We start from the raw sequence: 71,334 nt of genomic DNA, 5'->3' as shown, positions 1-71,334 counted from the left end.
AAGATTACCTCTGTGCACTATATATTACTGACTTTAAGGCAGATAACTAAAAGGTTAAACATGTATGTAATTCTTTGTGGAACCAGGCTGTGATAATCCTGTAAGCATGTGCTAATAGGGTTCCACCAAATTTATTCTTTTCCTTACCTCCTTCAGAAAATAAATAAGAAGTTACTTAATTTGCTAAATATATGATCCCCCCCCAAAAAAAATCTCTCTGGTTTATACATAGACTGAAAATGTTAAAAACAATGAGTTCCAACCTCGTGTTAGGTCAGACCTGATTTCCTCTATAGCTTATGTCACCATATCCTGATGAAGATAAAAATAGATGCATTAAATGCCTGATTTTCATGTCACTAGTGCAGTAACTAGGCACAGTTTCTAAAATAAGTATTGAAAAATAAACCAGAGTCTAAATTCCCTCTCTCATGTTTAAGTTTATATTCCAAGAATTAAATCCACCTCCTCAGAAAACACAAAAAAATACTATAGATCCTTCTAAACTGGGTGCTGGAAATGCAGAAGGTTATTAGGGTCTGACGCTTTCTTTTTACAGGGTTGAAACACCTTTAATCCTTATATCTGCTGAATGTTGCTTTATAATTTTATTTTACCATACAGTAAGTTACTTTTCTGTATTTACAACAAAAAGGTTTATTGTTTTAATTTTCAGCTTTACATTAAGCAAAATAGGTAAAACATTCACAGTACAGGTTGTCCAGCAGTATTGAAAACTTTGTTTTGGTCCGTTTTCAACATTTTTCTATATATTTAAAAACACGCTTCTCAAGACCAGTAACTGTGAAACAGAGGCTAAAAGAAGACCATTTATTTAGACAACAGTGGCAATGAAAAACAAGCACAAGCCTTCTAAGGGGTGAGCAACCAAGGTAATATTTGCATAAACTCCACTCATATTTACTTAACGCCTTTCCTGCAATTGTTCTCTGAAGAATCAAGAATTGTAGCTAAATGTTATAGACACAAATCTTCCTGAAAAGCGAGTGTCAGGTATTTGCCAAAGTGGAACTCTAAAATATATGCATGCAAATGTTAACACCAAAAGTGCTTCACACCCAGCTAGGCCCAGCATAGTAAAAGCTTTTATGCATTTATGTCAGTCTGCCATTCTTCAGCAAAGCACAGACTCTCATTTAAGCACACGCAAAACTGCTTTAAGGAATCAGAACTCTAATCAGAGAAGAGCAAAAAAATTGTGGTAACAGGAACACATGATTCAATTTGCCTACCACAGTGCTACAAGGCAGCTTAAAGTTCAGAAGTGTGGAACCTTTCTGCATCCCTAAAAGCCTACAAAGAACTATTCAGAGCAATACCAGGATATCATCCACCTCTACAAAGAACTATTCAGAGCAATACCAGGATATCATCCACCTCTAAGCAAAATGCTAGTAACTTGCTCACTGGGAGTGATATTTTTTCTAACATCCTTATCATGATCTCTTCAGAACATTCACATGAACTTGAAAACTGATGACTTACTATCCCATCTTACAATGTTTTTCACTATCTGCTTGACAGCTACAACAGCCATTGCTAAATCACTCTCACTGTGTTACATCATCCATAGCTGAGTAGATAAATTCCTCCTGATTAACAAAAGACAGGTTAATAAATTCAGAATTAGTTTTTGTTACATGTACTGATATTTCCATACTCTCCCTTTAGTCTCTTTGCTTCTTCACCTTTAAGTTGCTTCTTCCTTTTCTCAGACTTTGCAGCTTGCTCTTTTCTTTCTTGATTCTCCTGTATTCAGACAGAATGACAAAGAGAAAGTTAAATAAGAACAGTTACTGGAGGAAAAGCTGGTTAAGGCACTCTCAATTTGCAATGAGTAACTATTCTAAATGTGCCGTATACACCCTTGCAATGACTTTTTTCAGGTGCAGGGGTTTGAGGGGAAAAGCTAGAACAGAGCTTCCTGATCAATGCCTTTGGCCTTCTCCATGTGATATTACCAGCAAATTAGTTCATTAGCTTTACCTATGAGGATTCAACTGTGAACTGAAATGCATTCTTAATTAATCCCCGTGACCACAAAACACAACATTAGTTTAACTTAATTAGCATTCTAGATATTTATTCCATAGCAACTTTGATTTTATATGATTTGTATTCAGGGATTTCTACCAGAAACTTCAGGAACTCGTCACTGTGTTGAACAACAACCCACAATTCCTCTTCAGGCACCCATTAAATTTGCTAGCTGTATTTCTGCACTGGCGTTCAGCAGCAGAGTCCAAGCTGCATGTCTGTTGGTGCCAATCATATAGCTATCAGGATGGTGTAAGTCCTATCGGGACTTACGCAGTCAGATAGGACTCTGGTTTCACTAGACCTGCTGACACTGGGATGCTGTGATTAATGGAGGAAGAGAAAGAAATTGAATGATTACTCTCAGTAAAGGAAGACCTATACTCAGTGGAGGAGTATTTCTGGGTTTAGACAAGTAGCACAGTTGTAGGAGGGGGTAATTCTGAATGACTAGGCTAACAGTAGCAGAATGTCAAGGTGACAAATGCCATTTTCTTAAAAGCTTGTGCAATCCTTGTTCCAGAGCTGCAATCATCAACAGAACATTGCCATCGCCACCTGGAAGTCTGCCTGCTTTCGACTGCAACCAGTCAGCCACTGAACTGTGTATTGTAGGAAGATCAGTTACTGGGCCTCTTGCCACAGAGTTTTGTGATGTTATGAGGAGGGTGCTGCTGTGTCATATAAAATTTAATAATATCCAGGAGAATGTTGATGATTTGGTGCAGAGAGGTTTCTTCATGAGATGTGTCTGTTCTACTTTGCAGATTTTAGCAGCAGCAAAGTACTAATAGATTTGATTGATTGCCATGGATCATCTTCCACTATTTCCATGAGATGGGCTGACAAAGTCCCAGGAAACATGCATGAATTTCTTAGAGCTTTTACAGAATATAAAAGCTTAGGATCTTCTGGTCCTCAGAAAGACTTCCAGACAAATAAAGCAAACTTGTGAACATAAATAGAATTAGTCTCTCAGAATTATAGGAGTATTATGAGCTCCAGGTTATGGGGACTTTCACTGGATGCCTGGAGAAGGAGAGAAAAGTGGTGCATCATCCCTGACAAAGAAAGAAAAGAATTCATCTGCACTGAACAAAGAGTGCTTCTGAAAGAATGAGATACAGGTGGTGAAGCCATATGAAGAGGCTAAAAGCCTTTCATCATTGCCTGCCTCCTATATGCTTGCTGATAAAATCCTGCTGTGTTTAGCATAATATCTTTGAGATATTATGGATGTTGAGAAACTTTCAAAACTGCGTGTCCTGGGAGAATATCTCTATGTTACGTTGCACAAGAAATAAAGGAGGTGAATTCAGGGATACACTGATCTGCTGCTTGAGCAGAACACACTGCAATGAAAACAAACCAAAACCCATTAGGAGTAAATCTATGGATTGAGCAAGCTTAAACTGAATTGTTCAGAGAGAGAGAGAGAGAGAAATGTAGTTAGTGATTTGACACAAGATTTGACACAAGCACAATGCTAACAGAGTTTCTTCAACACAAGAAAGCCCACTAAGGCAGAGCGGTAGCAAGGCAGGGGAATGAATGTTCACAATCCCTTCTCCATCTCTAGGGTTACTAAGGTAGCTGTAAGAATTAGACTAAATGAAATAGGGGTGTCGCTTTGGAGTTGCACTTTGCATTCTGTGGGACATTAGATATTGCCTGATCTTTGAATTAAAAGGTGCTCTGTGACAACTTTTTGCCCCCACACTATCTAAAGAATGTCCCATTCCAACACCCTACTGAGGAGCTGGTGCTCCAGCTCAGTTATCCAAGAGAACACAGCAAGGAACTACCCCTTCACCAAGCTGGCTGTGTGACCTTTGTGAAGAACTGAGGACTTCCCAGAACAAATTTTGTTTAGCATTTTTTTCCTAAGATTAGACTGCCTCTTTGTAGGGAGCTCCCCTCTTTGAATAGCTGCAACTGCTAAGGGAAAAATCAAATGTTCCCCCCATGCTCTATAATTACACAGTGTTTCTTTTCTGCACAATTTTAGAACTCAGTGTATCTCCAATTCTGTACTGTATCTTTGATCTGGGAAGCTATTTTCTCCCCACTTCCTTCCTCCTGCCATCTGCTCCTTTAATTCTTTTGATAGGTGGAAAAACATACAGCCCTGGGTAAAGACCAGCTCCTTTTCACTGTGTCAATTGTGGGGGTCACTTGGGTGTTTGAAGGACATTTTTGCTCATCAAATAAATGGGAAGGAATGCAGGGTGCACATTAGCAGTTTCATTTGTGTAGGTCAGACTTCATTACCTGAAGGATAAGAAACCAGAAAGAATCCTCAGGGAAAGGAGGAAAAAAAAAGAAAGGAAAAAGGAAATAAAAATTTCTTTGGGTAAACCTGGAAACATGAAGCACCACAATTTATCAAAATAATTTCCTTGCTTACTTGATGTGAGAGTGGAAAGACAACATTAACTATTTTGGCAGTGCCAACAGACCTGCTTTACACAGAACACTCATCTTAAAATGAAAGCAGCATCTTAGCCAAATGACACAGCCTCTAAAGCCAAATGACACCAAGAAGAGATGATGCAAGCGTCTGATTCTAGTGTAAAATCTAAACAACAGAGTAATAAAAATATCTAAAAAATGGAAAGCTTAAACTTGTCAGCATGTTACTGTTTTGAGCACATACCATATCTTTACTACAGTGATAGAGAGAAAGTAGAGAAAGATAGGAAAGGAATATATAGGCCTGTAATGGAGTTAACAGATATGCAGACAAAATGGTTAACAGCTGTGGTATTTTTGAGGTGAGGTGCTGTTGAGATATTGAACCAAAAATAGGATGAAAGGGAGTCTACGTTTTGGGTGGAGGAAAGGCAGCTTCTTTCCAGTTGCTCCAACTTGGCTATGAACAAGCAACACCGAAAAAGTAGTTCAGATCTCCTTCTGCAGCTGTACTGGGACAAACTAAATAACCTTTATCGGGACTGCTTCTTTCAAAGAACTTTGGTTGCTAGAGTTACCCTTCACATCAATTTTCCAGTGTGGATCTGCACAGATGTTGAGCCATGATGTTCCTGACTCTCTAAATCCTTCCCTTCCTGCCTGGATTTTGAGGAACTGTAAGGGTCAAGTGTATTTCCAAAGGATCTGTGGTTTGCCAGATTTTTTTTTTTCTCATCTGCAGCACTATCCCGTCATTTCTGTGCTTGGGTATCCGTATTGCTTGCAAAATTGCAACCCACATATCTCATAGGAGGACCAGGTAGTGGGATTATTACAGGATGTCTTTTTCATCTTTGGTCTTCAGATGCTTCCACAGAAGCTTCTTTGTTTTGATCTGAAACTATGATCTGCCCTAAAGCACCCATCAGCCTCCCTTGCCCTGACACTGCCCAGCATAGATGTCTGCATTCTGGCAATACTTATCATAATGTGCCTGGAAATGATTCCCTCTGTAGAAGGCAAATCCAGTCTTGGGCTCTGCAGGAGTCAGCATAGGAGTAGGTTGTTGTGCATTAAAAGAAATGTGTGAAGCCACTACTACCTGGCATTAAGAAAATGCTAGAGAAAGTACATTACTTCAGGCATGAAGTATGCAGTAGGGGATATTAACTGGAGGATTCCTGGAGGTTTAGCAATTAAGTAAATGAAAGTAAATAAAAAAAAGTACATTTTGAATTTGCCCACATGCTCATTTCTTGCTGTTGACGGCAAGCAAATAAGCAGCTAATTCCATTTACTCCTGGAGCCAGAGTTTAGGTAGCCCAGCTTGGAATAAGAGAAAAAAAGAAAGACATTCTTGCTTGTTAAGAAAAAGGCAATCTCATTGTATTTCTAAAAAGTCACAAATGCAAACCACCTGTAAGGCCTTGAGGAAGAGCTCCCTGAAGGTTTTCATTGTGATAAATAGATCTCCCAAGGACAAATTTTTTCGGTCTTCACACAGATAATCAGCAAGTTCTTCCTTCTTCTTTTCAATGCTGGCAAACTCCTTCTGCAGGTCCTTTGAAGCGCTAATACTGCCCTGAGACACAGTTTACAACACAATTTATGCACATTAAGAAGTAACATATTCTGAGCTGCCCAGAAGACTCAAGCTTGTTAACGCAGAGCAATCTTTTTTTAAAAAACTGACAGTTAAGATTGGTTCACGATGTGCAATACTTTCTTCTTAACTGAACTGTTTGCATTTCCCACCCCTTTCGTTTGGCCCCAAAGCAACTCATTTTATGTTGCCACTTTCATCATACCCCCACATGGAAATTTCACTCAGCCTGGGATGACTGATCAAGAGATTCATGGCACCAGGATTAGCTCCATTTATCTTTAGTTATATGACCCTGTTTTGAGAACATGAAAAGCTAGAATCTAAAGGATATTCGGAAATATATGCAGAAAAATCAGGCTGTGAATCTGTTCACTTTTTTTTTTTTTACCCCCAAAGAACAGCTAGTCAAAACATGTTACTGTACTGCACTATACCCATTTATAGTTGCATCCTACCTTTCCTTTTTAAGGCCTTCCTTTCTTTTGCCCACACAGAGAGCTGACTGGCTCTCATCTGTTTCCTTTTCACAATACCACATTACAGGCATGGAAAAAAACCTGGGACACTTCTTCCACAGAGGTGCAGAGGGAGCGTGGTTATGACCTGCTTCCTCCAGAGCTCTGTTTTCATTTGCAACCTGCAATCTCAGTGCCTTTGAGGAGAAGAGATTTAAAGTGTTTGAGAAAAATAATGGGAACTGTGTCACACCCACTTTACCTACTTGAACAGATTTTCCGTGTTGTATTTTTAAATCATCTGTTGACAAAAGTAAACGCTTCTCTATTTCCAACAATTTCTTCACATTGGCACCTGCTTCAGCCTGCATAACTTCAAAGTGGATTCTGAAAGGTCCACAAAAGGGAAAGTAAATTAAAGCAGCAAGTCTGTTGTTTTCTTTAAATTAAAAGATTATAAGCAATATTATCTCTGCAAATGAATATAGGATTAGTTGTCCAATCCAGACCCTGCTTTTGCAAATAACTTTCCTCCCTGTTAACCCTTTTTTAAGCTGCTCAAACTCCATATGAGGAAGATACCCGCATTGCTTTGCATTTTTTTTGTGCATCAGCCTCCCGCTACCTCCATGGGTAGACTGTGAAAGAATCTCACTGTTCTAGTATCTAAACCTTCTCCAAGATTTCCAGCGTATTTTTATTCATAGGTAACTAACACTCATCTCTCTTGTGCCAATACTGCCTTTACTTAAATAGTTCTTTTCCCTCCTTGCTGTTTTTCTCCCTGATCTATTTATAGTCAGAAATTGTATCTCTTCTCCGACTTCATTTAGCTCACGTGGAGGCCCAAACATGTATGCTGCATAACTAACACATTTTACTGTTCTGACAATCTCTTTGCAGAGACATGAATCCAGACAAAAAGTACTGGGTCAGCAATACATGATTTGGTGTTTTATGGTGCATCCAGATGTGAGCAGCATTAAAAGGGTCCCTTGCAGGCTTTGCATTGTAAACAGCTCTCCCAAGGCTGATTAGGAAACAATTTTGTAAGTTTGAGGGTTTGACTAAACTAGAGGGCAATTACTTTATAAAAAAGATCACATCTATATTAACAACCAGGAAGATTTAGATTCAGTCAAAAGTATTTCCATTATTACACAAACCCAGAGAGAAATCCAGATTTCAACACACCATCCAACTTAAATTCTGCACAGATAACTTGTAATGCTTTCTGTTACATTACTGAATCAACATACTTTTACATTTAATTCATTTTAAGCAGCTGCTTAAAGATATCAGTACATCTCCAGATTTGCAGTTTACCCCAGCTTCTAGTTACAAGGAAAATTAAAACATTGCAAGGTTCCAAAGAATTCATAAAAGATTAAAAAATGCTAATCCTGAGCTATAAGTTTGGGTTCCTGGTTAGTGTAAATTAGCATATCCTCATGTAATTTGTCAGAGCTAACTAGAATGAGTTGGTGTTAAATTCATGAGGCTTTCAGGCACATGGAAGGGAGTCTGCAGGAACAGACTTTTTCTTTCCACCCACATATATACTGCACTGATACTTAACTCAGGGCCTCATGAGGTCCCTTGATTGCTAGTAAATTGTCCCAGTTGTTCCCTCCTCACAACAGCTCTGCACATGTACCTCCTGATGGGCTTGCTCACAGATATGACTGAGAAATTTAAGGGAAGATACTGTTTCTATTGCAACCTGTGGGAGAAGAATCTGGTCTTTGAAAATGAAGTTGACTCCTTGTAAAAAGGGGAAAATCCCACTGAGCTACATGTAAGAGGCTTTAACCAAACTGCTTTGCAAGTCTCAGAACCATGTGGTCTTTGAAGGGAACCTCTCCCACACAGCAGAGAAGTCCTGTGACCTTATTATGCCACCATAAAATGACTTGGCTCCTGCTTGGTTCTAAGGAGATTGGCAATTGATACATGGCAAAAACAAACAGTAATGTCCTACCCTGCTGCCTTGGAAACAAAGTCAAGTTCACTGGGAAGCTGCAGCAAATCTGTGTGGTTCCTTTCAACCTCCTAAAATTGAAGTGAAAAAGCAGTTACCTTGTACAATCAATGAAAAAGTATGGACGTTTCTCAGAACAATATCAGGGCAGAAATATCAACACTTCAGTTTTGCTTCTTATAAACACTGGGGTAAGTTTAGCCTTTAGCAGGGAGCAAACACATTAAGCAAATCTGAGAAAAGAAACCTAGTATTAACTATCTAAACATTTTACTTCATATGCGTTTGATCCTTTCTGCCCAGGAAGCAGTGGCAAAATTCTCACTGTATTTGTAGGCATGGAGGTTCGCTCTCCGGATATCTATGATGGCATGCTACTGGAGTTAAAGGACCTTCATTTCAGGGGAATGTATGTTTGACACCAACGCACACAAGACTAACTTAACAGCTGTGTCATACCTCCAGAATATGGTGAAGCAGAGTAACATGGCTTTGGTTTGCCTTTGTCTCTGTTAGCCTGAGCAAGGCACTAATTTTAAAGCCTCCAGCATCTCCAGTGTGATGCCCCTGGAAGATACAGAAAAAAAGTTCTTTGCTTCAGTTTCCAAATCTTGCATTTGTATTTTCTGCTATCTTCAGAAATACAGCAATTAAAAAAAATTTTTTACTTACATAGTTCAGAAAGTTTCCAACTTTAAGAATCAACTGACAGAAAATTGGCAGTCGGTGACTAGTAAGAAGGGCTGAAGAATAAAAAGGGACATTTTCAATAAATTAAATTAAGTGTTCTGAAATAGGGTGTTCCTTAGGTCTGACAGCAGTGTTAAAACAATCCTCATCCAAGATTATGTAAAGCCAGTATTATTATGAATTTGGAAATATACCAGCACAAAAATGGTTCATGCAGAGGATGAACAGAAATGAGTCAGATGAATAAAAGTGCAATGAGTAAGTTTCTGTTGGGGTGTCTTCCCTTAACTATACAGAAAACTAGTTTTCCCATCAAGTTTAGAGTATACACGTCATCACTGCAACCACTCCTGAGGGAGAACTGCACATGAGAAAGTACTTGAACTTGAGAAGGTCAATAGCCACTGTTTTCAGCACATATTATTACAAGTTAAAAAAAGTGAAGGTCCTTTTGCCTTGTAATCAACATTAATGAGAATAATGAGAAGCTGTGCATTTTGACAGCAGAAACTGGAATATGAACAAAATTTTTGGCAGAGCTAGAAAAGAATTTGCACCGACATGCTGGCCAACACTGCTGAGGGCCGAATGAGACTGCAGAAAGCTGTTGATTGGGACACAGAGCCAAGAGTAACTATAACATTGACATCAAATGACCAGGTATAGCCAAATTTTACATACAAACATACACAAAAGTGTTGCAGTTGAATTGGTTGATAGGAGGTCGATGACTGCTTAAAATTATTGATCTGAAGCTATAACTCAAGAGCTAGTTTACAAAAGAATTGAGTTAAAACTAAAACTGTAGCTAATTTAGTGTGGATGGAGTTTATGAAACTCTGATGCATATCGTCAGGGATTATCTGTTTTGTAAGGCAAAACAGATTCTGTTATGTCACTCTGGCCAGCTCCATCACAGAGCTAGCCTGCGCTACAACCAGCATGGACTAGAGGAAGAACTGGAACAGATTCATTGTTATGGACAAAAATCTCTGCTGTGCACAAGAATTCAACTTATATTCAAGCAAAATCTGGGACTGGCATATAGAAATTTTCCCTCTTCTGCATAGGGGACTGCTGGTAGGAGTGAGCCAACATGTCTGTTTTATTTAGCTTGATAAAAGCTCCACTTCAGAGCAGAACAGCACAAATTGCAACTCTGCAGAATGAACTCCAGAAACAGAATCTGTAGCCAGGATTTTAATGTTCGCTATATATTCAGCAATTAAAAGGTTAATTTTGATTAGATTATAGAATATGCTATGACTGATTCTATTTAAATAGCAGTTTCCCGTGACTGAGCACTGGGCATAGACACATCACTGATGTACTTACTTTCACAGGCTCTCCTGATTGCTTGTGCTTTTGGCCACAGACAATCCAGCAGAATTTTTGTTTCCTCACAAATCAGCATACATTCAATCCGCAACTGGTAGCTAAAAGAAGTCAGTAAGAAAAAAAATAAACACAAGCCTGATTGGCTCATGTCCAGTGAGAGAATTACCCATTTTAGGCAAAAAGCAGCACCAGCATTGTTATGCTCTCTTTAATGCTCTGACATGAGAGAGTTCTCACTGAACTGGATTATAAATAAATCAAATCCTTAGATGTTTCCAAAGATGTCCTAGAAACGATTATAACCTCCTCTTTCAGGAAGCAATGTTGCAATCAAATCTGGCAGTGCCTTCCTTGCATAATGAGGCAATAATTTTTAACAATTCCTGGGCAGCGCAAGGCAGGGTTTTTGTTCTTCCTTTTAACTTCTGAGACAGAAATTCTGACTACTTTGCAGTGATGTCTTTTAATAGCATCATTATGGATCCTCATCATGGATCAATGTTGTGGGAGAACCATAAAAACATTTTATAAAGTGTTTTTTAAAGCAAGTTATAACTTTGAGAAAATTAAAAAGCCACATTTTCTCCACCACATTTTACCACAAAAGTGTCTCTGGCTGCAGGATAGGCAAATGATCAGATTTCTTGGGGACTGTTCCTATGATTTACAACATATCACCGTGTTCTTTTGAAGAACACAAAGATTTCTTTCTGTGTGCTTCATCTGGCTTGGTAAAAATTTGGGTGGTGGCCAAAGCACAGGCACTGATGTAATTCACTCATGGGTTTGTGGGCTCTTTTTTGCAGCCTAAAATCTCTAAAACAGCGATGGAGAGTATTGGCAGCCTGGAGGCAGGATTCAGTCTGCAACTTCATGCTGTACAGATAGTAACTGCACAACAGTCAACATTTTTCTCACTACAACTTACTAATACCTAGATGAAGTTAACAAAAGCTTGCCAAAGGTATCTGAAAGTCTGTCTGGCCTTTGGGAAGGAAAGGTTTCTCAACCATCAGTAGTAGAGGATTGAGAGCTCTGCAAATAGCAATCACATGACTTATCCTGAGGACTGAAAGGTAGGGACATCTTTCTAGTACAGGAAACAGAGGACTTCATTCTTATGGATAACCCCTGTAAGAAACACACACTCACAGGTAGAAGTCGAAGAAAATTTCACTTACCTCGGAACTTCCAGGAGATGGAGATAAAATTGATCTGTATTTGCTAGTTCTGATTTTTCTTCTTTGCAAGATTTAAGGCTATCTATCTAAAAAGGAATAAAACAGTAAAATCCCTGCACAAATATTTCTGGTGCCCTTGTTGCTTCTCACAGAGATGAAACCAGCTTTTCTGAACTTGCTGTGTGCACAGGCAATGGGATTGAGGCAGATGAGCCATAAATTATGCGAATGAACTGGTTTGCAAAGGCAAACTTGTAAGTTTTGCTTCAACTGGAAGGTCATCTGTGTTTGTACAGCGCCTTACATGATAAATCCCTGATCTATAGGCAGGACTTCAGCATGCTAAGGTGCATCCAAGCCAGGCAACCCCTTTAGAAAGATGGATCCCAACACCTCTAACTGAAACCTGCACGGAAAGGCTGCTTATTCACCCAGGTTCACAAATGCTAATATACTGTACCTGTTTAATTAAAATAACAGGAATGAAAAGCAGGACTCAGCCCCTTGGTGAGTCTCACAGTGTGCTGTTGCCTAATCTTTGTGACACGAGGCTAGATTTTTGCTGGGGAAGACTTCCCACAACTCTATCCTAGGAGGCTGTTGACTAAGGTGGTGCACGGGCATGTGGGATCCGGTCACGTTGTCTTGCCCTACCAGTGCAAGTATTTGAAGCTGAGCACCAGGCACACTCTAGGTCCAGCAGATTCAGCATGCATAATAGATACCTCATGGTCTTCGGGCAGCAGTTTAAGTAGCTGCTTTAGTATCTCAGCATCAAACTTGGACCCATCCCCTTTCTGAATCATGTCAGCGATCTCTTCATTGGAGCTGTAGGAAAGAGAGAGATGCCAAGGAGCAGCAGTATAAGGAGAGGTAACATGACAAACATAGTAGAGCACAGTCCCACAGCTAACACCATAGGAATAAAGGACATTATTCACACTACGCTTGCCACCCATTGCTTTTAGGATCTCACTTCTCAGACGCACAGTGGAACGAAAAAGCAGGATTTTTTTTGGAAGCCTAAAGCAACTTTTGTAATAATTTAGATGTGCTTTCTGAGTTTTGTTCATCATTATACAACAAACCCAGAGGCCTCCCCTTTTAGTATGGGCATCCAGTGGCACTAGTAGAGATTTACGCCTGAATTTTTACACTGCTTTCAGCAAAGCCAAGGCTAAAACTGATGGCTCTCCTCCTGCTGAGAGACATTTAGAAAAATCCCAGAAAGTTTTACCCAAAATCCTCGCCTAAAACTCTGGCAGACAACATGTCTTTGAAATGAACCCAGATCACTCTGGTTTGGGCTCTGGAAACATCAGCTCCCTGCAGCTACCAGTGCTAATAGAGGAGGCAGCTCGGTACGGAGCAGTCTCATCATGCGAAAGGGGAAGCAGGGCTCAAATGCTTGATCCCACAGGCTCTAGCTGCTCTCAGGAGGGCTTAACTGCTGCCCAGGGAATCATGCAGAGAGGAAAAAATTGCAGCTAGGCTACACAGAGCTATTCCACACCATAAAGCAGAGTTTGCAATGGAAAAAGAGGGGGAAAAGAAAAAAACTTCTGACTGATTCTGATTTATTCTTAACACAAAAGAATATCTAGGCTGAGTTTTCTTTTTGAAGCCCTTAGAACATGGGACATTGCACACAGGGCAGGGAGAGAGCAGAAAACCCATCTTCTTACTGCAGTAGTTCCAAGGAATGTCAGTGAAGATATTTGCCAAGAACTACTATGGATTCCCTTCTCACTTTTTTTTTCCTGTGGGGATTGTGACTTGGTGGATTTCCCTTTGTTTAATTACATAAACTATGCCCTCTTTATAAACAATTTGTGAGTAAAAACTATATACAATTTTGGGTCTGAACTCCTGGAGATGTCTCTTTAAAATTAACTCATTACAAAAGTAAGTTAGATTTTCCAAGTAATGCTTCCTGCATGCAACTGATATTTATGTCAATAATACCCAAGAGAAATACTTTTCTACAAGATTGTTTTGCTATTTATAAATATTGCCTCTTTAGGAACTAGTGTTGTTCCATTTTAGGTTTAGTAACTGTTTCCAACACGGTATTAATTGCCTGGGAAGAGCCTGACACTGCCACATCGTAGTAGTTAAAAAAGTTGACTCCGTGCTAAAGATGGATAGCAGTTGTAAAATCTCTGCTAAATTTATTTTATGTATTTATTTGATGTGTTTGTGTTTATTCAGACGACATGCTTAATCAGAGGCTACTCTCCAAAACTTACCACTTAAATTGTTTCAGAAATATATTCAGAAGAAGACTTTTCTTTAGACCTATGAATGTGATCTGTTGAAAGAAAAAAAGATAAGAAAAAAAAGCAGTCAGCTAGAAGTACATTTGCCTTGATTTTAACAGAAACTTGAGAGCTTTTGTGCATTTGTTGGCCAGTTTAATACTTCTTCAGTAATAACGTTATCAACACTATTCACAGATGAAACTTGGAGCAATTTATATGTATAAGTATATGTCATTAGATCTCTTTTAGGAAGAGAGAGAGAGACAAAGGCACAGAAAAGGGAACTGATTTGTCTAGAATATTCCAATTTATAAGAATTAGCACTGGAATTCCCACATCCTCCCTTTGTAAGTCTAAGATCTGTCCCTCAGCAGAGTTAATTTAACATGTTTAATCCTATATCTATCTATTTTGTGCTTTTTTGTGACAGTTTTAGGCACTAGATATCAAAACATCCCAAACTTTCTACTTTATTATAAAAGATTGACAACAATAAAGAGCGAATAAGCTTTTTTTCCCCAAGAACTTTGACAGGCTCTACAAAAAGTGAGAAATCCAGGTACCTCTTTTGGTTTCTTTATTTTTGGCCCTGTTTTCTCCTTAGATGCAGCTGGTGGAACACAGAAAAGTAGCTCCAAGCTGTCATAGTCAGGTTCTACGAGCTCCTTGCTGCCACCCGCCACCGCAGCCCACATGGAGCGGCTTTCTGGAAGAGAGCGATGCTTCAAGATGGACCACAGAGATAGAGGAACACTTTCAAGTGGTGCAACTTGTGGAAAAGAAAACACTTTAGAGGATGAATGAAATACGAGGCTCATTAGTCCTGGACGAATGTTAATTATTTAAGAGTGGCAGCTCCCACAGACAGCATCCCAAATGGTTGAAGGCTAATTAAACCTGGAAAACTACCACCACATGTGGTTCACTGAGCTGAAGGCAGCAGATGAACTTAATGGACTGCTCCAACTTCTTTTTGCTCTTGCTGATGGTCTACATATTGCACAATTGCGGTACCCACACAGGGGATGTTGCGTCCAATTAGGTAAACATCTCTCCCTCCCAGAGATAAGGACTCCCAGGCCCAGCAGCATTGCCACAGTCATTAGGAATCATCTAAATAACACATGGCACTTCAAAACATGAAGTTATCTACAGCACTAGAATTTTTAACAAAGCGTCTCACCTCCTCTTCCTTCAGGAGAGACTGCCATACTGTCACTGAAGACACTGGGAATGAATCTGAATTTGTACCTCTGCATAAGAAAGCAGACAGTGGCTCACACTGTCTTTTGCACACTTGTTTGTGTATTTTATCAGAGCAACAAGTTCTTACAATGCTCACTTCAGTATTTTTTTAAAGAACCTTTCTAATGTCCTGCTCTGCCATTTTCTTGGTGATGGGCACAATGGAGAACTCCTACAAGATATGTGGTGTGTGAACTGAGTTTTAAAAACTGCAGCAGAAATGGAAACTGAGTTCACAGTTTTACGTGAGGGACCTATTCCTTGCCAAAAGTTGAACAGGCCTTGCAAACCCCTTTGGTAGACCACATGTTAACCACGAACCTTAGTGTTACTTTGCAACAGTGTGAAAATCACTGATGATGAACTGTGAGTTCATTTAGGAGGAACCACAGAGCATTACTGTTCAACAGGTCTTTCCACTCAACGGACTTCAGACTGTTTTGTAAACCTTAATTAGTGCAGATTCACAACAACATTTTAACAAATCAGAGAGAGAGGCTGAGTGGTCAAATAAAGGTCACTTCTGGCAGCAACAGACAGATCTGGACCCTCAGTTCTGTGCTTTTTCCAAACTATTATTTCCTCTGCTTATCAGCCAAGGCCAAGACTTTTCAAATTTATTAGTAATGATTAATTTTTTGTAGGACTGAGAGAGAACAACAGGACCATCTGTGCAGCCTGACTTACCCAGTTAAGGTCTAACCCCCAATGTTACTGTTTTTGTTTAGACATGAAGTAAATGAACCAGCCAACCCATCGTTACAAGCACGTACGTCTCACCACGTCAGAGGGGAGCTTCTGCCAGTGAAACACCTTCATCCTCAGTGTTGGTGTCTTTGCCTTCTTAGGATAGGGCTGCCCGGCACATCCACAGGCAAGATGGTTGCAATCAGGATTACTGCACGGCGGGGGTGGTGGGAGCGGCAGGGTGTTTTTGCCAGGCATGGGAAGGGGTGGTGGGAGAATCTTGCGTCCAGGAGGTAGGGGTGGAGGGGCTGGCAGCAACGGCTGTACAGTTGGCATGGCAGACTGTTTTGGGGAAGATGGGGAAACACCTTGCTGAGGAAGTAACGTGTTCCCTGGCGACTGCTGTGGCTTCTCAGAGAGGCAGGTCATTGGAGAAAGGCTCAGATCCACCCTGGGGTTCTCCTCTTCCAAGTCCATGTCAGCTTGAATGCATTTGTTCACTTTTTGAACAGATCTCCTGGGCACTGAATTACGGTGAGTGGGACACTTGCTGCTTGGTAGTGGGTTCTCCATGGCTTCCCTGGTCCTGTTTTCCTGTTCTACAAGACAATGGTGAGGTGCATGGATTAGCAAGGTCACCCCCAGCTGCCAGCTCCTGCTAACTCCCGCAAAGAAACACAAAAGTAACAGTGACCTTCCCTTTAGGGCAAATAGAAGAAACATTTATATCTGCTTTACATGGAATACAAGTGACATTGCACAGTGGTTTTGGCAGGGTATGTCAGGAGCAAGACCTTCCCATAAGGCTCCTTTTGGATTTCCTCTTGCTCCTTCTACCTTTTTGTTGTGACATATAAAGAAAGGAAAAGCAAATGCTATCAGCATTATAAATCTCTACCTGCCTTCTGATTGCTTTTTTCCCCCCTGCTGCTCAGCCATTCAGCAGGATATTTCTTTTAAAGGGGTAAGTGGATTCCCACTATGGAAGTAGCTACAGTCATTGCTGCACAAAGGCAACTTCTCAGACAGCAGGGGCACAGTCACTCATTCCTGAACCCTGAAGAACCACATTACCACAACTTACTTTGAGTGCAGAAGGGTGGGATTTTGAGAGAAACTTTGACCTAATAAATTAAACAAGCTACAGCTGAGCAGAACTCAGGCTGGGCTTCTTAGGAGCTTATGACCACACCGGGAAATGACAGGTAAGCTTAAAAATGACCAAGATGGTCTTACTTTGCCTTTTGATCAAATTTTAATACAGAATAGATCTGTACAGAAACTGTACAGTTTCTCTTAGAGCTTCTTGTAAAAGACTATGTTATATGAAGGGGCTGCAGAAGCAGTCCTCAACTTGGATAAATGTCCAATTTTAAACATGCAAGTCAGCAGAAGTACTTGCAGGCTCAGGAGTTGGATGTGACTGCTTGACGGAGTGAAGCTTTCTTTTGCAAAAACTTCCATCTTCTGTGGACAGAAGGTGTCCTAGGACATTTAATCTCAGTGGCTATGGTTGGTGTGTGATTTCTCTCTTTTAGCTAACTTCCATAACAATCTTCTTCAACAGTGGTAATAACACTGAGTGTTAAGCAGGGAATGATGAGTAAACTATCAAAATGCTAGAAGTAGTACATTTTATGTAGCTCTTTTTAAAGATCTCAGGGAGACAGCAACAGAGACCCGCATCATCCCAGCCCTTACTCAAGCCTTTAACAAAACATACGTTAATAGTACCAGTGGCTTTAACAGTGTTAGCTGTATGGGTACTTTTAGTTTTATGTTGAGTGGAGAACCAGAGATTTAATAGGTATATACCATTTTTATGTTCCCAGAGGACTAAATTAATACTTTTGAATGGCCATTATTCTCTTGACACAGCAGTTTAGGTAGAGTTTTGTCTCCCTAAGTCATTAAGGGAGCTTCATTAAAACCTACAACTGATGCATCTCTGTTCCATAGTACTCCTTTAAAACATCTCCCATAACGTGAAACTATTTGTCTTTAAAACCTAGTAGTTCATTCTGACGGTAATGTCTAGTTCTTAGGACAGCCTCAGTTAAACTGTGAGCCAGTGGCTCCAAGGCAAAAGAAAGCCATAAAAATTTGGTTTGTGTTTTTAATCTTAATTTAGTAAAAAATGTCTTACATTAAAAACATTAAATATTAAATCAACTAGAAAATAACACTTGATTTACATATAAAATGGAACCAGTTAAAATCTGTGCTTAAAATAGCTGAACCAAAGACCTATAGTAGGAATGAGTATTAACTGTATTTGCTGTTTACTTGAATTAATTTGTTGTCACTTTCCATAAATATTTTTCCACACAAATAAGCACTAACATTTTCCCAAAGGTAAAGCAGGCTTACATTTAATTTATGTAAACAACTTAACATATCCCCTTTAGGACTCTGCAATCTTTGTGCTAAACTTGTACAGATGTTTGTAATTACCCTAGCAGGACAAGTGAGGGATTCAGCACTGTGAAAGAGCCTAATGAGGAATAATCCACTTTCTGCTAGAAATATTAGGAGTAAAATGAGCTGATAAAAAATTTTTATTAGAAATAATCATGTGAAATTTCTGCTGCTTATGTGAGTTAATTAAGCTGTTGGAGGAATCAGTAAAAGTCTATTAATTGGGAAGCTCCTTTTTTTTTTTTTTTTTTTAAATCAGACAGCTCTTCTAAATTGCTACAGGGTTTGTATAAAGGGAAAATCTTGTTCTTAAAGCCTAATGAAAGAAGAATACTTCACAAGAAACATAGTTAATATGCTTTGAATGATAAATAGGTTTATAATTATGTACCTTCAAAGATTATACTTTTGAGACTATGCAGTGAAATCCATGCTGTTAGGAAGATTAAGGCTGTGGTGTAACTTCAAGGCAGCTTTAACTTACATTGCTGATAGTGTTCAAATGAGCTTGTGGGTATATTAAAGAAAAAATCTCTGCATGAAACTTCTTCCTAGAATATGCAAAAATCCATCTCTGGCAAGAAAATTATACCTTAATGCAACCAAACAGGGACTGGCTTGCTACTGACAGGTATGAAAGCAAGGTAACGGGCTTGCACCATTCAGGCAGAGCAGGCAACAGCGGCTGACTCTGTGGGCTAGCCCAGCTCTGATGATCCAGTTGGAAATCAATGAACCTGCAATTAACTGTAAAGCTGTTTCCAGTATTCTGCTACTCTACCTTTTGTTTAACTAGAAAAGCTACTAATATTCAAGGACTGCCACAATACAGACTTTCATTCTATACTTATTGATGCACTGAAAATAGACCTGCTTCTCATTAGCCTAGAAACACGTGCCATATTTTGATTACGTAGGATTTATATATATATGTATACACACGCACACACACACACACACACACATATATATATATATATATATAAAAGACCATGTGAGCACTATCTTTTGTTTCTAGTGTTGCTGGTGGGCTGATATGGGCCTATGTTATTGTGTAAGGCTTCATTTTCTTTGTAGCTGGAAGCTCATTTATTAGTCATTCAGTAGCCATTGTACTGGAAACTGGGGTTTCAGGGAATGCGCCAGAAAACCTGACACTTCCCCTTGTGAGCTATTTCCAAAGCTTTTTTAAAAAAAATGGATTACAAATTGCACCCCTAGAACACTTCAAGGTAGCCATCAAAACTGTAAGCACAAGAGTCAATTTTTATAATGCAAGATGTATAATAAAGGGTAATAAGATGGGCTGTTTGCTAAATGGCTAGAAGCTAATTACAAGGTGTGTAAATCAATCGGGGAGAGTTAGTCACTCAGTCATGTAGATAAATGATTTCTAACCGGTAGAGAGCAATCATTTGTTACCCCCAAAAGGCTGCACTTGCTACTGTCTGGAGTCAGGCTTCTGCTTGCATTAAGAGTCTTTGTTGACTTTTCAACAGGTGTCACTTTCTTTTTGTTATTTATGATAGTTCCAAAGATAAAAATAAGTTGAAGAAATCAAAGTTCTCAATTCTTTCTTGAAAAAGCAATTTTTATTTAACTCCTTTTTGCCATAAGGGTTACCTTCCTCCTTTCAGATACATTCCTATGGGCTTTAGGGGCTTCCTGCAAACAGGATTTCAGAGAGGTATTAGGGGAATTATAGTTCTCTGAAAGTTACACTCTTCCTTTTACAGTAGCAACCATGTGTTACAAAGTCACAAAAGAGAAAAAAGTGAGTTTTGCCTACTATTAACAGCATTTCATCAACAGTTGTCAGTGTTTTATTTGGATATGATTGCCCCCATTTTACAGATGGGGAAACTGAGGCACAGAGAAATGACATGCCCAAGGCCATTCAGGAAGTCAGTGGCAAAACCTAGGTAACCCCAGTAACCCAAGTCTCCTCCATCCCAGTTTAGTGCTCTGGCTATCAAAAAGCTATTTCATGTTTGCAATCCAGCAAGTTACCCACCTCTTCCTTACTAAGGTTCAGCTATTGCTGTGCCTCCACTCTCTCATACTAAATTACTGAAAGCAGATACAAAACAAGGCAGAAGGGCTTGCTTTCTGCTCTGGTGCTGTCTGGAGCATGGATGTGAAGCCTACGTGCTTAATGCTTGTGGGCTAAACCCTAGGGATGGTGTTACAAAAAAAGCCTTTTAAGAGAATTATCTGCACTTTACGGCAGCTGGAGATAAGACAGGAGCATTGGGACCTGCTGCAGCTGGAGCCTGAGCCAGCAGAAACTGTGGGGGACTAATGTGGAGGGGAGACTGCTATCTGGGCCCTGATGGGATGCACCCACGAGTGCTGAGGGAGCTGGCGGACATTATTGCTAAGCCACTCTCCATCGTCTTTGAAAGGTCATGGAGAACAGGAGAGGTGCCTGAGGACTGGAAGAAAGCCAATGTCACCCCAGTCTTCAAAAAGGGCAAGAAGGAGGACCCAGGGAACTACAGGCCAGCCAGCCTCACCTCCATCCCTGGAAAGGTGATGGAGCAGCTCATCCTGAAGGCCATCTCCAAGCATGTGGAAGACAAGAAAGTGATCAGGAGTAGTCAGCATGGCTTCACCAAGGGGAAATCATGCCTAACCAACCTGATAGCCTTCTATGATGGAATGACTGGCTGGGTAGATGAGGGGAGAGCAGTGGATGTTGTCTACCTTGACTTCAGCAAGGCTTTTGACACTGTCTCCCATAACATCCTCATAGACAAGCTCAGGAAGTGTGGGCTGGATGAGTGGGCGGTGAGGTGGATTGAGAACTGGCTGAATGGCAGAGCTCAGAGGGTTGTGATCAGTGGCACAGAGTCTAGTTGGAGGCCTGTAGCTAGCGGTGTCCCCCAGGGGTCAGTCCTGGGTCCAGTCTTGTTCAACTTCTTCATCAATGACCTGCATGAAGGCACAGAGTGCACCCTCAGCAAGTTTGATGATGATCCAAAACTGGGAGGAGTGGCTGATACGCCAGAGGGCTGTGCTGCCATTCAGAGAGACCTGGACAGGCTGGAGAGGTGGGCGGAGAGGAACCTCATGAAGTTCAACAAAGGCAAGTGCAGGGTCCTGCACCTGGGGAGGAATAACCCCCTGCACCAGTACAGGTTGGGGGTTGACCTGCTGGAGAGCAGCTCTGCGGAGAAGGACCTGGGAGTGCTGGTGGACACCAAGTTAAGCATGAGGCAGCAATGTGCCCTTGTGGCCAAGAAGGCCAATGGTATCCTGGGGTGCATCAGGAAGAGTGTTGCCAGCAGGTCGAGGGAGGTGATTCTCCCCCTCTACTCAGCCCTGGTGAGGCCACATCTGGAGTACTGCGTCCAGTTCTGGGCTCCCCAGCACAAGAGGGATGTGGCACTACTGGAGCAAGTCCAGCGAAGGGCTACAAAGATGATTAGGGGACTGGAGCATCTCTCTTATGAGGAAAGGCTGAGAGAGCTGGGCCTGTTTAGCTTGGAGAAGAGAAGGCTGAGAGGAGATCTTATCAACGTGTACAAGTATCTGAAGGGAGGGTGTCGAGAGGATGGGACCAGACTCTTTTCAGTGGTGCCGAGCGACAGGACGCGAGGCAACGGGCACAAACTGAAACACAGACACTTCCATCTGAACATGAGGAAAAGCTTCTTCACTGTGAGGGTGACAGAGCACTGGAACAGGTTGCCCAGAGAGGTTGTGGATTCTCCTTCTCTGGAGATATTCAAAACGCGCCTGGAGGCGATCCTGTGCAAGGTGCTCTAGGTGACCCTGCTTGAGCAGGGGGGTTGGACTAGATGATCTCCAGAGGTCCCTTCCAACCTCAACCATTCTGTGATATGTGCTGGTTGTCATTTGACTGCATGTAGTTAAGCTGTGGTCTGCACCTAGACCTTTGCAGGCAGCTGTATGTGTCACAAAATGTCACATTTGTTTTCCTTTTTTTACTACAGAGCTACATTGTCATTGCCAATCTTGCAAGCAGTAGTTGTTCTGGGAGATTGTCACTGCATAGCAATTGCAAATACCCGAGCAGGCTTATTCACTATTACTGCCTCATTTTTTCCCCTCTGTAGTCAAGGTTCTAGACATGGCAAGACTGTTTTTCACAGCATGCCCAGAGCTTGAGTGCGATGTGACCGAACAAAACATGGGTTGTGATAGAGTTTGTCTTCGGGTAGTTCATGGATGAATTTGCTCTCAGCTGCAGCAGGTGAACATAATCCCCATGACTAACATGTTCACCTGTATTTTATTGCTGTGACTGTTAACAAATATATATGTTTATAGAGATAGGATTGGCATGGTACTAATTTTATTACTGGTAAGCTTATATGTTGCACTCTTCACACTGTGTACAGAAAACCGAAAATATGTAGATCTAGGCTTTATGTTTAGACAGATTAAAATTGGTTAATTTTCCTGAAAGGCACTCCTAGTTTTTTTTCCTTTGATTTGAATTTTATCCTGTCCCATCCCAAACAGAAGAGAGGTATTTCTCAGCCCCTGCAGCTATACTGAATGTAAATGAGGACCAAGTGGTACACTCTAGCTGAACGGCATTGGCACAGTTCTGGAGGTGCAGAAAGTCCAGATGCGCTCTAAGCATGGTGCACTGGCACCTACACCAGGGCTTGAGGCTGAGATTGAGCATCACGGTGCCGGAGCAGCTGCTGTGCAAGCTAATGTTCCTGCAGATCCCACTACCGGCCAGTAACCTCTGGCAGAGGGGCAACACTGACAATTTTGGGCAGTAGTGTCAAGCAAGACTCACCAGCTTGTCTGACAAAGTCCCTGCTCCAAGGTGTTGCAAAAGGAGTGATGCACTTCACTTGTAAGAGGGAAGCAGCACTACATTTACTGCAGTAGGACAGCGACTTAACAAAGTTCAGTCGTGAATAAGAACGATTTAACGAGGTTCGATTGGCAAGGTTCACTCAGTTATTTACTGCATGAAGGACAGGGTCAGATGCAAGTGCAACAGAGACCCTCCCATTGAGTCATGAGGTTCAGACTAGACCCCCTTGCTTTCTAAACTCCTTCAGAGAGGAGCCTCGGTGTGGTTGGATCCAGTCCTAGTCCCAGACTTGGTAAACAGTTTATGTCTAAAGGGGTGTGTGCGAAGGGAACCCTTCCGTTGAGTCACGAGGTTCAGACTGGACCCCCTTGCTTCCTAAACTCCTTCGGAGAGGAGCCTAGGTGCAGCTGAATCCAGTCCTAGTCTCAGACTTGGTCAACGGTTTATGTCTAAGGAATTATGTGCACAGTTAGTCAGAGATATAACTCAGCAAAGTTTTGTGAAGTTTGCAGAAGTTCAGCATGCTATTAATCACTTACCAAGGATCTGTCACGGGTAAGGAATCTCTCAACCTCGAGGAGTAAACTTGAGAGGTGTCCCTGCTCAAGAGGAGGTTCTGCAGTGCAACCTGCTGCCGTGCAGCAGAGCTCAAGGGGCTCTGGGCTGCCCCCTATTTATTGGGGGGGAGATGGTTGACTCATAGTCATATTTGCATACTAGACGGGCCTTAGTTGGCGCATGCTCAACTAGCCCCTACATACGTGCTGTTTACAGGGAGGTCAGGTTGAGGGGGAGAGAGCACATCAGTGGGGGGGAAAGAAGCACACCGTCACACAAGGATATTTCTGTTTTAAGGGCCTGATCCTGCAAAGACCTTCGTAGCTTGACTTTACATACACTGGAGGTTACACTGACTTTACTGGGATCTAGAGTACTGTAGCTAAGTCTTTGCATGATCAGGGCCTTCAACAAGAGCCAGGGTACAACAGGAGGAAGAAGCACCTCCACCACTGACACGGTGTGAAGGAAGATTACAGCAATAGCTTTTTCTAATAGGGTGGAGGTTTTTTTGGTTCGTCTTTTTTTCACTTAAGGAAAAAGATTTTTAACTGTTCAGTAAAATGGTGATAAGAAGCTATGTTCTAATTCTGGATTCCAACCAGAATTGCTTAATTGTGAAGCATTATTCTATTGAAGAGGAACTATAAAAACAGTTTGGGCCCTCACCATCCCCACAAAAGAAAGGAAAGGTGTCAATTACTTTGACTTCTTTTATTCTAAATTCTGAAATATTTTCATTATTGGAAAAAAAAAAAACCCTGAAAATTCATACCTTTAAACATACTCAAATTCTGGTGAATTGTTTGGAAAAGACTTCTGCTCATTTCTTCCATAGCTTGGTTTTATCATATAGCTGATGTTTAATTAGGAATATGCAGTTATTTGACAGCTAGAAACTTGTGGTGTTCACAGGCTTGTTTACATAATGGACTCCACGTGCATTTGCTGTAATATATTACAAGAAATTTTTTTTGAGGTCCAAACTCACTATTGGCTTAAATGAGCACAGATCTGTTGAAGGAGCTGCAAGTGCCATTGTTTTTACCAGCAATTAGTTTGAACTTACAACTATCACTGAAAAATCTTCAGGATCATAAGCTTTACTTAAAGGTTACAAATGGAGCAAATCCTGCTTGGACATCTTCCTTTGACCTGCTCTGATTCTGCCCTCCTGTTCTCATTAAATAATCTCTGTAATGGATGCAGAGCTGCTCTTAAGTAATAATTCTAAGTAAGTGCTGTGCTTTGACCTGCTTATCGGGATGTCATTGTATAGATAATTTAATATAGTTTTCACAGATAACTACAGAACAAAGAACCAGCAGTGGCTCAAAGTAACCCAGTTCTCAGCAAACTCTTGATGGCAGTGGAAAGACAATGCCAAATGCCATTTCCTTGAAGGCCAAGCTAAGAATGCAGAGAAATAAAATCCCTGGCCCTGTGAAAAGGGTTTTTCTCTTCAGATGCAAATGGCAGTAGCTGAAAGACCAGAGTGAGATGTGGACACCTGCTGCAGCATCTGAAGAAATCAGCCTGCCTGGGGTATCAGCGGGTAAGGCTCCCTGTGTAACACCAGGGTAGCTTGTTTGTTCCCTAGTCCTAAATCTCAAAATGATTTTGTTCCTTCGGTAAAATAGCAGCGTGGGCTGGAGGAGGCTGGCTGCTCGCTGCTAGCCTGGGTTACAGGCTCTTGATGGAAACATGGAGGTTGCAAAGCTGCTGGGTAAACGTGTTTGGTAGTCAGATTTTTGTAGCCTGGGCTCTAATCTGAGAGCAGGCAAAATGCTGTAATGAGAGTGAAAGGACTGATACTTGGGTGATGTGTTCTGAGCCTGGAAAAAAGAGAAAAGGGCAGACTTGTAAACATGATAGCGTTAGTACTGCAGGTCAGCCCTGGGTGGGTTATGCAGTTCTGCTGGAAATGGTGGGGCTCTGCCCACCTCCGCTAGTGGGGCATCTGATTTCAGCTGCAACGGGGCTGTGCTGCCCCCCGGGATCTTGGGAACTGAATCTGCAGTGCGTCTATTCTAAACTGATCTTTGCTTTTGTTAAACAATTCTCAATATGCTCGTAACAATGCTGCTGTTAAAAGTTATCAGTGATTTAATTCTTGGTTTAACTCCTAACTTAGTCCAGCAAAGTTCTCAGTAAATGGATTACAAGTCCTATAAAGCAAAGCAAAAAAAAGCTTTAGCCTGAACATTAGTCTAGACACAGTGAGTTACCATATAAAGGCATAATTCTTAAATGTAATAATCTCTTCCACTTGATTCATGTTTCAGCACAGTATCACACCATAGACTCAACATATAGAATTTTACATTGACAACTATGTACAAAACTATGATACAAAGTTATTACAAAACTTAATTGAGAAAAAAAACTCTGAATTTTTAAAACACAATACTGCACATTCCCAGTTTTAAAGCAACAATAACATGTAACTACCTGTTCTGCAGCTTGAACACAAAGACTTTTGAGTGCAAGCAGCTGAGCATGATATTCAAACCCAGAGATTTACTGAAGGATGAGCTGAAAATGTAGCTAATAGAGACCCCTGAAAAACCTCTTTCTGCTACTTTAATAACAGGAACTTGGGCCCTGATTCTTCAAAGGTTTATGCATGTATCTGTATGTGAGACTACTGCAAGACTACTGACATGCTTACACTTAATTGCACATAAGCATAGGCGGGAACCAAACATTGTTTAACTGGCTGTATGTTTAATAAAATACATATACATTATTTCTAAGACTGATCTCCCTTGCTTTAAACGATTGGGAGGGAAAATAAATTTGTCTGAACTGTGTCTTGGATCTGCTCCAATATAAATTGTCAGCGGGCGATGAGGGAGCAACTTCCACCGGTGACAGTACAACAAGTGCTTAATTCATATCCTTAATTTAGTCGAGGCACTGCTATTTTAAAAATTCCTCAGAGGGCTAAATGCTGCAGTGCTCTCTTGGGCCACGCTCAACTATCGTTTCAAGAGGAGCCTGCCCTAAGAGCAAGCTGAAAGATTTGGCTTGAAGAAGAGTTTGTTCGAGGTCTGACCCTTGCAACCCTCCGCACACAGAGTCCCCGCATCTCGATGGGTGGGTGCAGAGCGCTCACAGCACCAGGCCTTGGCAGAGGTCACGTAAGGCACGGGCTGAAGGTGCTCAAGTCTCCAGGGAGGTTCTTTGGGCCTTCAGGAAGGGAGTAAAAGCCTGCGTGAGGAGAAGCTTTGCATCCGGTTACAGCAAACGTGACCGCGAGTGGCGTTTGGGTACTGCAGGACTTTGCTTCCGAGAGACTGGCAGCACTGGGGGAGTTTGTTAGCATTTCACTGGGTCTCGATTATTTCTTCTGCCTTGCTGTGACACCTGCAGGAGGAGAGGGAAATACAAAGTATTCACAACTGTAAAATGAAGCTGTGTGGTTTTGCATGTGTGTGTATCTAATGGCCAGGGTGCTACTAGGGAAACCAGCATCAGATAAGTTAAAAACTGGTAGATCTAAATTTTTTTTTACTTAAAAGCCTCACGTACTTTTAGGGAACTGATTCTAATGTTCAAGAATTTAGCTAACTGCTTTGCAGCTAGGCACTCGTTCAATCCAGTAAGCGAATCTTGCATTTTCCAAGCAGAATGTTGCAATATGCTTCTACATTTTAAATTACTAAACTTACTAAATTTAGAAGATGATTCTGTTGTCTGTGAAAGAGGAACTGGCATTTTTTTGCCAATGGTTTAGGCAGGGGTGTCGTCGTAAACCATTGCGAAATGGAATTCTTATTTGTCATTTCACGTGGATGTAGGGCATCTGCCCAGCTTGTTTGTACGTTGTAAGGGCGAGCACAGCTGGGCCCTGGCTGGAGGGAAGAGAGATTCACAGGGCACAAAGGAAATTTCCTGCTGAGCCAAATGTAGAAAAATTGCAGTGCTGAGTTCAGCCCTGCTCCTGTGCCTGTGTGTAGTCTCCCAGGTGCCCAGAGGTGTTCCTTGAGGGAGTTAGGACTGCCAGAAGACGAGGTTGTATACTGTCATTTTTAAGGTCCTCTCCTACATAATAACTGAAGGAAATACTATTTCTAATGACAGACATGAAGGCAAAGACCATACAGAAAGACGAGCGTCAGCCTGATTACATTCCCATGGTCCATTAGAACACAGCCTGCAGATGACACTGAGCCTGCAGAAGGGGAGGTTGTGGGATAATGGTCTATGATCATCTGTGATCATCCCTGCCAGGGGTAAACAGCGGATGCAAAGGATGATTTGCAGTCTGATGCCCATGCCGGTGAGGCAATGCCCAGGGTGAGGTGGAGGTCTCACCACTTGACATTGCTCCACCCAAAATGACGCCTGGGGCAAGGCGAGAGTCTTGCAGCCTGGTGTTGTTGCTAAGGGCAAAAAAGAAAAAGGCCAGCAGCCAATGACACCCTCTGCTGAGCTCCACAAGGACCAGTCATCCCACAGTGTTTGACTCAGCCCCACCTTGTCAAGATTACAAATTCAGCGCATAAACCTGCCTCCGTTTTGAGGAGGACGAGAACACCAACCTACGGATGGGTTGACGGGCCTGGACCTCTCTCCTCCCCAAAACAGGGATGCCTTTTTGGTAAGGTTTGTGCCTCCGACAACGTCAGACGTTACCCCGGGAAAAATACCATTGTTGAAAGCGCTTATTATCAGTTTGAGCTCAAAAAGTAAATTTGTTGCATTGAGTGCATTTATCACCAGCAATCCTGAACCTGTTGGATCTGTCACTTTAATAAATTGTTTATTTTGTTCAACTTTGCGAACCTGACTCAGTGAAAGTCCTTTTGAGGAGGGCTCTGGCAGGCAAATGTTGATTACCAAATAAGGGAGGGCCTTTCCATACCCTTTCCCTCCCTTCATGCAACAGTAACAGAGGTGAAACATCTGGTTCTCTGGAATTAAACTAAAACAAACAAAAAAAGGATTCTCAAACTCCGCAGTCTCTTTGCAGGAAGATACTGATCCCCTCCCTTTTTTAATATACATGTGCAAATGACATAAAGGTGGGAGGAGAGGAAAAAGGGAATTGCAGATTTGAAGGGGCTGCTCGTCCCTGTCCTCCCAGTGCTGGAGCACTCGAGGGCACTGCCGGCAGGATACGGCTGCAGCTGGGCATCGCATTTCCAGGATGTGCTTAAACTCCTGCCTTCCTGCCTGAAGTTACTCAGCCACTTCATAAAGGTACTGGTTTTCAATGCATCCCTCTCTGTTGCTTTCCTATGTCTTCAAAGGAGAATTCAAAGCAACTTGTGTCTTTGCTTTGTTTTGTTTTCAAATATGATTCTTTTTCAAGCCTGCATGGAATCCCTCTGCATAAAACATACATATTCAATGTTATACCTAACTCACAGTTTCAGCTTCCCTCCCTGTCTAGCACGATCACTGGTCCAGGCTTGCTTCTTCCCTCTGCCTCATGGCTACTATTTTCTGCTCTTGCTGTAAATCTTCATTAGGATTCTTAAAGAAAACAACTTCCCTTTCCCTCTTGATGTAAATCTGTGGTGTGGCACGAAAGGGGCCAAGAGGAGGCCAGGAGTAGCCTGGAATGCAACTACCCACGACAGAGCTGATTTTCTGTTGCCAGAGATCAGGCTGCAAGTGCAGGACAAAATTAACCCTACGCGGAAATCCCGCCGGGCTTCGTCCGTTCCAGTCTCCCAAGAGAGGGGACGGAGGCAGGGAGGCCTCAGGCTGCAAGGGAGCAGCGTGGCCCTGCTTGGCTCACGTACCCAGACACGGGGGATGCCGAGGACTAAACACATTCCTTTCGTGAAATGAGACCGTGAGAGATTTGGCATCATTGATTCATTTCATAAGAGATGCTCATCAGAATGGAAAGGGCAACAAGTAACTATGCAATTTCAGTACAGTGGACGTTTTGTTTCTGTTTCTTGCTTTTTCTTTCCACTTGCTATAAATTCAGGCAAACTTTCATAAAAGTCTTGTGGGCGGGACTCCCAAAGTTTTCTTGTGATGAGCAACTGTATGTTCCCAACATCAGTGAAGGATGCAAGGGATGTGATACACATGTTCTTATTTGAAACTGAGTTTACAAGTTTTGCTCCAATTAACTCCTTTGTGTGTCAAAACAGGATTCTGACATTGAATCTGGCTTTGAGTTGGAGCTGGTATCTTGCCCCAAAGAGTATTTCTCCCCAGATCCACTGTTTTATTCCATATACCACATGCTCATACTTAAACAGTGCTGTAGAAAGTGGCTACCCTGAAAGCAAACCAAACGTTTTTTGCAAGAAGCATGTACTGAAATTGCATTTTTTTACAATTTTTGAGACAATAACTGGATCAAAGCAAAGACTTTGTTTATCACATGAAGCTGGATTCACTTGGTTAGAATAATAACTTTTAATTATCTGCAGGGAAAGGCAGGTTGGCTGCTGCTGACACAGAAGACAGACGTGGGATATGACCCTGCGTCGTGGGGAGAGCAGCACTGACTCCACTCAACGCAAGATCAACCCCTTGGAGAGTAAGAATCAGAGCAACAAATTTGTTTTAAATGTATTTCTGATTAGACACAAAGACAAAAAGCGTAGCTGATATGCCAAGTACTGATTAAGTTTGTAAAGTCCCAATGCTATGGTTAGTTTACAAAAAAATGCCTTTGCAAGTTTACATACCTCATTGTACCACACAACCTTTTTTTGTTTTATTATCTCCAGTATCAGTGTCAACCTCTGCTTTTAAATGAAAGAGAGACACTAAATATAAGTGATCATGGCAAGGCAAATGTAACAACAGGAAACTTCTTAGGATAAGCCCATTATCTAGGAGCAGAGAGGTTCTTAAAATGCAATCCCTGGGTGCTAGGGAGCCCCATGGCTTTTGTGGAGGGGTCTGTTCCTTAAGCCAGAAATATTCATTACAGATGTCAGAAAAGCATTGAGGGCTGGGAGTGTGGAGTGTTCCCTTTGCTGCAGCTTCTTCTATTACCTCCCGGGAAGGGCAGGGCAAGGAATTCCCCCCATCCTCAGCCTCTCCACTTCTGCTGCTTTTGGGAATGGAGAAGCTATGGGGCAGGGAGAGCACCTGAAACTGTCAGGGAACGGGGAATCTGGGCCAGGCGGGAAATAAGAGATCCAGGAGAAATTTATCCCCATTCCAGAAAAGTCTCCGGAGAATGAAAGTTTGGGAACCACTGCTCTGGGAAACCACTTCTGTTTTGTGGCTTGTTTTTAAGTAGGGGAAACTGGCCTGTTTAGAAACATGAATGATTACGGCCCTGAGGCATGGCAGCAACATAGGCGTAAGCCCCTTTGTGGTAGATGCTCAGATCATGTTATCTTCCTCAGCGGTGGGTATTCAAACCCTCCTTTCCTTTCTCCTCCACCTTCTTTGGAAGGAAAAATTCCTTCTTCCACCACTTGCCTGCCCATTTGCTTGACCCCAGGACCTGGGTGGGCTCCATCTTTCCCATGGGCAGTGGTTCCTGCTGGGAGGCAGCAAGGAGCACAGAGAAGGGGCGACCCGCTCGCTCCTGAATGAGTGGGCAGCCCAGGACAAGGGATCGATTCAGCCTGCTGAACACAGTTCTTTGTGCAAGCATCAGCGAGACGCTATTTTTACTTGTTGGCTTTGTACCCCCATCCTGCAGCTCAAAGGCCTGATGTTAAGAAGGAGCTCCCTGAAGTACACTTGGGGCATGTTTTCCAGTTATTGCAGGCAAAAAGCTCTTGCAACAAGGCTTATGAGGGGAAAAAAAATCACAGCAGTGCTTATGTTGCTGGCTTTATGTGTTTATAAATAGTAGAGAGGGGGTGATCGCTGATTAAGCACCCAGTATTAACTGCTCTTAATCACTGCTCTGGAGTCTAATGGAGCTCTTGCTTGCACATAACCATGGCTTGTAGCTGTCTTTAGCGCATTTGACAGATGTGCTTATTGCCATCTTTACTGCATATGTGTAATGGGCTTTTTAATTATTGATTCATCATTACTCTTTTATAAACAACTTAAAAATGTCAGGAGAATGAACAGTGCTTGTGTTTTCTTTTTAAACCTTTCTCAGATAAAAAATAACAACTCCATTAAACAGAGTTGCTCCAGGGGCAGGGGGCCTCCTATGGACAGCACTGGACCTCTAAGTGGGGAGGAAGAGATATATACAAACATACAAGGAAGTCTCCTTGATTTAACTCAGTTCCAGAACGCTATATAAAAAATAGGCTACCTGTATAGCTTTTGCTGTGCCTCTTCTTCTTTTTCCGTTTCCCAGACGTTCTTTGCTTTTCCCTGTCACTGTAAGTTTGTCCAGGGGGAAGTGTTGCTGAACAGGAAGAATCGGTGGCTGGCTCCTCTGAGAAGGACTTCTCTTGAGAGGTGTCCAACAGTGAGTCTGTACCAGGGTCTTCATTTTCCTTCGCCATCTCTTTTGACTCTGCCTGATGAGCCTCATCAAAGGGAGTGGACTGAGCACTGCCAGGATCTACTCCTTTCTCGCTTAGCTGGGGATTGCTTGGATGGATTATCTGCTCGTTAGCTGGCCTGATGCTCTGTGAGCCATCAGGATGGGATTCATTGTCCTGGTCTTCTGAGATGGACCCATTGAGCTGGTCTCTCAAAACAGTACTCAGACTGCTGCTCGCAAACTTTATCCCAGTGCCTATACTGGTGGCAGAGAAGGTGATGGTGCCACTCTTTGTGCTCTCCTGGAGGCTTGCCAAGCTGTCTGCCTGCTGCATGCCTGCTCCCTGCTTTGGCTGACCAGCCCCATCAACTTCTGTCAAGCTTACAGATGGGCCTTCAGTTTGGCACTCTGGTGGCAAATTTCCTTCAGCGTTTTCTTTAGGTAATGCCTGGTTTGAAGCTGAGTCATTTGTAACATCTTTACCTGCCTCTGTTTGGGCAGTGTCTGAGGGGGGAGTGCTTTCTGAGGGACGACCATTGCTGCTTTGCTTTTTCTCATCACTGATTTGTTTTCCTGCTGCTTGTGGATCTTTAATGCTCCTTCCTTTAAACAAAAAACACATGATCAGGCACAGCTGCAGAATTACACTTGAAATCAACCAAGGTGTTTCTGTCACTGGGATACAAGCTTGCAGCTGCCTGCACAGGGAACGTTGAACCTAAAGCAGCTATGCATAGGCAGGACCATTTTATCGTATAGCCAAAGATGAACTGCTTCCTTAGCACAGCGACACCCCCTCTTACACCCTATGTGGTCACCTCAGTTGGACTCCAGGGCTCCAGCACAGCAAAGCGCCTGCTCCATTTTCAGCAGGTGTTTATGTGTCATTGCTGCCAACTGGCTGGTTTCCATGGAAGTCAATGGAGCTGCAAGAGGGGTGCCTGAAAGCCTACAGCAGGAAAAGGGAACCAGTCTGCAAGATCCTGAACCAGCTGGGACTGCTGGCTTGATTTGCAAGAGCACTTCAAACACCCTCTCCCTGTCCCCATCACTGAGGCCTCTTCCATCCTAATCCTGCCCTTGCAGAGCATCCCAGGATAGCCACAGATCAGGCCCTATGGTGGGCCAGTGCCCTTCTCCTCATCTAATGAGCACTAAGTGTTGGCGCTGAGATCATGAGCCAAAAAAAAGCTGAAGCCCTCTTGGGCTGTCTCCTAACAAGTACCTAAAAGTCTTGGGATTTGGATTCTTTTGCAAATGGGGTTTTGTAGTCCTTTTTTTAAAGGTTCCTTTAGACACCCAAATGTGGACTTGTGGCATGGTGCAGTGATTTCCAGAGCAGTAACAAGCTGTGTTAATGAGACTCAGTGGCACAGGGGACCTCGTGTGGAGATGACACCAGTGTGGGTCTAGAAGCATCAGAGCCCCATCAGCATGGTACGGTGGCTGAGCCATGGGCCGTGCCTCTCAGAGGGTTTATCAGTGTGGGCACAAGGCCATGCTATGATGAATGTATTGCTGCTAATTCAGGAGCAGGCCTGGCTGGCAACAGCACAGGGCGCTCTGCTCTGCTTCTCCATTGCACTGGCTGCAGAGCCTTCTTAAACAAAATGCCCCAAATGCAAATGCTGGAAACTTCTTGCATGTGTGTTTGGCTTAGGCTTAGAGGCAGATGGGAATGAATAGCTGCAGGTAAAGTCAAGTCTGTGTCCTTACCAGGCTGGCTCTCCTCTGGGCTCTCTGCTGGCAAGGTTTTAGGAAGCGCGTCTGCCTCGCTTCTGTTCTTTGTCTTCCTCAGCGTGAACCCTTTCCTTATGTCGGCCAGCAGTGCATCGATGATGCACACGTCCTCCTGCTTCACCACTCCCTTTTTAACTGGCATAGAGAGATGAGTGTTAACAACATGTCCCATGAGCCAGGGCAGAAGGCCTCTGACTCTGCCCTGCCCATGGGCAGGTGCAGCGATGCTATCCTGCCTGCTACCTGCTGCCCTGGTGCGAATGACAACGGGGCAAAAGCGCCGAGGCGAAACCCGGCTATGGACCAGCCCCTGAGACAGGGCCATAGGTCCTGCAGGAAGAAACCACAACCAAGCTCCAAGGTTCAGAAGACCTAGGGTGCACTTTGGCTCTGTCCCTTACCTGAATGCCTTGGGCTGCTGCTCAGGACATGCCACAGCAGCCACTGCAGCTTGTCTGAGCTGAAGTGAGAGGATCTAGCCCAAAGCCCCAGCCACTACAGACTGGTGCATACTCTTCCCTGACCTGTGCCTAGTGATGTCTACTGTGTCAAGACCTTGAAACACATCCTATTTGCTATCCATACTGGTGAGGCTGTTTTTCTTTCTTTCTTTCTTTTTTTTTTTTTTGGATGGGGACAAAATGATCTCGATTTTTCTTTCCTCTTAGCTTCTTTCAGTTTTACTTTTCAGATGTGCCTTTCATTTTCAGCCACAGAAAGGTAGATTTAAGTTATCTGCAATATTTTTGGAACTTCTGCATTCTCTAGTAAACTGGGGTGAGACTACTTAAGATCTTTGGGGATTTGGGGGGAAAAAAGTCAAGTGTCTCCTGTTAGATCTGGGATTCAAAAGCTTTGTTAGAAACTGAAAAAGTTTCAATCTGAGATTTTTCCTCCCCTGTTCAGTCAGAAACATAAAATTAAATTCTTGGCCCAGCTGTAACTGTGGAAAGGCAATCCTTAGCTATGGCTGTAAGACACCTAAAAGCCTTCAGTGAGCCAGCACCTGGAAATGCACAAAATAAACTACCACTCCTGGTCCATTAAAACAAGAACAGAAAAAAGCTCCTATCAGCTCTCCCGGACACTTTGGGATAACATGTCCATTTTTCTTTAATGAAACCCTTTCAGATACTTACTGACTTTTCCATTTTCTCCCTTCTGTCTCTTAGCCTCTTCTTCTTCCAGTTGTTTCTTCCTCTTCTCTGCTTTTGCAGCTTGCTCCTTTCTGTCCTTGTTTTCCTGCAGTTAAGTAACAGGGGGCATGAGAAGGTTGGCTAAATATCTGGTAGAAAAGCCAATGAAGAGAAAGATGATCTCCTCAGTAAATAAAAATGGGTCCTAAGATTACGTACTGTCTTTCCACGAGGGTGAGAGGGAGACTGCTGGCTTGTCCAGGACTCTACCCATTCCTAATAGCAGGTGGCAGCAGCGATCTGCCTAATGCAGCTACCAAAGCGCAAATCCTCTGAATAGCTGAGGCAAATGTGGAAGCTACTGAAGCCATGATTTACTCCAGACTTGTGGCCTTTTTACCACATCCCCTTTTTACATCTCCCTTCTAAGCCTGTTTGCTCAGGTTGGAGGTAAGCATTAAGTTTTATAATCCTGATACTCTAAAACCTATGCACTTGATTCCAAAACAACTTTGTGAATCTGGAGCCAAAGTAGCATGAAAAATCATCTATCTCCAGAGTCTGGCTCTGAAATGCTGTTGTGAATCTGGACCTTCCTGAGCAAAGGCAATAGAGCTGGTTCTGGCTCTGCCATTCAAGCCCGGGGCACCACCTTGAGAATGTAACCACGGGTCTCTCCTGTCACAGGGTTAATACAAGGCAGAGAGAGGCTCTAGCAGGAAGGAGTCAATGGGGAATACTCTGCTGGAGTCTGTCCGTCTACACCCAGCCTGATGCTATGCAGATGCCATGGGGCTCAGACACCCATTCACCGGGTGACCTAATGCCACCTACTGAAAGGAGGGAGCCGCAAGCAGCACCCTTTCCCTGCAGGGCCCAGGTGCCCATCCCACCCCCATCTATCTGAGCAGAGGCAGGCACCAGTCCTGGGGTTGCTCAGCACCGTGTGCACAAATGCCAACCTTCAGGGCTCGGATGAAGAGATCTCTGAAGGTCTTCATGGTGCTAAATATGTCCTCTAAGGACAACTTGCTTGGGTCTTCACAGAGATAATTTGCAAGTTCTTCTCTCTTCCTTTCAATAGTTTCGAATTCCTCTTCCAGCTTTCTGGAGGCATCAATGCTATCCTGAAATGCATTTAGTATACACAGTAAAATGTTATCCAGAGGATACTGAGTGAAGGGCAATTAAATAAATAAGGATGACAATGTAAGAACTTAGAGCAGGGGTCTAGGGCCCTGCTTTTTAATGGTAGCAGATCTTATGCAGCGTGAAGAAACTGAGATGGCCTTCGCTGCTAGTAACTGAGTTGTGCCAGTTTACAGGGGTGGCACTAGGAGGACATGGAAAGCTTAATGCAAAGCTTAATCCCAAGAGAAGGGATTTCCTCTGGTGATTCACACTGATGGTGAACATGTTGGCTCAGATGGAGTGAGGAGTTGCACAACAGGGCACAGAGAGCATCCCAGGCAGGGTCCTTAAGAAATGGCCTTACCAAAAGATATCTGGGGCCTGGCGGGAGGTGGCAAATTAACACAAATGGGTTGTGTGCATCACAGCCTACTTCCAAATCTGAAAGCATATCTGGTTGCAAAATTTTTCAGCCTCTCATGAACCTCCTCAGCTACATATGTACAGAGCACTGGCTCTGTGTGTGTATGTGTGTGTTCAAGGTGGAAGATACAAGGGGATTCCATTCACTGACCTGGATAGGTTTCTCATACTGTTTTTTCACATCGTCATTTGATGATGAGATCTTTCGCTGAAGCTCCAGCAACTTCTTTAAATTGGCACTGGACTCCGAGCGTATAATATCAAGATTAATTCTGAAAAAACACAGAACTCCCCCATTAGTTCATTCCATAATATCCTCAGCTGACTGAAGAAAGAACTTGTCTGAGCTGGTGGCTTGGTTGTCCCTTTCTTTCCCAGCATTTCACTGACTAACTGTAGAGCTGTCTGAATCTTGAGCTCTGAACTCTTTATGCAGCCCGAGCTCATAAAAATGATACTTCCTCCATGGTACTTATGAAAAGAGGGACAGGTCTACCTACAATTTCATGTATTGAGTAGATGGATGCCAAAAAAAGTCCACCCATTCAAAGGGTTATTCTCCACCTCCATGCTCCCCTCAGTGCTTGGCATTAGCTTAGTTTCTCATAACATGCTGGTTAAAGACACTTCAGAAGTGATTCCGGGTAGCTGGACTCAAGAAAATCCTGCTAACGCAAAAGCAGTGCAGTTTTTGGAAAGGCCTGTGAGGCAGTATTAACTGAATGCACTGTGAATTTCACCCCTAAGTGTTGTCAGCTGTAATAGAACTATTGTATATTATAGTGGTTTCAGCATTTATCAGTCAAATCTTTTGGTTAAAACTAAATAAGATGCTATCTCATTAATGTACTACACCAGCTGTGTGTGTCCTAATTTCTGATACATTATTGATGTGCATGGGATTTTTTTATTTTTTTTTTAATTTGAAGGAAATGAGACTGTTTTACCCTGCTGCTTTTGAAACATATTCAAGGTCCTTTGGCAGTTCCAGTAGGTCCGTGTGGCTGTTTTCTACTTCCTGAAGCAGGAGAAAGAAATGTTATTTACTGTATTCCATGAGCTGAGAGAGGAAGCCAGGTGGGAAGAGAAATGAGCAGAAGTGCTGAGGAAGGATACCTGGCCTACATCCTGCTACTGCCCCCCTCTCTGTAGTCTGCTTTGCCTCACAGAGCAAAACAGGACTGCACGTTCAGAGAGGTAAGACATTGCTCCCAGATTATAAAAACGCACATGAGTGCTGAAAGATTAGAAATACTCATTGTTCAAAGCAAAGCTGACCTGCAACTGTGCTCTGTTCTTATCTTACTGGGGATCTATTTTACTTTCTTCTGTTGGCCTACTGTTGGCCATGGCAGGAGGCAGAACTCTGGTTTGATGCAGTCTGACAGTTCCTATGGTCCCAGGAAGACATTAAAAGGGCTTGATTCTTATTTGCCTACTTTACTTTCATGGCTATGCTTGTTGAAGCTACTGTGAGCTAAACAGGGGCTTGACCATTCATAACTGGAATTGAGAGACCTTGACGAATGAGGTTGGCAGAGCAGAACATGGAGAAAAAAAAAAAAAAAAACCCAGCAATACAGAGAATAAGATAAGAAAGCCATGGGGGCTTGGTGGGGATCATGAAAAGGTTGAGTATAGTCTGGCGGAAAAAGCAGAGGCAGTGAAAAGGCAGAAGGGTTTTGGTAGCCACATGTTCTATGATTTGCAGCTGGTGATGGGCACAGAGTGCAGAAATATGAAAAGAGGAAGTTCTAGCAATTGTGGTAAAAGATGGCAGAGGGCAGCAGGACAAAAGTCTTTACACAAGGAGTTCTCTTTAGGCTGAATAGTGCCCACAAGCAGACAAGCAGCTGCTGATAGCCTAAGTGAATTGAGTGCTCTCAACTTGCAACACTAGCTTGCCAGGAAGGATATGAATAAGAGTATGTTACATCAACTGAAAGTAGAGTAGGAGAAATGGTTCATCTATGATAAAATCCTCCCCCTGCCCTATTGCCCAGGACTTGGCAGTGGTACCTCCAGAATATGGTGGAGCAGCGTAATGCGGGTTTGGTTTGCTTTGGTTTCTGTTAGTTTGAGTAAAGTGCTGATTTTAAACCCATCAGCGTCACCCGTGTGACTTCCCTGCAAGACAGAAAGAAAGCAAACATAACTCTTGTGTCCATCCAAATTACAGCCGTAAAGGAGAAGAATCATCCACATATCATAATGACTGGGGAGAGGACAAGACAAAAGAAGTCCTTACATAGTTCAGAAAGTTTCCAACTTTGAGAATCAGTTGACAAAAGAGTGGCAGACGATGACTGTTCAGAAGATCTGAAAAAAAAAAGGACCTTTAACTGAAATCCTCTGTCAAACCAGAATGTTTCCTAAACTGGATTAAAATTGGAATTCTGAATTCCACCAAACCAGTTCTGGATTTTTCAGGTTTGCCCAACGGCCCAGCCGGAAGAGAAACTCACTCTAAATAAACTCAATTTCGCTAGCTGGGCTTCATAAAAGTTTTGATGACCTTTGTTTCTTTCTTTCTTTACATTTGCTCTCTCATTCCTAACAGAAAATAATCTGGAATTGGACTCTTCTTACTGACAGTCATTAACTTGCTACCTTCTGTGGAAGTGTCCCAGATTTATACTGGTATGGGTGAGGATAATTGAGCTAAAATTTTAATCCTAGAAGACTCTGAGAGCCTATTCAACTGTGTAGTGAAGCCAGTTCTGACAGCTCTGTGAATACCTGCCAGCTGATAAAAACAGACACGCTTGCCCTATTCTTGTTCTTGCATGGCCGAGGTGTTTATCAGTGCATGAAGGATACCATCCCTGTCCTTGCTTTTAAGACAGGGTGCTGCAGTGGCACGGTTTCTCATGCAATTAGCTTTGAGGCAGGAACAGCTCCAAGAGGACAAGTGGACTGCTTGGAAGAAACTTTCTGGGGAAGTTTCAATTAATTTCAGCAGGAAATTGTAACTCCAGCTGGAGAAACCCATCATAGGGTGGGACTGGCTTGGTGGAACTGGCTTTTCAGGATGGGTGGCCCTTGACAGTGCCGAGAAGGGGTAGGGGGCTCCCTCTGCTGCTGTCGGAGGGCTGGAACCAGTCCCCAGGCAGGCATCTCTGTGCATCCTTCCCTCAGGCAAAGCCAAAGGAGAAACTTCTAGATGCACAGATCTGAAATCTAGAAATCACTGTAAGTGACATTTACTTCCACTAGGTGGATGATCTTGAGAATGAACCGTTCAAAAAGATTTTATACCTCTTTTCCCCCTGCCAGCTGAATTTTCCATTCTGCTCTCTCCTATCTGCTCAGCTTTAACCAACTCTGCTGAGCGTGACCAGAAGCTTTTGCCACAGGAAGCAGTGACCTATCGTGTAATTGCAGAGACCTATTGTGTAATTGCTCCATGTATTCAGATGCTTCCATTACTACAAAATTTGAGCACCAGCCATTTATAGCCCAAAATAACAAACTTTTTCTCGTCTGGTTCCTTTTGTAGTCAGGGAAAACTAAAGTGTCACTGCTTTCTGGGGGAGGTTAGGGGTATGCTTTTGTGGCAGCAGAGGAAATTGCTGCACGAAGATCTTCACGTGGCAAATAACACTGGATGAATTAGCTGTAACAGGGCCAGTTCTGCTGTCTAAATTCAGCTCCTTTGAAAGGGCTGATGAGCTTCCCACGCTTCACTGTTGAACGTGTTTCAGAGGAATACAGCTGCTGCAGAAGAACAGGACTGAGGGTGAGGGAAAGTGATCTCCAGTCCTACAAAGGGCTTTGACCATCAGTGGGGATACCTAGAGCTGCATCCTGTATGCTGTAGTAAACCAGTGACCAGGCTGCAGCAGGACAGGAGCTGTGGTGCTGGGTAGCCTCATTGCAAAGGTCTGTAAGTAGGAGAGGTTTTCTGGTACATCATTGCAGTTTACTGTTGTAAATAAGATAAATAAGGTCAGCTCATTTACCTTCACAGGCTCTCTGGATGACTCCAGCTTTTGGCTGAATCATGTCCAGCACAACATTGGTCTCTTCACAGATCAGCATACATTCAATCCGCAGCTGGTAGCTAAGGAAGGAGATATTGATTAAACATTTCAAGGTATTGTGATCTTGGCCAGCATGGTGGCCTTCTTCCTACATCTTCTGGAAGTGTGGCAACTCTACAACACTGCTATCAGCCATGTCCACATCAAACCTCTGCCCTGTGGCTTGTGGAGAGAGGCAGTTTTCCATGAGAACCAGTCACTGGGATGTAGTTTCTGTTGAAGCACTAAGATCGGCAGGAAGGAGACTGACCACAGCGTGAGATCTGGCTTTTCCCTTCTCAGCATTGCCTTAGGCTCCCTCATGACTTTCATTAAGTTACATGGCCTCCTTGGGGAGATCTGGCCCTAGGTCTGGGCCAGCTTCTGCTGTTTCAGAAGAAGAGAAGGTGCTGGAGCAGCAATAGCCTTTCATCCAAGGGTAACAGGGAAGGGATGACCCTAACGTGGAAGGGGGACTCCACTAGGTATATTAATCAGTACCTGTCTGTGAGATTCCTATAAAGAAACTTAAAACTGATAGAGGCAAACACAGAAAAAGATTGGGCTGAAGTTCGGGATTAACTCCCTTACCTGGAAATCTGAAGGAGGAGGAGATAAAACTGATCGGCATTTGCTAGCTTTGATTTCTCTTCTTTGAAGGCCTTCAGGTTTTCTATCTAATGAGGAATAAAGAATCAAGACTGCAGGACTGCACTGCATTTACTGCTCTGTGATTTAAGCAAACCACATTTCTGTCCTGACCTCATGCTTTTCAGGCAGCAGCTTGAGCAACTGCTTCAGCACCTCGACATCAAACTTGGTCCTGTCCCCGTTCTGGACCATGGCAGCCACCTCTTCATTGGAGCTGCAGAGAGGAGGAGCAGAGTCAGCAGTCACCCAAAGGCCCTTGTTCCATAATCACATGCTACTGAGATACGTATCCATGCAAGTGCTCCATGCTTTGCCTAATGAGGGCCACAGTAATCCAAGAGGAAGCCTGTCACAGTGATTAACCGTGGACTTGGAAGATCCATATTCAAATCCCCACTATGCCCAAAGTTTTGCTTCTGGCCCTGGCCAAATGACTCAGGACCAGAGATTAATCTTGCAATTTAGATGCCTGTCCCTACGTATTTGATTGTCTTAAAAAAAAAAAATCTGATTCTTAAGTTCTCTGTTGGCTCTGTTTTCACTAGGGGTTTGCTCCACAGAGGGCTTTTACAACCTAAATCACCCTATGACTCTGTGCCACAACTTCTTCTCTGTAAAATGAGATGTAAAGCCTTTTCCAGCAGGAACATTGCATGTAAAAACACAAACAAGCCCCCAGACCCAGTGTTTTAAAGACATAAGCTGGGAAAGGTTCAGATGTTTCAGTAACACAGATCACAAAAGCACAACGGCTGGAATAGATTTTGTGAGCACCTTACAGACACTAGGCAAAAGCTGCTCAAAGTTTTGGCAACTATCATGAAAACTGGCCATATCTTACCATTTAAATTGCTTCAAAAATATGTTCAAATTGAGACTTTTCTTGGAGTCCAAAAATGTGATCTTCATTAAAGAAAAAGAAGATATTCAATATTAGATGAGCTGTCTGTGGTGATCTTTATTCTAAAGAATGAGAACGACCGCCTCACCTCCTTTGGTTCTGCCTTCACTGGTGCAGCCGTTTTCTCCTTGGGGGTTGGTTGTGGAAAGCAAAACAGTTGCTCTATGCTTGTATAATTGGGCTCTATGGTTTCCTCATTGCTGCTACCCACTGAAGCCCACATCGAGTGACTTTCTGAAAAAAGACAAGGTATTCAGAGAGTTTACAGGGGCAGCGAAAATCTCCTGGCTTTTGGGGCAACATGAGTTGCTAGTAGGGAAACTCCTCAGAAAATGAATGAAATATAGTTAACTCAAACTCAGTAATAGCACCAGAACCATTACGAACAATTTAGACAATGTACTGGGCCCTTCAGAATGTGAAGATACTCACATTTACTGCTTAACCAGCTAGAGGACAATACTATGTGCTAGCAAGGAAAAAGGCACCTATCCTGGTGGTACTTTGGTATGTACTTGTATGGTTTGGTACTTTAGGCCAAAATGTGCTGATAAGAAAATGAAGCATGAGGCAGACAGAGGTCATGCAGCCACCATGCCCTCCCTAAAACTGCATTCTCCTCCATGACTGGGTTAGCAAATTGGGTTAGCATGAGAAGGGCCTCAGCCATTTCTTTCCTGGTCCCATGCATGATATTATTTTTGTTCCTTGCATGCCAGCAGAGCGATCAGGCACAACCTGGCCATTTTCTAACTGTGACCTCCTTAAATTTTTCATTTTGTAATCTAGCCTCCTTCTGGAATGCTGGATATAGGACTACTTGAATTAATGAATTAATCCCCACTGCACTTTTAGAAATATCTTTTCTTTGAACACCTAAGCTTGGCTGTAGAGATCTCTACTGAAATAATCCCAACAATGAACAGCCCTTGTGGTTAAAAATGTGCATTATTTAGACCTGACCTATGCCACCTTCCATACAGTGGATGGTTGATTGTCTAGGTCAAGGCTGACCTTGCCTACCCTTGTTTTTTCTCACATTTCAGGCTCCTTTTTGGATCCATTAGGAGAGGGAAATGTGATCCACAGATCGAGAAACAAGTCAATATTTCTCGTGGCTCTTCAACACTTTCAGTGTCCTTCCTGAGTTGTGGCTGATGCCCCCTCTCCATGACCTCTGCCATCTTTTTCACCATGGCAGCTTTCCAGAGTACCTGACACTGACACATGCTTTTAGTCATGCCTTTCATATACCCAGATGCAAGTATATATGAACTGGGGAACAGACAGTCTTGAACCCAGATCAGAGCCCATTGAAAACCTAAGCTCAGGGTATGTCATCACAAATTAGGGGAATCTTCTCATCCATCCCCCTGCTTTTAATTTCAAAAGATTTTAGTTCTAAACAAGCTATTCCAAAATACTGATCTAGCTGGAATGGTCACTAAATATTACTAGGTTAATGGTACTTTTTTTTGTTAAGCTTTGAAGGTCAGATGTACTGGAAATCACAGAAGTTCTGTTTCTAAATGGAGTCAACCAGATTTGACATAGTCAGAGAAAGCGGGGAACTGTTTTTCTCCTGGGTGAAGTGACTTTTTGCCAGGGGCACGCACCTCTCACCACGTTGGAGGGCAGCTTTTGCCAGTTCAGCTTCTTCATTCTCAGTGTTGGCGTCTTCACCGCCTTGTGGATGGGCCTGCTGGAGCCGACTGGGCAGATGAACTGGGCAGCCTCAATGGCTTCTATATGATCTCCCGGGATGCCTCCCATGCCAGGCAGTGGGGGAGGGGGTGGGACGCCCCCCATGCCAGGCAGTGGGGGAGGGGGTGGGACGCCCCCCATGCCAGGCAGTGGGGGAGGGGGTGGAATGGCCCCCATGCCGGGCAGCGGTGGAGGAGGTGGGATGCCCCCCATGCCGGGCAGCGGTGGAGGGGGTGGGATGCCCCCCATGCCAGGCAGTGGTGGAGGGGGTGGTACGGCTGCCACACCAAGAAGGGGGGGTGCAGAGGGTGGAGGCATGCCTGGGAGCGGAGGGGCTGGAGGCACATCCATCATGGGGCATGCAGGGGGCATGGCTGCCACGCCTGGGAGCGGTGGAGGGGGTGGTGGGGGTGGTGGGGGTGGAGGTGCTGGGGCAGAGGCAGCGATGGGTGCAGGGGTAAATGTCTCCGGCGAAGCCGAGCAGGCTGAGAGCTGGCAGGATGAAATCTTCTCTTCTGCAGTTGGTGGCCCTGATGGAGGTGCTGGTGCCTTGGAGGGGTTAGTTGATCTCACAGGGCTCTGAACTGCACTTGCACACACTTCCAGTTCAGTCTGAACACCTTCATTCATATTCCCGGACAGACGGTTTTCAGCTCGCTTTTGCTTGTTTGGATGTTTCTTGATAGATAACAACCTCTCGATGACTTCTTCAACTGTGTTTCCCTGGACTAAAAAACAGGTGAGGGTCAGTGGAGGAGACAGGGCTCAAAGGTTGGTTCATGCTATTCAACCTCCCTCAAGCGCCACATCCGGATCCACAGAACCCACTCCCTGGAGTCACGTTACAAAACTGTGCTTTTTCCTTCCATGCAATTTCCTTCCCAGGGTCCTGGCCCAGCTCAAAGCCCATAAACACTGCATTAAACATGACCGCCAGCAAGGCTAGCCAGCACCAGCAGCAGGATACCAATGAAGACAGAGAGTCCCACTGACTCCTACCACCCAAAGCCCACTGCAACGTTAGGCCTTAACCATCAAAGCGAGGCAGTGAATCCTAAGCTGACTGATAAACATGGCCAGCTCTCACTGGCATCTACAGGTCCAGGGTTTCACACCAAGACTTGACCCCATGTCGTATGAGAGTTTTGTCTCTGCTTCTGTTCAGTTCTTAGGATGCCCCATAGCTTCTTTCCTGTGCATTTGGGAAGGACTTGTGGAGGTATTGGACAGGGAGAGGGAAAAAAAGAGGTTAGTGCAAGGCTGGAAGTACGTTCCACTCTTATGTCAGTCTTACTGTCATTTGCGAGCAAAATGGCTCTGTTCACTACAGCATCCAGGGACTCCCACAGCAAGAGGCTGGAGTGGTGAGACGGTTCCAGGTGCAGAAGGCTCTGGAGGATGGACAACAGCTGGATGGAAACTGGAGAGCGGCTCACCTGGAAGACAAGGTGCTTTCGATTAAGGGTAAGGCTGTGCACCAGACTGGTTCCAAGCAAAGTGTGTCAGCTTTGCCATTGCATGATCTTGTTCCCCACATGAGGGCCTACTTACTTTATTGAAGAGAGATGAAAAGACCTCATGATGATCGTTCATGTTTATCCCATCACATATCTTTAACAATTCCTCATCATCTTCTATCTTGAACTCCTCAAATGTGTCACACTGGATAAGCAGATCCTCCTCCTCTATGTCTCTGCAATCGTACAGCATTCATTTTCATTGGAGAGCCCTTCACTGATGATTCAGATGATTGTTTTTGTTTAAATTGTTTTTATCTTTTTGCCTCTTGGACTCAGCCAGTCAGTGTTGAAAGTACCCAACTCTAACTTATTTATAAAGGATCAAATCCCATCAGCACTTTCTTTCTTGAACTGAATATACCTCTATCTACAGTCAACACATGGAAATGAACGTGACTTTTCACGGCATAATATAGCTCAGTGTATGCTTTGTATGGACATCTCCTTGGAGGTATAACAACAGAGTGGCATTTCCACCCTTTTGAAATCTGGCCTTGTTTTTGTTTTTTTTTTTTGTCAAGACAAAGAAAAAATATGCAAGTGCTGTTTCTGTTTGAAGGTATTTTCCTCTCTGCTATTCAATATTAGATTTAAAAAAACCCCTAAAGCCAAGTTTTTCAGTTCTCTTGAGTACTCTCAAGGCAGGAACTCTACCCTTGCTAGCTGGTAGTATTGAAAAAATCATTTCTCTCCTAATTTTTAAAGGGCTGAATGGAGAAATTCAAATTACATGGGTAACTGCAACTAACATATAATGCATTCTAGAATTTACCATGGGTGCTTCTGACAGAACACCCTTTTTAAATTAAGAAATTGTGAAGATAGATATGTCTAGGTAGGCATTAGTGAAGTGTCTTAGCTGCATCCTTCTAGGACAAAGACCAGCCGTGAAGCAGTTTTGAATACACCAAGCCATTCAGGGAGCCTAGAGCATCAGTTCGGGTTCAATCTGAAACGCTGTCTCAGCAAGGACATTGTTGTGCCTTGTTCTGCCTGCGCCCAGAACATCTGCCAATGCCATCTGCGACAACAGCTGCTGCAGGAATACGGTGGCTGGTGAGAATGTCTTAATGTTGGCCAAAAGCCTCTGGTTCCCACGTAAAGTGTGCACGCTACCATGGTTGACTCCACCCAGGTTCCTTTCACTGTACACCACTGAAGGCTGGTAAGTGTTATGTTTCCATAGCTATATTACTATGAATCTCATTTATAAAAGAAAATTTAAATGGTGATCCTTACCTTAGCTTGTCTAAAATATCCAACAACTGAAGCCCTGAGAACAAAAAAATATATATATTGGCATTTTGGCCTACTTGACACTGAAGTATTATGACCATCATATAATGGTATTCTCTAAATACATTTTGCAGAAATAAAAAGTGAAAATATCTTCATATGGATCTATCAAAATGGATAGGTTCATTGATCAAATGAGGAGACCTATAGTAGACACATCTGCAGCTGAGTGAAACATAGAGCATCCCCTTAGAATTACTGAGGGACACAAGCACTTCTGGGGCATGACTCACCTCATTCTGAATTAGATGTCTAAAATAAGTCAAATGAATTGTGCAGTCATATGCCCCTTTCTCCCACAGAAAGAAATGGAGCATAGGCTCATCAGCTCAGATAAGCACATTATTTGAGATGAATCCTAACTACGGTGCTTAGGATTCCAATATTCAAGTAGTTGGAAGTGATCCTGAATCACAGGTAAACTTCTTTGGGAAAACTGAGTGGCTGCAGGGTGAAGAAGCCTCAGATCCTATTGGGAGGAGTTGCAATTTATGGAAATGTGGCCCCGTAAGATGGTTGGCTATAGAAACATATTGAAGACGTTCAAAGAATAGAGTTCTGTTGGGATGCCAGAGGAGATCAAAGCTATGGGAAAGCAGCAAAGAAAGGTTAAATACATCTGGTTAAAAAAGGTTGTTTAAGAGAAGAAAAGAGTCAAAAGCCAAGGGGTATGGCTTTAGCAATTGCGCAGTTTTGCTCCCCATCCCTCTTTAATCATCTTATCGATACATTAAAGAATAAAGCCGTAAAACTGCCCTGTTTTTGGAACCAATTTTCTCTGAAGAAAGTTAGGTGCAACAAATTTTCTTACCTATGAACTCGTTTCTGATTTGTGTTCTTGTTCTTAGCTCTTCTTTCCCCAATATTATGGCATTGATAGCACTCAGCAGTGTCACCATGTATGGTACGTTATCTGTATTTGAGAGCTCATTCATTATGACACTGAATCGATACTGCTGGTTCTTCACACTCTGTTAATAACACAAGTGACATTTCTGTTCAGACAGTTCAGAAACTTCTTCCTCTAAATGAAGGCTCTCAAATAGAATTAGCATCTTAAAACCTCTGTCAGTTTATCCTGCTGAGCACAAAACAGGAAGATATGGCTAAAAGCCACATTTCCCAGCCACGGAGCAGTGTCTGGTCAGCAGAGAAAGTCAGTGAAACTCCTCTCAGATCCCTTTATGCTTTCTGACAACAGATGAACAACCTGGATTTTGGGCCAGTGAAACCCATGGATGCGGCACCTTTTATTTGGTTAATCTGGTGGCACTTTTCCTGCCAGAAAGGACCTTGTGGTTGGCAGGAGGCTGCCTGTAGACAGCTCACAGGGCAGCACCTTGGACTTCTGCTGACACAGAACTGGCCAGGCCAAAATTCCTACAAATTTCACCATATAAATCCCTGCATCTCTTACCAAAATGATGCAAAATGAACCTCATTTCTATTCCTTTTCTGTGGTACATGGACCTACCTGCATGAATCAGACCCCAAGTGAGTGTTCGCACATACTATGAAGCAGCAGTAACTCCTGCTGCAGTCCAACACTTGCCTTGTAATGGTCCAGGGCATCCAAAGCCAAAGCGTGGCCATCTGATGAATAAATGCACAGTGCAGCCAGGAGCTCAAATACTTGCTTTTTGACCATGACGTTAGTTGTGTCAAGTGCTGGGGGGGGAAAAAAAACAAAAGAAAAAAGCAATTTATAATGGCAGATTAATGTTCTGAATCTCAGTGTCTTCTGATATTGGCTTATGACAAGTGGTAGAAAAAAGATTTAAGAAGTAGTACCACAGTACATGGAAGATGGGAAAAAATATCCCATTTTACAGCTATCTCATCCCAACCACAATATGTGGTAGTAACTTCTAGTGGGAATAGCAAATGCTAGTTTACTTACCCTACAGGCATTTTGACTGCTGCTTATAGCTGTTCACCTGCTCCAAGTACTAGTGGAAGTGCTGCCAACAGCAGACAAGATCTCAGCAATTGCAGTCACACATTTTATTTCCAGTTTTCAAAGACGGGTATTTTCTAGAATGGCAGATGAACCACTGCCATTTTCTCCAATAATGAGTTTTATTTTTAGTGCAGAAGCACCCAGTATGCACGTCACATAGGCCAGTTGTTCTAACCAGGCCTCACGTATTTCCTTTTCTTCCACTACTGTTTCTCTGTGAGCCCTGGGAGGTGTGGGGGAGCGGATTAGATTGTCTCACTTTTCTTTTATTATTGTACAAAGAAGCCAGACCACTCAAAAACCCAGAGTGTCCCCTTATTTGTCACAGTACAAAAATGCCAGTTTTATATTTCACACTGGTTAAAAAAATATAGGGTGGAGAGAAAGGAAGAGGACTTTAAAACTGAAGAGTGGAACAAGCCAGCTTTCAGCCTAAATGCATTTTAAAGAGATATTAAAAAGGCTTTCTAAGCACAGCTGCGATCTCAGCTCTGCAGAGCAGCACAGAAGTTTTCCTCCAGGCCTCACCGTAGTTAAGTGCTGTGCAAGTAAGTCCTAGGACAAGTTTGCTGCCTAATGAGGAGTCAAGTGAATGGCAGGAGAAAGCAAGTGGCATTATCTGCAATTTTATAGACGGGAACAGACTGGGCAGCAGAGAGAATGGGCTCTCTTGAGTCTAAACCATGCCAGACTCTTTCCTCTTTATGGGCTGCAAGTCTCCAAGCCCTCTGAATTTCTCTCTCTCTCTCTCTGCCCTTGGGCCTGACAAAAACTAAACGGCAAATGTCTGCTGACAAGTCGAAAGCTGAGAGGTCGTGGACTTCTCATGCCCGCCTAAGGCTCAGGCAGGGTTTATCCTGACTCCTCAGGGAGCTAAGAAGACATTCGTGTGGAAGTGAGCCCACCTATATAGCAGAGAGTGGCAAAGGCAATGTCATTTCAAAGCAGTATTATTTTAAAGAGGAAAACAATCCGTGTTATTAATCAGCTGCGATAAAGAACTTGCAAGAAGCCTATTAACACCTTTGGATATATAAAAAGTGACAGAATAGTGGGATAATTGAAAGACACATCTGTGAAATACGTCCAGTGCAGGGCGGGAAGATAAGCAGCAGAAACTTTTCCTGCAAAGTCTCCCCCTGCCATGTGTAGTGGGTGAAATAAGAAGACGTCTTCTTACCTTGGAAGAGTTTTCTGACGTAGCCCTCATTGCTGACAATGTACTCGATCCCTTTGTGGGAGTTCATCACCGCTCGCACACAATTAATGCAGGTGAGCTGAAGCAAGGCGTCAGAAATCCTGGCCACCCCTCGCCCAGACAGCCTGTCCAGGGCCTCCAAGAGGAGGTCGAGTCCGCACAGCTCCAGGAACTGGACCATCCAGGTGTCGTCACTGTTCTCCAGCCGCTTCTTCAGCCCGGAGTAGTTCACCACGGAAGGCATTTGTAGGAGGCGGATGCACAGCTCCGGCTCCGCATTTTCCAGGTTGGCCTCCGACTGGTCTGTCTCCTGGGGCCCGAGTTTCTCCTTCAGGGCAGCCCATTTTTTGTGGGCACCTTCCTTTTTGATGGACATTGTGAACAATTTATCCTGAAAGGACAGGAAAAGACAGAGTGAGAATTCTATCTGGACTGACCACCAACCCTTGGCAGTAGTGGTTTTTCTCCCAGTGATCAGGACTTAAACCACAGCCACAGCAGGCCTCTTCTTAGGCCAGCTCTCACGCATGTGGGGCACACACTGGAACCAGTCCTCTGTTGAGAAACTAAATATATTCCCCACTTAACCACGCACATTACATTCAGGCCCTGAAAACTCTGTAGACAGACTCTTAGCACATCTAAGCCAGCAAATACAGCTTTAAAAGTAGCCAATTTACACCAGTCAATAGCCACTGCCTATTTTCATGCAGTGAAAGGACAAGGTTGGAAGCAGCATTATCAACTCTGAACTCCTTATGCCCATTTAACCTCTTTAAAATCTCACTACACTGGCAAGGTTGTGCAGTTTCTAAGTGTTTGTAGTGGGATGAAGTCATTTTGAGCATATCCTGCTCTTAAGAGCATCCGATTACTGTGTTATTTTTTGCTTTTGTTTCTTTTGACTGATGTGGAGGTTAATTTTACAGCACTCACTTAATCTCTTCCTGTCTGCTCTAACAGCAAATACGTTTGCAAAACGTGGTGCTTGTGTGTGATAATGTGAGAGCCCAACAGGTTACAAGCGGAGGACCTGCAGCGGGAAGCTATTAAAGCAGCAGTACATCTGGCCAAAAATGGGGAACAGCTTTTTCAAGGCCCATCTCCCTGGGGCACACGGTCCACCTCAGCCACTCTGTTCGCAGCAATGAGTGTGAGGGGCTGATGCCCCACAGAGAAATATCAAAACCTAGTTAAATTAACCCTGGGTGACAAACTTTATGTTTGAGGCAGGTTTTTCATTTTTAGACCTGTAGTGATTAAGATACAGAATGTAAGCGCTTTTCACAGATTTTAAGCAACCATTTCAAATCCCAGGTGCTCTGCTGTCCTACGCAAGCAGGATAACTCCAGCACCTGCCTCCCTGGTCCCCGAGCCACATGTCAGGCAGCAGTGCCGGACCCGCGACGGCTCGTGTGTCCACAGCCAGGTACTAACGCCACCTCCCCTCCCTGCCATGCTGCTGCAACCCTCCTGTACACAGGGCTGAGGAGCCCCATGGAGGTCAGGAGAACTCGGGGGGCTAGCTGGCCTCCGAAACAGGCTGACACGGGAAGACTCCCCTCTGCCCTGTCCCCTGGTTGCCACCTCTTGGCCACAGCACTCAGCTCGGTCACCCCAAGGCTTTCCCGCAGACAGCAGCATCACGTCTCTCCTCTTTTTGCCACCCCTTTTGCTCAGAGTGGACAACAGAACTGCTTCATAGCACTGGACAAACCAGTCAGGGTAGGGACAGCAGTGAGGTGCTGGCACTCCCTGTCCTAAGGCTTGCCTGCCTCTGCTGTAGGTAAGCCCCAAGGCGGCTAGAGGCAGACAGGTCTGGCCAAGTGGTGCAGAGCCATACCAAATCTCCACCTCCTGTGACTTTATTACATTACGCACTAGTCGAGGGTTCCCTTAAAACCCCAGCTCTAGACTCAAGGGATTATAGGAGAATCTTGCTCTCCCTTCTAAACTCCAGCACTAGCTGTTTCTAACCATGCAGAGCGTAGGGAACGGCTTGAAAATCCAGACTGAAAGTCTCTGAAAGGTTTACTTGCTAGAAGGCCAAGAAAAAGGACCAGTCATTTACAACTATTCAAAATAAACTTCTTACTCTAAAGCCTGCCTTGTGATTTTTACTGAGGATCGAAGTGTTTCGAGAGGTACTCACTGCTTTCCTGCAACAGAGCCGCATGCCCCATGTACTGCCTGAGGTTTTCTGGTTTACCAGACAGTCTCCTTTCAGTAGTCACTCCTCCGGCAATCTCCAGATGAAGTTTGCGTAATAATTCGTGGTAGACATTTAGGGAATGATATTGTGGGTCTAAACATGTCTCTTGGAAGGATGCAAAGTGCAGGGAATGGGCTATCCTGAACAGCTAGAGTAAGCAGCCCCTGGGGGAAGGTGATGGGTGAAACTTTTTGCCAAGGGCACTCAAGTCACGACTCAGGGCTTTAAAGGCTGTTGAGTAAGGGTCAGAGAGGTGGTGAAGTTAGAGGGATATAGTCACAGAAAATCCTCATACGCTTTTAGAGAGCTGTGGAGAAAACCTTTTGCAGAGTTTCCCTTTGCTTCAAAGGGGGAAGAAATTCTTGGCCAGGAGCCCAGTTGTGCACTGTTTTGTTAACTGAAAAAAAGATAGATGGTCATGATGGAAAAATGTGAGGTTGCGAATATAGCATTTGAGGACATACTGTACAGCTTAAAATAATAAAAAAAAGACCATATTAAAAAGGAACAAAAACAAACTCCTACCAAAGTACAGGCCAGAGTTTCTAAGATTTGTCACAACTGTCGGAAACCCAGAGCCCTTACTCACTCTTGGCAAAAGTTTTGTTGGAGTTGGTCACTCCCCCAGTTGCTCCTCTGTACCCAAGCCCAGGAATTTGGGTTTGGCACGAAGCAAGGGAGAAGCAAAATCCTCCCTCCCCAGCACAGCGAGGTGTGCTGCCGCCACCATCGCAGCCCTGGCGCCGCGGCGGCGTCCCACCGCTCTCGCCTTAGGCAAATTTACAGTCAGAGGGCTGGACAGGCGCTCCAAAAAAAGCTGCGGTCAGATCCTGCCCCGTATGGTGCACCAAGCCCAGCGACGGGGTTTAGCGCCTGCGGGTTCGAGGCAGGAGGGGCAGCACAGGCTTCGCGGGGAGACGCGGCGAAATTCTCCCCGGGAGGAAGGTGCAGAAGGGGCAGAGTTTGGGGCCGCGGGGGCAGCGTGGGAGCCAGCGCCGGCGGGCGGCACGGAGCAGACCCCGCGCGCTCAGCGCAGCATTCTCCAGGTCTGGGACCATCAGGCTGAACCAGACCTAGTAAATAGTCCGGAGCCAACGTGGTGCCAGCAGAGGCTGGGGGAAGTCTCTTTAGCATCCTGCCTTCTCCAAAGGCCCCGGACCTCTCGGCCTCCTGCTAGCGACGATAACGGAGATGTGACTGTGCCGGATTTTGTATTCCTGTGCAGGGAATGGGCACAGAGCCACGCGCTTGCGCAGCGGGCCGAGCCCGGGCGCTTGGCCCCGTCCCAGCCCTGACTCACAGGGTGGGACCTGTCCCTGCTCTCTGCTCTGGCACAGGCGAGCCTCTTCGCTCTCCCCAAAGCGAAAGTGTGCACCAAGCCGAGAATCCGGTTTTACGCAAGCCCGGGCTGCCGGTTTTAACCCTGTTTGTTCCCGGAGGAGCCTCCTCATCCAGCCCCGTGAGAAGGGCTGCGCGGATGGCCCCGGGCCGGGAAGGCGCAGCCGGCTAATGAGCGGGTGCTCGGAGAGGCCGTGCCCGAGGTTCGGGCCATCCCGCAGAGGGGCTGCACAAGGAGCTGCTTTCTGCAAGCTCTCTTTCAGTCCAACTTATTTTCACACCCAGTAAATCACTCTATTATTTGCCTATGACTAAACCTTCCTTATCAGACTTGATAACGTAGTGGGTTGGCTTTTTTCCCCCAGTTATGCAAATACTCTGCTGTATACAGTATCAGCTACAGACAGTCATAGCGATTGTAATAATAGCATTATTGCCCTCAAGTTCAGTCAATTTCTAAAAATTAAGCTAAACCAGTGCAATGGGAGACAGGAAATAACGATACAGCATCCTGTTTACCAGCATATTTGTTCTAAATTATCTCTTCCTCCCCACCTGCACTGTACAGATGTGAAGAGAAGAGACACAAACCCAGACAGGTACATCTCGAAACTGTAATGGCTTGTGGTTATGCACCAAGCTGAACAAATTTGATTGATTAAATATTCTCTCCCACAGAGACTGTACTCTTTCTGTGGGGAAGAAAAAAGATTGCTATTGTATCTCATCGTAAAAAGGGAATAAAATAAATGGGAGCAGTACTATATAAATGGAAAGGAAATAAATATGGAGGAGAGCATGGTACAATTCTGCAGATGGTGTGATAAATCTGTTTACAAACACGGATGTGAGTGATATATTATGAACGCAGCATCTTTCCATATTTTCCACAAAGCACAATGTGGCAAATCCACTCAGATACATCCTTAAAGGGCTGGTAGCTTTCTGTTTTATCTCTGACCACAAAGGCTTATTAGCAGGTAAATGGTCTGACCGGAGTGAGACATATCAGAGATTAAAATGGCAGGCAACTATTTTGTTATCTCAAAGAGGCAATTTAGCACTACGCTGGCTGAGAAAAGGGAAGTACCCTGACAAAAGAGACCTGGCGCTAGACTTAAAGGGCTGCATACATCTTGCCTTGGCATCCAGCCAGGCTTCCAGCACCCAGGGCCTGCCCCGACTCAGCTGCAGGGCTTCGGGGTATATGCTGTTGCTGTTTCCTAGGGCTCCAGGACACGTTCTGGTGGCGCGTCCGTACGGCCTGCAGTGGGGACACTCGCAGGTCACAACATCCACTGCAGTGAATGCAGCTCTCTCCTGATCTTGCTTCTTGTCCCCTCAAGGTTGGCTAAGCCTGATGGAGATCGGTACCTAAAGAAGTATCAATGCAAAAATACGGCAGAGCAGTCCAATTTAAAGAAGTTCCCTTGGGAAACATAAGATCATCAGAAATGCTCGTCTCTTGCACCCAAGCAACATTGTGGTTCATGCTGCCAACTTTCTGGAGCATTTGGCCTGCAAAGCTGTGATGCTCCCTGCATCCATCCAAGCCAGTTCTTTAAACCTTCCTTTTCCTTTCTCTCCGAACACAAGGTGCTTCCCTGCAGTTTTCTGTGCCCCACTGTCCTCCAAGTAAAGCCAACTCCTATGGAGATGACATCCACGGGAGACAAATCAGAGCATGTCAATACTTCCTCCAACCTGTGAAGTTGTGCAGACCAGAGCTGCACGGCACAGCATTCAGTCTAAATTATTGCATGCCTCTAGGATGGCCTGGGTCACAGCAAGGACCTGGAAAGACACGTGAAAGGGCATCTCTTACCAGCTAAGTATAACTGGGTGTAGGGGAAATGGAGATAAGTTGCAGGGCACAGCCACTCTGATTTGTGGGGGCAGGCCCTGAACCTCGAGGGACCATAGCCCCCCCGTGCCTGTGCTGCAGGACAGGGGACACCGGGGGCCAGCAGCTCCCTACAGCCCTTTGAGAGCTCTGACGAGCTGAGTGGACCCCGAGCCCGCGTGCTGCCTTCGTGGCTTCGCGGCCCTCCGCTTCCCCGACAAGGCTGTCGCCGCACACTGTCGGCCCCAAAGAAAAGCTCTTTTTTGCTGCTCGGTCCCTCCCTCCCTTCTGTGCCTGTTTACGGCTTTCAGGAGACTGTTCTGCTTGGATGAGCGCTAATGATAGGTTTTGCTTCTGGGTAGCTCCAGTTTTCACTCTGCCACAGGGAATATGCAGAGCCTTTGTATTTTGCAACATGTCAGACTACTCAGCCACTAAAAAGGAACAACATCCTGGCTTTGTGCTGCCCAAAAACACTTCAAGAAGGCTGACGGGTTTGTTCTTCCTCTCCTCCTGCTTTCATTTGTACTATTGTGTTTTCCAGCAGCATCTGAACAGCGCGCATACATACAGATTAATGAAATCATCCTCCCACGCGCTGAAAGAAGGGAGAGGATTTTAGAAACCAATCTGACCCCTTGGTGCGGGACCCCTGGTGCTGGCAGAACTGAGACGCGCAAGCAAAAGCATGGTTTGCTCCACAGACTACAGCCAAGCCAGCCGAGACCCAGGCCCAGCACTCTAACCCCTGCCCCATCCTTCTTTTGCCATAAACAGTAACCTCAGCCACCTTCAGATCTAGCTATTCTTGACCCCCAGCTGTAACAGAGGCAAGAGCTGGCGATTTATGATTAAAAAAAATTAAAAGGTCTTGGAATGAGTGCCAAATCTTGTTTGGCAATACCGAAGAAGCTGAAGAAGTCTCCAGCAGGCTACACTTCATTTCGGCATTGCCCGCTTCTGAGACAAACGGGAGCTCTGAAAAAACAGCCTGCATCAGCTACATTCTTAAAGCAAAGGCAGCGCCTTAACGTTACAGGTAGCGCTTGTCTTTTGCAGAGCAGGGAGCGCTAACGCGAGCTACGCTGCAGCCGCCCGCTCGGAGCCGTACCGTCCACGCGCCGGCTGATGACAGCACCAGGGGGCTGGTCACAGCTTCCTCTGCCAGCAAACTTCTGAAAAAGGACCTCAGTTCATCAAAAAAAAAAAAATTAGGAGCATGGCCATACTGGTATAAATGTATATGCATTATAGCAGCATAGCTTATTCTTGTAAAAGGAAAGGAAGAGGAGCTTCTTGTACTGAATCAGTCCCATCCACCGCTGTTCAGCCGCTGTGTGCTAGCACAGCTTCTCTTGCCGGAGCAGGAGTAAGCCACGCTATCGCGTGCTATTTTGTACAAGTGGTACATGCGTCCATCCGAAATGCATTGGTAATGATGGGGTTACCGCAGGATTAACTACACAGGTGAAAACAATCACCGTGCCTTCCTCCTCCCCAGTAAACACACAAGTAAATAAATCGTTGGGCTGCTGTAGGAACTATATACAGATCAAGCTAAAGGGAGACACTTATGGATTCTTATGTTGGGATCTTCAGTGACATCTAAAGCCCTTATTTATATTTAAATGTTGCACCAGCTTAACTTTAAATGGGTTTGAAAAACACACTTAGTTACAGCAGTAACACTGCCTGGGGACAGTCAATAAGCAATTTACCTTAACCCAGTAAGCTAGGTTTAAATCAAATTGATGCTGCAGTCAGACCTTCACTTTGGAAATGGTGATCGCCGCCCAAGGAAAAACGGCAGGAAGGAACGTATGAATCTTCCCTCTCCGTTTCAGTCCAAAGTCAGCCAAATTAAAGAGCTTCCCACGGCGGATACAAGCCCTGTGGCAGTCCCCCCAGGCAGCCTCAGGAGGTACCATGGAGTTAAGCGTAGTGGGACTCTGGTCCAGACCCCCCCCGAAATCGTTAGGGTGCAACACGGGTCCGGAGCAGCCCACCGCTCTGCCCTCCAGCGCACGCATGCCCGCGTGCCGGCAGAGGCAGCACCTCCAGTTACCCGGCCCTAACTGCTTTATGCCGTTTGGCATTTCAGGGTGCAACTTCTTTAATGATTTTTAATTTGGCAGTCACGTGCAGAGCAGAACTTGCCTGCTACCCAGCAACACGGGAAGCACCGAAGTAACTTTCTATGATTCTCATAGTTCCTCCTCAGTGGGAAGCTGTCACGCAGACAGATACTATGAAAGCCAAAAAGCTGCTTTTATTGCCTGAAAAAAAAAAAGGCCAAAACAGCAACAAAAAACCCACCTCCACAGACTGCCAAGAGGACAGAGAAAACGGGCAGAGGAAAGGACTTGTACTTCAGAGCTGAAGCCAAATTATTCTCGCCTCTCCCGCACGGAGGGATCCGTGCAAAAGAGCAGTGCAAGCTCTCACTTCCCAGCCCAGCTCGGTTTCTCCCTCCGTGCCAAGCAACCTTCAGTCAGCATGGTCTAAACCCCTGAACGCGCGTGTGTGCAACTTGCACGGTGTAAGACAGCTCAACAGGATGCCAGTGCTTAATGCTATGTAAATATGAGTCTTCCGAGAGGTGCCAGCAAGCACCTTCTCCGTAGCCTCCAGGAGAGGCGTCCGCGTGTCCTCCATCAGGCACTGAGGTTGCTGGAGATGGGGAAGGCTGCAGGCTTATGCACTGCGTCCAGCTGCAAACTGCTCCAGCCACTGAGCTTTTCCCGTTAACGGGAAAGCAGCGCTGACTTGCAGTGGCTCAGATCAGGGAACTGATCTGGCAAAGAAAAGATAAAAAGAAAAAGAAAAAAAAAAAGAGGAGGCTCCCTTGGCAGCGGGAGCGGAGGGTCGGGGCGAGCCGGGGAGGTGCAGGTGAGGCCCCGCAAGGGCCCGCGAGCTCCAGCCCAGCCCGGCTCCCGCAGGCCAAGCAGGTGCTGCAGAGTTTAAAAGCTCTTTTTAACACAAAGCCTCTCTATGCCTTTCTGGTAGGGATTTCCACATGGAAACTAGCATGCGAACCACAGCTGGAAAATATGGCCAGTCATCCTCTCGGGAGGTGTTAAGCCAGTTATTATTAAATGGGGAATATTTCAACATTGCCCATTTTAGCAGAGGTCTCCTACCTGGCTCACGACAGTGGCTGGACTTCAAATGCTACTTTTTTTCTTACCCCATGAGACTTCTAATCTGAATTGAACTGCACAGACCAAAAGTTGGAGCCCTCAGTAACAATTTTCCTGCCTTAATGGGGAAACTCAACACTTGTGTACATGAGCATAGCTCCACTGATTCCAGCCATGCTAGAAATGCATTTGTTTGCCCTTCAGTCCCAACCAGCTAGCTTTTAAGAGAAGAATTTGCCCGTGCACTTTTAAATGAAGTTTTGCCTTAACAACCCAGCGTTCAGGGAAATGACTCCGCGCAGTTCTCCATCCTGTTGTCGGAAGCCGCTGGAGTGTCTGCTTATACGATCCGGGATAAACATTAATTCATGATGGATTTTACATCAGCAAATGAATTTCACTTTGTTACGTGCACTCCTGGGCGTAATCCACAAGTCCCAAGAATCAGATCAGCAACTAATATTCTGAGAAGTAGAATGAGGCTCACAGTAGGTTTGGGGGGGGAAAAAAAAGTTAAGTAAAAGAATTCCTGCAAAGAAAGCATTGTTGATGTTGCAAATTCCAGTCCTCTCAATCACAGGAAGAGATTTAAAGGGCTATCAGCTCCCATCATCTTTCATTTGAACCCTGAATCTATGAGAAATGCCAGAAACGCTTGTGTTCATACAAAGGCTGCCTCTTCTGCCACCTAACATAAATAATCAGAAACAGAAAAACCAAGCCACAAAGCCGAAATACAGCTCCGAGGCTGCAGCTTCCCTTTGCAGGCCCCCAAGCACCCGAACAGAAGTGGCAACGGGCAGAGGCTGGGCTTGCAGCCTGCCTCCCGCTTGCAGCTCATGGATCGGCTGTGCTGCTTCCAGGTGTTTCCAGCCCGGCCAGCGCAGCTGGGCCTCCCGGCAGGCTGCGCTCGGCGTCACGTCACCACGCGCAGTGGGATGCCAGGCTGTGCCCCGCGAGCAAACGCTGCCCTGGGGGCGGGTTCAGCGTGGGGACCGAGCCACGCTGCCGCATCCAGCTGTGCTGGCGCATCCTGCTCCTGCCTGCAGACCTCTGCCCCCAGCCGCGTTCGGGAGACGCGACCTTCTCCAGCCGCGGCGAGGAGAGACTGTTCACATACCCAAGGATCCGAACCACGTCGCCCCTGGCCGCCCTCAGCACTGGGGTGGAAACGCAACTGGACTGCCTCCTACCAAAGGTGTTCGCTTTGCGCGGCCTGACCAGAAAGAGCACAAGACTGCGGACGTGTCTCTGACCGCTGGGGCACAGCCTGGGGAACGAGGGCAGCCTGGGTTTCCTCTCCATGAGCGTACGCCTCTTCCTTTGGAGGAAGGATCGCAGCCCCACGGAGACAGACTGGACTGCGGTGGGGCAGTCCGGAGACTTGTCTCCCAGGTGAGGGCTGAGTGCTGCCCTGGGGAGCAAAGGTTTGCACTGAAACACCTCCAACCACAGTGAGGATCCTTTCATGGATCCATCTCTCCACCAAAGAGGTTCACCAGAGATGTTCCTTTCAGGCTGCACAGTGAGGGTTAATGGTTTTCCCCCAGCAAATAAGCATCCACGTTACCCCAGTTTTCTAGCAGATAATTCTGTGGCCCTCTGAACAGTAACTACATTAAAATTAGATGGATTAAATCAAGAATTGAGAGTTCGATCCCACTTTAAAAAACAAGAAAACACAAGAATCTCAAGATCCAGCATTGCTCTGCCGTCTCCAGAGCACACTGCAGTAGCTTGTCTGGGTACACAATGGGTCCATGAAATGCAGGAATCCAATCAAACAGAAATAAATACGCCTAATTTGCCTTTAAGAATTAGATTATTCTTAATTATAGCAATCAGTACCCTCTTGCTGCTCTATGTTTACGTGACAAATCAGCTCCTGTGCCCATAGTTTTTCTTGTAAGTTGAGTCTCAAGGATTTTAGAAACGAGATGCCCAGCTCATTTCTGGCTGGCAAAGACAGATGCCCGCCAGAGCCTGCTGCGACAGCAGTGCTCTCTACAGGTGATCCCACCTGGAGCTTCACCATTAAACACGGGCACAGCCAGTGGTCGAGAGTTACAAAGCGGGTTTGGCAGTGTGAAGACATACAAAACGTAGGGAGAGATCCCAACCTCCCCACTGCCCATGGGGAAGAGAAGGACTCTGTCCTTTGCAGCCTTGCGCTGTCCTGCGGGGAAGGCAGGAAGCTCCAGAATAGCTGCCGGGGATGCAGATGGGGTGCGACAGTGATGACTCTCCCCAGGCATGACAGGGCTGAAGAACAAAGTGAAATCAGCTGGTTTGCTCCTTCCTGTGCAAGTGGTGACATTGGAGCACCCTCAGGAAGTCACGGGAGCAAAACAGGGAATTGCAAGCTGGCTACTCACTTCCTAAATTTCTCTCCTGGGAGACAGCGGAGGAGAAGATTTTACCTATGTATTTTTTTTGACAACCCTCCAGCTCACTTTTCACGGACCAGCTCTCTGGTTGCTTTTGTGCTAAGTACATTCACTTTAGAGGATGCTATAAGGGAAAAAAAAAAGAAAAAACAAAACCCCAAACCCTCTGAAGTAGTCTTTATCTGATGGATACCACAGATAAAGAAAATAAAGGGCTTTGCTAGTGCCGCACATGCATACTTCCTGGAACTGCTTTGTATTTAATGGGATAGATCTGCATCAAACATCTAACACATCAGCTCTACAGCTCTTTTGCTAGGAAACTGCTGCAACAAAAAACATCCTGTTTTGGGGAAGCTGCTTCTAGCCGGGGAGAATGCTCCATTAGCAGTGGGAAGCTCTGTGCTTTGTTTGCACACAAGATCACAACATTTTCTGCAAAAAATCCAAACCGCATCGGCAGTCCGACCTGGAGCAAAGGGCACAGACCCATTCCTGGGTTTCTAAAACACACGCGAGCTCACACTGGCTATCAGAGGCTAAGTAAAGAGTCTGGCATTTATTCAGTTTATTTATTCTGCATACACATATAACACACCCATGCTAAGGTTGCAGGGGAACCACTTAGGAAGTGCCGAGATTAAGGCTGCCTGGACAGCTTTATGCTGCTCCCGCGCACATATGCATGGCGATACAGCCTCCACTTGCCCCTGCGCAGTTTTCCACAGCAACCTTGCTGCACTCAGTGCACAGGTGGCAGGAATATTCCTGGATTTGCACAGCTCCGTGCCTGGGTCCCTGCCCTATTCACGGCCCTCATCGACCGTGAGGAAGACAAAATTATCTGGTCACAAGGTTTTCCAGGTGCTCTTCTCCACTGACTTACAGATGAACTAACCAGCTTTCACGACACCTTCCACAGCTGAGACGGTGACACTATGCCTGTTTAAGAGCTGCAAAAGTGAAGCCGGGAGAAGAAAAAAAAGGTGCCACCAATTTGGGGTGCCTCAGATCTGACTTGTCGCGGGGCTTCACCTCCTCCAGCGCCCGCCGTGCCCGGACGCGGGTCCTAGTGCCCCCGCGCCGCAGCAGCGTCGCCGGCCCCAGCGAGCAGCCCGGCATGGCGCAGAGGCGGCGGCCGAGGCCACGGCAGACCGACCCGGGGCCAGGCTCAGTCGCCCGAGGTAGAAGACTGCGTGCTTTCTCCCTGCAGGCTGTTTGCTCCCTCCCCGCACACAACTGCATTTCTGCGGCCGGTGAAAGGCAACGCGGCTGCGCAATCAGAAGTAAAAAGACAGACTCCGCGTTGCAGACGCGCTTCCCCAGCGCGGGGGGTTTACTTCACATCCGCAGCGCTCTTTGCTCCGAGGGCTTCAGGTGCTCTTTCTCTGGCTTGGGGAAAACGTGCCGAAGCGGCACTTGTGGCAGCCCAGTAGATACCCACGTCAGTTCTTCACGGCTCTTATTCCCCCTGCCACGGCCCGTGACTGTTCCCCCTCTGGGGGTTCCCATTTTGGGGAAAACTTGGCAGGAGCGCACACCCTTTGAGCCCTGCCCCGCGGGGAGATACGCAGACAGGTCGCGCAAAGGTCTTAGCCCTGTTGCTCCTGCGCGCGCGCAGACCCTCCGCGCTTGCACAGGGATGCAGGTCTTCAGGCGGCAACCGCTCCTCCCTAAAAACCGGTGTAAAGCAAGAGGTCTGCAGAGGAGAGGGCTGCACACGCCGCTGAGCCAAAGAGCTGCTCAGATTCGTATCTGCGTTTGAGGACACCTCCGCTGAAAACGGCTACGGAGACACCAGAATACCCAACTGGTGCTTACAGAAGCAACGTTTTTTCCAGGATCAAGCAGGCTGCAGACGCGACTCCCTCCTACGAGATCTGCTTTTCCATCCCGGCAGCCGATGAATCACCGTGGCCAGTATCTCACCTAGCGAACGGCCCGCAGCAAACGCGCTGAACGGTTCTGCTCAGATAAGACTGATCACAGCCACGATCCCTAACGCCGCAGGCAAGGGCGGTGCTGGGCGACGCACGCGCTAAGGACAGCGGACCTTGCTCTCTGCCACATGCTTTCCTGGGAGCTTCTTTGCTTATGGACATTACCAAGAGTGACCAGAGGACGTGCTCAGTTGCTAATTCAAAAAGTTACGCATTTGAGCTGTTTAAAATAAATTCTTGTGCAGAGTAGACGCCTGGCTTAGTGTTACTGCAAAACTAATCCACTCCAAAATTCCTTTCAGATTATTTCCTCTACTGCTGAGTGAAAAAGTTTGAAGACACTTGAGAGTTAGTTTAAAATGCAGTAATTCTAGCACATTGACTAGCTTAACCCTTCACTTTGCTACAGTACTTGTAGCAGTTGTTTTGAGAGGACGTGAAACTGTCACTCCTAGAAATTCTCTTTGCAGTTTTAATCCACAATCTTTTAACCAGTGTGATGGGGTTTTAAATGGTCCAACCATCTGAAGGTTTATGATGAGACATTCTCATGCTGGAGGGAAATGGCATTGCTAAATATAGTTTTAATTTACATACAGGGTATCTTATTAATAACACTTTGAGCTCCCTTAGTACTTCCTACGCAATAATTTAAATCAACAAGTAGTTGATACTATTTTTTTTTTCTTTGTGAAGAAAGTGGTTGTTCAGTCATATCCTCAACTGCTATAAATTTGCTTAGCTCCGGTGAAGCCCAAAGACCTGCACTGCTTTACATCAGCTGAGTGTGTAACTCTCACCGATCTTCAACAGAAAGATCACTGAACTCACCCAAAGTATAAATACACAACTAACATTAGGGTAACATTTTATAAGTGACTCATATGTGCACTTCTGGCTTGCTCCAACACTTGCTTGCAGGAGTTATCAGAACAGTGGCTTGGGAATTGCAGGCTTGTAAAACAATTTACCTTTGTGATAGTCCTTCCCCTCTGGCTTTCTTATAGATAAGTAGAGGCCACATTTAGGGCTTGGTTACAGTTGTATATTTAATGCAACTCCAGTAATGGAAATAACAAAAACCAGAATTTATCCCTAGGCTTAGAAAAGAAGCCTCAGGACTGGATAAATACAAATTAACTCATGAATATTGGACAGCTTGTTCTGAAATTTGGAACCACAGTCCATTAGTGCATAAACAAATGAACCAAGCCAAGCAGGCTGGAAAACAGCCTTCAGAAGAAGAAATGGAGCAATTCAGTCAGGCTTCGTATACAAGCTACTGAGTGCTGCACCGTCATGATGCAAAGCAAAAGGAAGACAGTTGCAACAAATATCAGGGAACAAAAATGTTTGTCTCCCAGTTCACCTTCATGGCAGGTTCAAGTCCACAACCTTTGTCGTATAAGTCAAGACAAGTTAAGGAATGCTTCATGAACTGCAGAGCCCATTGCTGAAGTGCTGGGTAAATATTGCAACCCACTGTTTTTTTTCTCCCTGCAAACTTTTTTGCTCCAGCCAGAAGCACGTTTATTTTATGGCATTGCACACGCAGCTGAAAGTTAAGCCGACCAACTCTAAAGGACTTTTTTTTTTTTTTTTTTAATAGCAGAAGCAATTAATCTGCTTCAGGGAATGAATCAGCCATTTCTGAGCTAGAAATGCACAAAGGAGGAGATTGTGGAAGTTCCCCGGGGCGGGCGGGCGGGCGGATTACTCACGCCAACAACCCGCCGGGAGGCAGCGGCCCGGGGCTCGCAGCTGGGCTCAGCAAAGGGGGCAAAACCTCGGCGTCGGACCCAGCAGCCGGGGCGGGGGCATCCGATACACCCCACGGCAGGAACAAGCTCCGCGCTGGGCAGCGACGCTGTAAGGCGGCCGCAACGGGCAGGCCACCTCGCCGGGAAGCGCTAAATGAGCTTCAGAAGAGTGAGGGAGTGAGAGGTCATATCAGTAAAGATACAATCTGTGAGACAAGGTATAAGAAGTTGAGCCTGGGGTTGGACGTATCGTGGTCTCATGAGAAATATCTCGCTGGAAATCTCTTGGTGAAAAGAGACCTGATTTGCCATAGCTCGGTTTCCTGTTGGGCTATGGGTGAAAAAAGAAAAAAAACACTATTCACAAAAAATGGCTACCTTATACTACAGCAGCTCATATTTCCACCTGGGGCGGTCTGCCACAAAATAATGCTAATGTTTAGCTCACTTTTTTGGGGAAGGCTATGAAATGACTTAACAGAAAAGCTCGCCAGGCAGGATGGATGAGAAGGAGCCAGTTTCCAGATAGGGGAAACCAGCACAACATAAGAAGCACAGAGATAGCTGCCTTATTAAAAATAATGCAATTTAACTGGCAGACAAGGGAGCGTAACAAAGTTATTCCCCAGCTCCATCAAGAGAAACAGACCTGCTCATTGAAGATAAAAAAAAAAATTAAAAAAAACCCCACCTCCATTCATTGCGTTGGACAGCAGCGAGGGGTGCTGCCCTGCCTCCTCGCTGCTCCCGGCGGGAAGAGGCTCCTTGCGAGGGGCCGGGAACAGAGCAGACCCCGCTGCTCTCCCAGTGCAGGGACCGTAACCTCCTCGGTCCTAACGCAGGCTGCCGAAGGCCGAAGGAAAAGGTCTTTTCCCCCCGCTTCATCTGACCTACGCAAAGGCAGGATTGTCAATATTTTCCATTTTAAACTAGAAATAAATTCAGAGCTTTTATGGTTGCAGGGCGCCTCCTTTCCCACACTTTCCTGGAGTGATCTCACTTCACTCCAAATTCCTCTGCTGTCCCTGCTCATTAAAACACGCCTCAGCTCTCCCAGCTTGAAACACGGAGACAGATGAAGTCCCGAGGTGGCTGGAAGCACCGAACCTCCAGCCTGTCGTGCCTGCTGCCATAAGCAGTGTCCTGCTCTGACTTCAGCGTTAGGCATCGGCCAGGAACAGCAGAGCAACAGGAGGCTTTGCAAGGCGGATTTTTGGAGAAGTCAGTGCCATTGAACCTGCAGGGATTCTGTGAGCAGCTGCTCAACCTATTGACTGGAATTTCCCGTACATCCCTTTTAGGACTGTCCTGCTAGTACAAAGAGCTGGCCAAGGACACTTGAACAAAATACTCTAATGGATTCCTCCAAATTAATACCATATACACTTTAGCCAAAGCAAAATAATGGTCATGCTAAATAAAAACAAATGGGAAGTTAATGCAACATAGCACCACCTGGTGACATCTACTATAACCATACCAAACTGAATATTGCACAGGTCCTACCAGTTAAAAAATTTGGCAGCTCTTCATCTGCCTTTTTTTTTTTTAAATGGACAGTACTGAAGTAATGCCCCTTCCAAAGAAAGCTGTTACTTTTAGAGTAGTGAAAACATTTTGCATTGGACTGAGTGACTCCAATCCTGGGACAGGTTTTCATCCAGTGTGTCCTGGTTCTCCTTTTGGCTTTGCCAGGTCTCCTTTATCAGCTCAGTAGGTTTCACAGAGCGCCTTGAAGTATACCATGAAATGCTACAGCGACTTTTGCAAACACTTTTGCGTGCTTAAGATTTTCACTGATCTGTGGCTTCAGCATTTCCCACACTTTAAAATGTCAACTCAGGATCAAACTGCTAGAAACAGCTGAATCTGGGCACAATACCGATTAGTCACATCAGGTACAAAAATCTCTGTGCTGCTGAACACAGACGCTTTCTCCGAGCTTTTTGCAGATGTGAAAGGCTATGTTGACAAAATTGCAACAAATGTTCACCTGCCACATTAGACAACCAATTACATTTAACTGCAGCAACTCTTGTACATCATATGCTATGACTCAGGGGCTCATGAATTCCACACACCCTCTTCCTATTCGTATCTACATTCAATCCCATAAAATTGGCTCCTTGTCTACCACTGACGACATCTGGCAGCAATTATAAGGCTTGTCTGCTGCTCACTAGTTATTTTTTCCTAGGAAAAAAGAACCAGGCAATACATGGCCTTGACTAGAATCCTTAGCTGAATTGAGAAGCCACACAAACGTAGCACCCCCCCACACACACTTTTTTTTTTTTTGAAATATTTCCTTGTTGTTCTTCATTTATATTCCTACAGCACACCTCCAAATCCGGAACAACTGGAACGCGGTGACAAAACCCATGCCTAAACTCATACCAGAACCACTAGGAAGATGCCACCATCTATTAAAAGGGCAAAGCCAAGGTTCAAGAGTTGACATAACATTTTTACTTTTCTTGATTTGATCTTAGCATCTTGGTTGGATCCTTACAGCGTGGAACCCGAGAGCTTTCTGTATAATTAAATACAGAATTGTTTTCCTGTTCTGCTGCAGTACTTTGCTCTTTCAATACTTTTTCTAGTGACTTGGAGATGAAGGCAGCCTCAGCAGCACAACACTTAACAAGCATCTGTATGATAAACTGTTACCATGCAATGCTGAGAAACCCTGAAATAATCTTGAGTTTGGTGGATAATACCAAAAGGATTATAATATTCTCGGTCAGAACTGTCTAGTCATTGCAGCTCCATTGCTCTGAGCGTTATCAGGAGGGTCTCCCTCCTGCACTGAGCATGAGGGATATATCAGACTGCAAGACTACAGCTAGCTTCTGTAAAATATTTAGCTTATTTTCCCCTTATCAGATAAAAAGCAATGTACAATTTTAATAAATGGAACAGGGGATAAATGCTTGTGATGGTTTGTTTGCATGTACCAATTGCAGTATTTTGTACCAGGCAGAGGTGGATGTGTTTAATGCCACTGTGCGATCCTTTGAATTGACTCTGTTGATTCAGTGGGTGGTACTTCCTCTGAGTCATTACTGATAGACCTTATTGCAAGTATTAAGAACAAGGATATTAAGCTGGGGGTTAAATCTGAGAGCAGATATTTGTCTGAATTTGTCTGAAGTTCCTCCGACTGTTTAAGGTCTATGAACACTGTTTACTGCCTAATCTATTCCACTGTGTTGCTCTCCACCGTTGAATTACTCCCATCTTCTACTCACAGCTGGTTATGGTACAATGCTGGGATTAAAAATCCCTCAACAACAGAATAATCGTTGCAGAAAAAATAATTGAAGAAATGGAAGTAAATGGGGGGGAAAGAGGGACAAAATGCAACATAGTTTGTTTTGATAAGAACAATTTTCTACTCCGTCACTCCGGGAAACCTAGCAGGCATGTCTGGCACACAAGAAAGGGGGGAGAGTTCTGCTTTATGGGTTTGACTAAAGCATTAGAAACGTAGCCACTTGATACACAACTCACAATGAAATGGGGAGTTAAGCCACAGAAGATGAAAATTTACGATGAACTGGATACCAATCTGAAAGGTCCCATGGAAGGGGTAAGTCTGAGCTTGGCCACTACTAAAAGTCAGCGAGAGCCCACCCTACTTAACCTCTCTCTACACGACGCTTTCACAGAAAGAAGTGCGCTAGTAAGAGAGAGCTGGGAGAAGATCTCATCGGCACCGAGCGTGGGGATATGCTATAAAAATGGGATTAATAGGAGGGGTGGAGTAAGATCAGATGTGGTAGCACAAAATGAACATCTGACACTCAGAGGTGAACAGCTCGAGCTCTGGGGGCACTGAGCGCTGAGCTTCACAGAGGAGAGGAGAAGTCCAGTTTCCTGCTCTGATCGCAGGACGGCAGGAGTCTGCGAGGGAGGTAAACTGCAACATCGGCCAGGTGAGGTATTTATTTCTAGGTGAGGTGTCAGAGCATGAGCGTCTCTGTCCCAGGCATCGGGCAGACCTCCAACGCTTGCAGCTCTGCCCGTCCACGAGGAATGTGGAGCGCAGCAAGCACAGAGCAGCGCTGCCAGGGCATCAGCCGGAGCCGGAGCCTACTTGACAAAAGCAGGCTACAAGTTTCGGCTTGCTTGGCATTGCACAGTGAAGAGAGCACAACTACTATTTCTATACAGATAAGAGCAAAACCCACCAGACTGGGAGCACTAAACATTTATTCTGTAAGTATAAAGTGAGAGAAAGCTGTATATCGGTACAAATTTTATACCTGCCAGTTCAGTGAGGCTCTGAAACTTCCCCTTCACAGGAGACTGGGAACAAGTGAATTACAATGGTGTGCAATAAGGCGTAATATCATACAGTGCCTGGATTTGCTGGCTTGCGACGTCCCTTCCTGTCCCACATTCATATGATCTTTTACAACACAATCTTGTGCACTGCTTGCATTTTTGAAGCAAAATTCTTGGACAGCAGCCTAGAATGGCATTATTAACTTATAACGAGACCAAAAAAAAAATTGCATACGCTCAGAGCTTCCTGTACCCCTCCCTCCTCTCCCCCTCCCCCAAGTTTCGACAGCTGCCTCTCCTTTATGTAGAGGAAAAACAAGCTTAAGTAGATCGAAGAGAAATGAGATTACTGGCCAGACAGCTCAAATTGTGAGCAAGTTCAGTAGCCTAATTTCAGCTTGACTGTAACTCTGCTGACTCCAACTTTTCTTTTTAACCAACTTAGGCCAGAAGTTTCTGTGCAGAATACCAGGGAGTCTGATGTGTTTCACGGCCAGTAATGCATTTATTCAGAGAAGTTCCTCAGTCTGAGGAATCTGAGGAAAAGGAGATACAGTTCACAGTGCTGGTCTGTTACTGGGAAGGAGGACCATGAACACCATTTTGGAGCACTTCTGCCAAGACCAGTATATCTGAGCACTCCTCCATCTCCCCCAAGCTCTGGAACTCGGCTCATGTTGCTGGTGGTGCAAGATGCCACTTCAGCATTGCAGAGCTATTGAGTAAAAGGAAGATGAGGAGTCACAGAAGTGTGGAAGAAAATCTGGGCAGGATTTTGCAGACCTTGACTGAAAGCCACTGGACAAGATAATCTTTCAAAATAAAAGTCTAAAATTGGCCCAGCCCCGGGACCAGACACAGCTGCTGCAGGCTATATGCTAGTAGCCACGCTGTCACACCCAGTCACGAAAGGACCACATCCAACCTACGCATCACATTGTCACCCCTATACACCCCATCCCACCTGTACATTGTATCATTGCACCTGCAGTCCAGACCATGTCCCATCTATAGACCATATTGTCACACCTCCAGTCTGAACGACATCCCGCCTATACAGTGTACTGTCACACCTCCAGTCCGGATCACGTCCCACCTATACAGTGTACTGTCACACCTCCACGCTGGACCACGTCCCACCTATACAGCATATTGTCACATCTGCAATCCAGACCATGTCCCACCTATACAGCATATTGTCACTCCAGCAAGCCGGACCACGTTCCACCCATATAGCGTACTGTCACTCCTGCAAGCCGGACCACATGCCACCTGTACATCGTATCATCGCACCTGCAATCCAGACCGCGTCCCACCTACACACGGTATCGCTGCACCTGCGACCCCGCCTGAGCGGCTCTTCGCAACACCGGCCGGACAAGATTTCGGGGAACCCGCCCAGCTGCGCGCTGGACCCCAGCGGCGGCCCCCCTCGCGGCCCCCTCCCCGGCCGCCCCGGCCGCCGCGGGGGGCCGCAGCGCCGCTTGGCGCGGGGGCTCCGGCCAGGCGCAGCCTCCCCGGCGCCGTCCCCGGCGCCCCCGGCCGCCCCCTCCGCGGCGCGGCGCGGCGCGGCCTTACCCCGGCTGCCTGCCTGCGGGGCAGCGGCCGCCGCGGGCAGCAGGGACCCTCCGCCGCCGCCGCCGCCGCCGGAGCGCCGCGCTCGCCGGGCTCTGCCCGCCCGCCGGAGCCGCCCGGTTCCGGGGCGGGGCGGCGGCGGGGCCGGGGCCGGGGCCGGGGCGGTGCGGGACGGCCCGGGCGCTGCCCTGCCCTGCCCTGCCCTGCCCTGCCCCGCCTCGCCCCGCCTCGCCTCGCCCCGCCTCGCGCCGCCCCGCCGCCGAAGTTGGGGCCCGCCGGTCCCCTTTGCGGGGCTCCACCGACACGGCCTGTGCAGGCTCCCCGCGTCTCCCGTGGGTATCCCGCAGTCAGATACTCTTCCCCGCTACCCCAGCCACGGGCGTTTCGTGGCTGCTGTTTGGCTGGTCCGGGGCAGCCACACGGCCCCTTGCGGCGTGAGCATCCTCGGTCTGAGCCCTGGGGTGCCCGCGCCAGCTGGCTCACACTGCTGTCCAGGCAACAGGGCTTGAATCCCCCAACCCGCCTCCTGGGACCGGGAGGCACGTGGGGAAGTCATCAAACCTGGGAACAGACTGCCCTCGAGGTCGGAGATCCAGCGCGACCGGACCCTAGTCTGGGGACCCTACACCCTGGTCTGCTGTTTGCCAACGACTTAAGCGCTTCCGTTTCTACAGCTGCGAAAAGGGGAGAGGGATGTCTTTACCTTCTGCAAAATGCTCCAGATCTACAGATAAACAGTGAAATGTTGGAATTAAGCCCACATGTTATCAGTCAAATGGGGGAGTTTGGTGGAAAAGTTTGTTTCCCTTCATGAGTCGGGAGTGGTGTCTCCTGCAGGCACTGGGGAACCTGACTCAGTTCTGGTTTCAGGCAAAGAGCCAGTAAGCAGTGCTGAGCTTTGCGGCCTAGAGTGGAAACCTGGCAGGAGAAATCAAGGGTGGGGAGAGGGGGACAGCTGAAGTAAAAGTCATGATAAAGCGTTTTGCAAGGGGCTGCTGCAAGTTGATGAGAGCCAAGCCTTAGACCTTCCAGTTATATCGAATGAGACTAGAGGATCATTGCAGGGTAAGAACACAGCAC

General features: G+C 45.3%; 1 protein-coding gene and 1 long non-coding RNA gene across 4 annotated transcripts; one reads left to right on the top strand and one right to left on the bottom strand.

Annotated features, from left to right (window-relative positions):
* Positions 1–24,393: 24,393 nt before the first annotated feature.
* INF2 (inverted formin 2) lies at positions 24,394–70,332 on the bottom strand. Of its 3 annotated transcripts, none has more exons than XM_067295058.1 (22): positions 70,258–70,332; positions 49,751–50,159; positions 48,163–48,278; positions 47,422–47,581; positions 46,554–46,587; positions 45,346–45,487; positions 45,089–45,230; positions 43,707–44,522; positions 42,179–42,324; positions 42,031–42,092; positions 41,301–41,403; positions 41,130–41,215; positions 40,479–40,579; positions 38,765–38,835; positions 38,536–38,643; positions 37,464–37,534; positions 36,668–36,788; positions 35,925–36,089; positions 34,966–35,068; positions 33,803–33,961; positions 31,910–32,689; positions 24,394–25,529 (listed from the first exon to the last, which is right to left on the bottom strand). In XM_067295058.1, the coding sequence occupies exons 2-22, from the start codon at positions 50,142–50,144 to the stop codon at positions 25,438–25,440; spliced, it is 3,972 nt and encodes a 1,323-aa protein (XP_067151159.1). In that variant the 5' UTR covers positions 50,145–50,159; positions 70,258–70,332; the 3' UTR covers positions 24,394–25,437. The 3 variants fall into 3 exon arrangements, with proteins under 3 accessions (XP_067151159.1, XP_067151161.1, XP_067151160.1); XM_067295060.1 differs by lacking the exon at positions 24,394–25,529 and adding an exon at positions 25,927–27,063; XM_067295059.1 differs by lacking the exon at positions 24,394–25,529 and adding an exon at positions 30,222–30,416.
* On the top strand, positions 28,592–40,568 carry LOC136991765 (uncharacterized). Its single transcript, XR_010883967.1, has 3 exons — positions 28,592–28,902; positions 30,099–30,208; positions 40,487–40,568. It is a non-coding gene; the product is annotated as an uncharacterized lncRNA (long non-coding RNA).
* Positions 70,333–71,334: the final 1,002 nt, after the last annotated feature.

The sequence above is a fragment of the Apteryx mantelli genome, chromosome 4 (assembly GCF_036417845.1).
Source record: "Apteryx mantelli isolate bAptMan1 chromosome 4, bAptMan1.hap1, whole genome shotgun sequence".
Lineage (NCBI taxonomy): Eukaryota > Metazoa > Chordata > Aves > Apterygiformes > Apterygidae > Apteryx > Apteryx mantelli.
Note: the sequence above shows the minus strand (reverse complement) of the source record. Positions and strands in the feature narration are given on the sequence as shown.

What these genes read in the sequence shown, in the direction of transcription:
- INF2 (XM_067295058.1), bottom strand. Translation starts at nt 50,144, where the DNA reads ATGTCCATCAAAAAGGAAGGTGCCCACAAAAAATGGGCTGCCCTGAAG. An exon ending in GATATTTTAGACAAGCTAAG is followed by an intron (nt 45,488 to 46,553) that starts GTAAGGATCACC and finishes GTACGATTGCAG; the next exon opens with AGACATAGAGGAGGAGGATC. An exon ending in GGGAGAAAATGGAAAAGTCA is followed by an intron (nt 33,962 to 34,965) that starts GTAAGTATCTGA and finishes TCTCTATGCCAG; the next exon opens with TTAAAAAGGGAGTGGTGAAG.